Source organism: Amblyraja radiata, chromosome 10, assembly GCF_010909765.2.
Source record: "Amblyraja radiata isolate CabotCenter1 chromosome 10, sAmbRad1.1.pri, whole genome shotgun sequence".
NCBI lineage: Eukaryota > Metazoa > Chordata > Chondrichthyes > Rajiformes > Rajidae > Amblyraja > Amblyraja radiata.
Window position 1 is genome coordinate 29,350,306 of NC_045965.1, and position 72,089 is coordinate 29,422,394.

The 72,089-nt window shown below is 44.8% G+C and overlaps 1 long non-coding RNA gene across 1 annotated transcript; it reads left to right on the forward strand.

The window, feature by feature from the left end:
• Positions 1-11,843: 11,843 nt before the first annotated feature.
• On the forward strand, positions 11,844-44,604 carry LOC116978138. The gene is made up of 4 exons (XR_004413382.1): positions 11,844-11,854; positions 29,828-29,918; positions 43,740-43,745; positions 44,593-44,604. It is a non-coding gene; the product is annotated as an uncharacterized LOC116978138 (long non-coding RNA).
• Positions 44,605-72,089: the final 27,485 nt, after the last annotated feature.

The following is a 72,089-nucleotide window of genomic DNA, read 5'->3' on the forward strand; positions in this document are numbered from 1 at the left end:
GCCAGGGGTAGTGGTGGAAACAGATATATCGACATTTAAGAGGCTTTTTAGATACACATTTGGTAGTGTCGGGAATATAGAGATGTGGATCATGTGCAGGCAGATGAGATCAGTTTAACTTGTCATCATGTTCGGTGCAAACATTGTGGGCCAAAGCTCCCATTTCAGTGTCGTACTGTTCATGCTGAAATGTACTGCCTTACTGACCCAAATACCTGGATTCGATCCTAACAACCTGTGCTGTTTGTATGGAGTTTGTAATTTTTCCCATGCGTTTTCACCACATTCCAAAGGTGTACAGGTTTGTGGATTAATTGTCTTCTGTAAAATTGTCCTTAGTGTGTAGGATAGAACTAGTGTAAGAGGTAATCACTGGTCAGTGCGGATTCGGTGGGCCGAAGGTCCTGTTTCCAAATTAAACTAAACAATAGCTAATGCAATGCCAACAAGTATCTCTCTTTAGACTTTTGACTTTAGAGATACAATGTGGAAGCAGTGATCACCACACGCACTATGGATAATTTACAAAATTACAACCTGTACGTCTTTGGAGTGTGGGGGTAGGAAACCAGAGCAACCGAAGAAAACGCTCGCGTTCCCAGGGAGAACGTACAAACTCCATACAGACAGAACCCGCAATACTGATCAAACCCGGGTGTCTGGCACTGTAAGGCAACAACTCTACCACAGCTCCTCTGTGCCGCCCCATATTTGTGATGACAAGCAAGGGTTCAGTGTAATGCATTTGGTTACAGGTCCAGGGAAACCAGTTTTGTTGGGTTCAGTTTTTCACTCTGCACTCATTGTGACAATGAATCAAGCCACAATATATTATTAATAAAGCAACTCTGTCCAACAAGTTTTTTTTTGCAGTAATTCCAAACTAAGTGAACCACATAAAAACTCATGGGTTTTTTCATTTAAAATTTCAAGAGTTATGAAACATTTATCTTCCGCTTATATTTTCTTCCTTCTTCCATTTCTGGTTTCAGATATTTATCTAGCAGCCCACACCAAAAGTGATGTTTCCAAAGTGCTTTTCTAAGCCTGTCCTAAAGAGCCTGCCCCACTGTACGAGGTAATTCAAGAGTTCTCCCGAGTTTTCCCCTGATTCGAACTCGGAGAATGTCCGTAGCGGGTCTGTAGGAGTTTGTGGATGTCTCATAGCGGCTCGTACGAGTAACGGTAGGTACTCGGGAAATCCGGTAAACTTGTGACGTATTTTCAACTGTGAAAAATGTCCACGAGTAAAAAAATACTCGTGATGAAAAAAATTGGTACTTTTTACTCGTACGAGCCGCTACGAGACATCCACAAACTCTTATGGACCCGCTATGGACATTCTCCAAGTTCAAATCAGGGGAAAACTCGGGAGATCTCTTGAATTACCTCGTACAGTGGGACAGGCCCTTAAATGGGGTAGATCAAGTATCGATTGGGTAAAAAATGGGGTAGATCGAGTGTGAATGCCAACCATTTAATCTCCCCTTCCCATTCCCACACTGCCCTTCCCGTTCTGAGCCTCCTCCACTGTCCTCCACATTGTTTCTCTTGAGATCACACCTTCTCTAGCCAACAATGGACCTACCAAGCAACCCAGCCTGGGGTCATTTGAGGCTGAACCAGCATGGTCCTGGCCTTTTCTCATCTACCCTCTCCCCCACCCCCTAATTTCAGTCTGAAGAAGGGTCCCGACCTGATACGTCACACATCTTTTTTCTCAAGAGGTGCTGCCTGACCTGATGAGTTACTCCCCCCCCCCCTTAGTGGCAATCTTTGGTAACCAGCAACTTAGAGTTTATTGTTTAGTGATACAATGTGGAAACAGGCTCTCCGGCCCACCGCATCCATGCCAACTAATCACCCATAAATTAGTTCTATGTCCTACACACTAGGGACAAATTACAGAATCCAATTAGCATGAAGACTGGCGACTCATTTTTGATTATGCTGGTGGTCTTTCCAAGGCAGCGTGAGGTGTCACACCTCACGGAATCATGCCCTTCAGCCCAACTTGCCCAGAAAGACATGGTGCTTAAAAGTGTCTGGATGTTTCGCTGATAATGGCATAACTTTTTCACAAACAATACCAGGTGGGTATGACATGTCAGTAAGCGTAGTTCATGACTTCTTAACTAGTGCAACCAACCAGGGGTCCCCATCGTCAGTTGACCATGAACCTTTCTTTGTTTAATTTAGTTTAGTTTAGTTAGTTTAATGTAGTTTAATTTTAATTTAGTTTAGTTTAGATTACTTTAACTTAGTTTAATTTGGTTTAGTTTAGTGATACAGCATGGAAACAGGCCCTTCGGCCCACTGAGTCCCCACCAAATATCAATCACATGTTCACATTAGTTATCCCACTTTCTCATCCAATCACAACACATTTAGGGGCAAATTACAGAGGCCAGTTAACCTACAAACCCGCAGGTGTTTGGGATGTAGGAGGAAGCTGGAACACCAGGAGGAAGCCCACGCAGTCACTGGTAGAAGATGCAAACTCCAAACGTCAGGATCGAACTCGGGTCACTGGCATTGTGAGGCAGCAGCTCAACCAGCTACACCACTGTGCCGCCCAACTGTGCCTTATAAATGGCAAAAATACATTATTAATGGGTAAATGTCAATTCCACAGCACACTCAAAGCTGAACAAAATATTAATTCTATTGTTATTAATAAATTGGGCAGCAACTAAAATGAAACAGGACAGCTTGTAGATATTGCATTTGTTGCTTTCTACAATTTTTCCTTGCGAGTACAACATAACTGCCAAATTGACATAATGATATAAAGCAGGTAAGAGTTATGTTATTGATTTCTGCATGTTTCATTGGGTTTTTTTTGAATGGTGATGATGCAAAGCCATTAATGGTATGCTGTCATTGATAAATTCTCTGCAGCCACACTCTATGTGCAATCTGTAAAAGATCAGTTAAAGTCAAAATGAATACCTAAATGTAATCACCAATTTCATCTGTTGAAATTATGAAAGAAAAAAATTTGAATTCTACGAAGGCCATATATAAAGCATAAAATGCAGTGCTTAATGCGTTTTCAAGTAACTATCCAGAATAACTGTTGGTTATAGCCACCTCGACAATATTAATCACCAGCAAAATCACAAATCTGTGCTTGGAGGATGTCTACAAAAATCCACTGTGCAGTCTGTGCTGTTGTGCCTGCCTAAAAAGCTGAGACCAATCCCCCACACACAAAAAAATATCGCCGTTAAGATCCGTTCACGTTGGTCCCTGTCCTCCATTTGACCTCAGTTCTGCAACCCACATGGCAACCTGTCTTCATCGATGCATTGGCAGTGGGGAATCAAATTCCTGGGTATGCATATCTCTGAAGATCTGTCCTGGGCCCAACACATTGACGCAATCATATAGGAAGCCCATCAATGCCTCTACCTCAGCCCCGAACACCGGAGAGCCACTGGTGACGACTGACATGAGGAGTGGACCGGTAGGAGAGGGACCGAGATATTGCCTCCTGCGTCTTCAAGGTCGGCTGCAGGAGATGCCCTCGGGACATAAAGGGGGATGAGCGAGGAGAGGGACGTCGGTTCACGGGTTGAGCCGGTCAACCGCGATGGAGGAGGCCCTTCAACAGCCTGCAGCTTACCTACATTGGGAGCCACTCCAGTACATCAAACGTGTGGAACGGACTTTGGACTTTTTTAAATGGCGCCAAAATATGGCGACTCGTGCATGTGTGATTTATGCAAAATGAATTTCACTGGGCAATGCAAACCTGACAATGAAGCACCACTGAAGCATTTAACCTCAGGAGTAGTTGAAGACATTTGATATGTCATCGAATACTCACTTGAACCTCTACAGTTGTACAAAGAGAATATATTGCCTGGTTGCATCATAGCCTGATGCGGCAACTGGAACGCCAAGGAACGAAGGAGATTACAAAAATGGGTGGACAACCAGTCAGCCACTGTGCTGTACTGTTACCCACTCTACTTCACCAAGTTCAAAAGTTCATGCAGGGGGCAACGATGCATTAACAGTGGCATAAGAAACTACAAATGCTGGAATGAGTAAGAGGTGCTGGAGTAGCTCAGCTGGTCAAGCAGCATGTCTTGGGTCAGAACATTTCTTTGGACTTCGCCAGTGCTTTGTGTTTTAATACTTAACAGCCTTGTCAAATAAAGCTTGTGCGAGTGTAGTATTTAAGAGAGGTAAGCCAGTGAACATTAACTGGAAAACTGGTGTAACCTTGTTGGGCTTGGCTCTTTAAGTTTTCTGTCAATACAAGTCAAGATCTCTCCGCTCTCCCTTTGGAAGCAGGATGATACAGAGAAATGATTAGATGATTGGTGTCATTATCAAATTAAAACAAAAAAAAAGTGGTCAACTGTGGCCCATCAACATCTATTATTTTTTACTGGTAACCCATAGCTATGATACAACTACCCCCCCCCCCCCCCTCCCCCCTTCACCCCCTTCCTCCTGCCTCTCACTAAATTATAGATACATACAAAATATCTGAATGTAGAACCAAAGAACTGCTGACGCTGGTTTATACCAAAGATAAACACAAACCGCTGGAGTAACTCAGCGGGTCAGGCAGCATCTCTGTAAAAAAATAATGGGTGATGTTTTGGGTCAGGACCCTTCTTCAGCCTACTATCTCTTATGAGTGAGCATTTATGATCACAAGTTATTGATCAAGTTAATGATCATGGTAATGATAAAGTTATTGATCAGAATGGTTCAAGAACCTGAGCAGGTGGCTGTAGGAAAGTGGCTGTTCCTGAAGTGTAGGTTACAGTGCTGCAAGAGAGGGAAAACTTTAAAAGTTCTTCATCACCAGCTAGGCTCCATTCATCTGGCCTCCTGAGACACAAATCATCTGGAGGGAGTGGTACATAACATTGAGCTTAATGTCACTGAAGGCTCGCTTGCTGTTTATTACCTCTTTACAACTTCAGTTGCTATGGGCCCAGGTCATTTGTCTCGATTTCCCAATGAGAACTGTCAACGCCCAGTGATTTGAGAGGTTGAATAGTTACCCACTCTGGGCTTACCAGCAACGAAGGAATAGCAGTAACTCATTCAACTCTCCAAGCCTGCTAATATTTCTAAAGGATGATGGCGACTGACCTTGCAAGTGTAGTTTAATATCCGCAGGCCAGTTTTATTAAGCAAGTAGCATTCCTCACTCGTCATCCTTGAATTATCTATTTTCTCAGCAACGTGAAGATTATTCATCGTAGTTATGTGGAGACATGGCTTTCATTGCATTCTCTGTATTTCTTTGAAGGACACCACCCAAGACTGCAAGAACGTGCAGAGTTGTGGATGCAGTTCAGACCATCACGAAAACCAACCTCCCTTCCATCTCCACTTCACACTGCCTCAGCAAAGCAAGCAGCATAATCAAGGACCAGTCTCACCCTGGACTCTCCCATCAGGAAAGAGGAACAGAAAACGTATGTCTCCAATTTCATGGACAGTTTCTTCCCAACTGTTATTAGGCAACTGAACCATCCTCTCAACAACTAGAGAGTCCTGAGTTATCATCTATCTCATTGGAGACTCTCATGCTACCTTAAATCGGATTTTACTAGATTTTATCTTGCATTGAACATTATTCCTTTCATCCTGTATCTGTACACTGTGGACGGCTTGATTGTAATCATGATTAGTCTTTTTGCTGACGGGATAACATGCAACAAAAAAGCTTTTCACTATACCTCGATACACATGACAATGTACTAAACTAAAGTAAACTAAACTAAACTTAACAAAATGGAAAGAAAGGAAACTGAACTAAACTAAATTATTCATATCCCTTCATTATCACATCTTCCACAGCCAACAAAGGACCATTGTGGGCTCCTTGGCCATCAGTGCCGGCTCTGATTGTTCTGTATCTTTTCATATTTCTAGTTTCCCTCTCCTCTGACTCCCAGTCTGAAGTAGGGTCTTGACCCGAAATGTCACCTATTCCTTTTCTCCAGATTTGCTGCCTAACCCACCGAGTTACTCCAGCACTTTGTGTCTATCGAAACAAAATCAAACAAAACTAGTGCTGGAATAACTCAGCGGGTCAGGCAGCATCTTTGGCGAACATGGTTAGATAGCGTTCCAGGACGGAATCCGCTTCAGACCAATTTTATTCTTTGATTACCTGTTCTCCTGCTTTTCTTTGCTGTGTTGCTGCACAGAGTTGCAGGGTGAAGGTTATTAGTTGCATTCTTGTCATGTCTGCTGCCCCGGAGCGTGGATTTCTGCACCATGCCATGGATCTGTTGCACGGCACTTTCGCAAGGGGGAACTATGAGGATGCTAAGGTAACTGTGGTCATTTCAACCCCATGAGGGAGCAGGAAGCCAAATCCAGTTCATATCCTACATTCATGATCTGTTCTTACTGCTGGCAATTCAAAAGGGGGCCCTTACATCAACTGCTTGTGCCAGTACATGCTCTGTGCATGCATGATGGGGAATTACACTGAAGTAAAATAGTCCAGATGTAGAAACAAGGAACTGTGCATGCTGGATTACAAAAGAAGTCAGAAAGGACAGGAGTCACCCAGCCAGTTAGACTTTAGACTTTAGAGATACAGCACGGAAGCAGGCCCTTCAGCCCATCGAGTCCATGCCGACGCCATACACTCACGTTATCCCACACACTAGGGATCATTTTTACAATTTTACCAAAACCAACTAACCTACAAACCTGCATGTTTTTGGAGTGTCTTTGGAGGGGGGAAACCGGAGCACCCGGAGAAAACCCATGTGGTCACAGGAAGAACGCAAAGAATCTGTACAGACAGCACCCGTAGTCAGGATCGAACCCAAGGCTCTGGCACTGTAAGGCATCAACAGTATTTCCAATGAAATCGGTGCTGCAAACTCCCACAGCATATCGAAGCCCATTGAAACATAAGGTTTGATGTTTGAGAATTGTATACCAAACCTTATTAAGTTAATATAAACTTAAATTCATTCTGCTCTAAGAGGTGCCTAATATTGAGTGAAATTACAGCATTCTGCTCGGAGATGCAGCTTTTTATTAATAATGCACCACAATATTACAACAGAGACCACAGCTTGAATATCGATGTGTATCAAAGTAGGAGCAGTGTTATTTAATTCAGAGGGAAGAGAAGAAGTCATCCAGTTAAATCCGCCATGGAAATGGATTTCTGGCAAGCTAATCCCAATAGCGGGGTCAGGGATTAATAATGTGTCAAAAATCATGGGAGGAGCACACACTCATTTAGACTCAATGCTTCACATGAGTAACTTTCTCCATGTCATATGCCGCCCGAACATGGTTGATTTCAACCTAAACTATTCAAGTGGTCAGTCTGGTCAGAATGACATGATAAAGGACAAAAAGATAATTTGTTATGGAAATAAATAGTCGTGGAGAGTTATTTCTTTCCAAGATCCGAGGCAATTGCCCAACACGGTATTTTACCAAAAGAGAGACACAAAGTGCTGGAGTAAGTCAGCGAGTCAGGCAGCATCTCTGGAGAAAAAAGATGGGTGACATTTCGGGTTGGAACCCTTCTTCCTTTTCCCCCAGAGATGCTGCCTGACCCGCTGAGTTAGTCCAGCACTTTGTGTCTATAAACCAGTCGAAAGTTCCTTTCTGCACATGGTGCTTTATTCATTTGAGCTGTGTCACACTCCAATTGCCGCTGACAACTACAGGAAGTCTAGGTTCACTCTAGACCTTGGATGCTTTCCATGTGGAGTTTGCACAATCTCCCGGTGACTCAAGGACAGTGGGGTTTTGGGAAAGGTGCAGTGGCAGGATACTGCTCTTTGCCATCCTGCCTGCTGAACGTGTACGGAGCTCAACTAAGGAGTGTGTTTGGTGTGGAGATGGGGATAAGTCACCCAACTCAATGGTCCTTTATTGTCACGTGTTTTTGAATCGCTCACACATGCATGAGTCGCCATATTTTAGTGCCATTTACAAAACTCCAATCCAGGTAAGCCCAGGTTGCAGCAGGGTCGTCTCTGCCACCCTCGACCGGCTTGGCCCATGAACTGGCATCCCCCTACTGCCTCTGTGTCCCGGGGGCACCACCTGCAGCTGACCTTGAAGGTGCTGAAACACTACCCTGGTCCCTCTCCTACCAGCCCATTCCTAGTGTCCGTCGTTGCCAACAGCTTCTTCTTCCTGGACTGTCCGGACTTCGGGGCTGAGCTCGGTAGCTTCCGAGCTTCCCCCGCCCACAAGCCGTGGCCCGCCCGGCCCTTCATCACGGCTGCAAGCCAGGCGTGTGGCCGCAGCAGCCCGCTGGTCCTTCCATCACGGCACCCCACCGGCTCCTTCAACATTCGGCTCCATAGCGCATCAGGGGAGTGCCCTGGGATGTCTTGATATCCACAGGAGCAGCAGCAGTTATTCGAGAAGCGGGAATGCAGCTCTATCTGCATGGAAGTCATGACTCACTGTAAATCACGTTTCAATGTTGGATTCCACGTGGACTCCAACGACAACTTATGCTGGTAAATGTACCTGCAAAATGGGTGTGAAATTATTTAAATCAAGGGGAGCAAGCTTCTTCATTTAAATGGGGGCAAACAAATGGGAGCAAGAACAGCAATTTAAACTGATTTATAGTCCTAAATTTTGTTAATTTAACTGCATTGTTACTTATGTTATTTCTATTACCTTGTTTTATTTTTAATATATTGTCTAAAATGCACGTCTATATATCGTGTTTATTTTTTGTGTTTTTGGAATAGTCCGTGTGCCAGAGATTTTCACAAGCATTCAATTTCTTTCTCAAAACACAGCTTCAATTCCCTTCCAATTCTAAGAAGATGCAATATACATCCAGATCACACTATCCAGTGTCTTTTGTCTGTATGATGACTAGAGCCAGGATGTTTAGACACTAAAAAACTCTGAAATAGGCAGGCAAAAGGGCATTATAAAAGTACAAAAAAGGCACGAAAAAGGCATTTATTGACAAAAAGGCATAAAAAGGCATTTCCACCATCAAAATATGGTTAAAAATGATAATATAAAGGTATTCTACATTAAATAACCAAAGTTCCCTGATTGCATATAATTACTAGCAATTACTAGATGTTAAACTATGCCGTCTGTCAGGCAGAATATGCTTCAGTTGTGAATAACTTCTTTCTACCTCAGCTGTCACTGGTGCATACCCAAAACCAGCTACAGACTCTATATTCATGTTGATATCTTGTGCATTACAACTACCTTTGAGAACTTTAGCTATGTTTTGTATTTCTTCAAGATCTTTGTTAGCTAAAATCACTCTCTCACATTTTCCTTGTGTGTCTTTACCTACATCGCCAGGAATTTTACGGATATCGTCAGTTACTTTGTTGAAAAACTGCAAGTGATTCATTAATGTTTTGCCACATTTCTCAAGGGAAGTGATAGCTTGTGGTGAAGTTTGCAAAATTGGAAGCAAATACTCCTTTGTTGGTTGACCTGCCTCCAGTGTACCGATGACCAAATTGGCAACATATCAGCATCAGTTGTCTCGTCTATTGAGATCCATATTTTGTTGCATGCAACTTCATCTCTAATTTTCTGCACAACAATGTTGAAGTTGCTATCAACATAATTTTTTCGTAATGATGACTCGCTTGGTATATGTTCCTCAGTGTATTTCTCTAAAAAAACTTCTGAGAGATTTGTTTTTCAATTTCCACAGTGGAATTCCAGCAACAATGAATGCCTTGCACAGATCACTTGAAAACTCAGATTTGCGACTGGAGCCAGCAGTAAACGTGGTGAGGAGACAAGCTTGGGTATTTTTGCTTGTGTAGCCCCAGCGTTATCAACATTGACTTCTCTAAATTTAGATGGCCCTTATGTTCTCCCTCCTCCCCCTCAACCTTCCCAGCTCTCCTTCTAGTCCTATTGTCTATGCCTCCTCCTTTCTTCCCCCCCCCCCCCCCAATCAGTCAGAAGAAGGATCTCGACCCGAAACGTTGTCTATTCCTTCTCTCCATATATGCTCTCACGCGCTGAGTTTCTCCGGTATTTTTTGCCTACCTTCGATTTTTCCAGCATCTGCAGTTCTTTCTTAAATAGATCTTGGAGAAAGCTGAACCAGCGGGCAGCGGCATGAACAAATGAATGACCGACGGTGGCGCCCCGGGTTTTGCCCCGGTGTTGGAAATGTTCTTGTAAGTTATACTATGTTAACATGTTAATAATAACATTAATATTAACTTGTTAACATAGAAAATGTCATTATAATCACGGTACAATTAGAGAAAATGGCACGGCCTTTTAGCAAAACGGCAAAAAAAGGCTGATTTAGGCATCGATCATCAAAAAGGCATTATCTTGGTGAAATCATCAAAAAAGGCATGAAAAGGCACATTGCATTCATGGCAAAATCCTGGCTCTTATAACAGTAAGATTAAACAAGAACTTACCAGTTTGAAGTTTGATCTGTATTTTATGAGGAATTATGATGAGGGATTACGTGAAGAACCCGCTCAGCAAGCATGCGCGGCATACTTCAAAGCAGCGGTGTGGAATCACAGATAGACACAGTTATTGAAGTAAACATAGTAAAGACAAGGAGACATCAGTTTATGAATTTGACCCATATTATTGAGGGTGGGAGCGGAGGGCACGTAATCCCTAATCGTAACTCCTCATAAAATACAGATCAAACTTCAAACTGGTAAGTTCTCGTTTAATCTTACTATTTTACTTCGGAGTCACGTGAGTGATTCCGTGAAGATTTCAAAGCTCTGTGATTTCAAACCGCGTAACAGTTATTACTACATCACTGCCGAAGTCTTTGAGGGAGGAAGTGTGTTATCGTACCAACCAATGAATCTGTTTGTAGAAAAACATAATGGTATTTTTTAACAATAACAACAAAGAAATTAAATTGCTCCCCTGGGCTTAAATTAAATATTTGCAGTCTGTAAAATCTTTCCTGCAAATAAAACAGGTTTTGTCAACGACTTATTATAAAATTTCTGAATGGTCTTTCCCCCCACCATCCTGCTGTAGCCAGGATGTGGTTTATATGCACGTCCATTCTTTTAGCCGTCGAAGTGGATGCTGCCCTGGTGGAATGAAATTTGTACATGTTAGTTTTTATCCCAGCAGCTTTTAGCACCTGCTTAAGCCATCTCGAGATGGCTCGTCACCCGACCATAAGGTTTTTTATGACTGACCCACAAGGCTTTTCATCTCCCTCGAGTATTTTGGTTGTGTCTATGTAGGATAGTAGGGTCATGGCACATAACCGTGTTTCTGACGGGTAAGCCCGGAATTCCACGACTGGATTAGGTGTTCCTGGTCTGCTCTGTTTGATCATTCCCTGGATAACGACAGAGATCTGGTCTGGAGCTGTGAGCATGGTGTCCAGTCGCAATAGGTGTAGTGACTGGACCCTCTGTGCAGATTACAAGTGCCATCAACATTAGTGTTTTGAGCATAGATGGTTCCAGGTTGAGGGATCTTGCTGGTGGCCATCCCCTGAGGTACTGTCAGGACCACACTGACATCCCATATATGGGTGTACCTTGGTCTAGGGGGTTAGAGTTGTAAATGCCCTTCATTAGTTTGACCACCAGCTGGTGGGACCCCATGGCCTGTTGTCCTGGAGCTGGTTTTAAATAAACAGTCAGGGCAATTCTAGCTGTGTTGATGGCTCTGTAGCTGAGTCCTTCATCGTGGTGAAGGTTCGCCAGGAATTCCAGTACGTTGGTAACTGTAGAGGTTGAGTAGGTGGTCCCTGTATCCAAGCAGTACTTCTCCCATTTTTTAATGCTGGACAAGTGCTGTTTTTTAGTGGATGTTCGGAGGGATGCTGACATGGTGTCGACGGTTTGTTATGATAATCCTAGTCCCAGAAGTGGTTTGTGCAGAATCTGCAACCCAGGAGTTTGATTTTTTCATGGCACGGGTGGCTTGTGCCCGACACTGGGAGTTAATAACTCTGGATCACTGGGAAATACCATCGGAGTTTCAACAACCATGTCATGGAGTATTGGGAACCATGGCTGTGTAGGCCAGTCGGGTACTATCAAAATACCTGAAACAGAGTCCATTTGTACTGTGCGTAGTCCCTGACTGATGAGGCAGAAGGGAGAAAATGCATGGAAGAAGAATTTCCCCAAATCAGCGCGAACGCATCTACCGCTGCTGCCTCAGGGTCTGGTTCCCAAGCGACTACATAGGTACCTGGTGATTTAGCCTTGATGCAAATAAATCGATATCTGGCGTGCCATATTGCTTGATAACCTTTTTTTTTTTGGGGGGGTTTTTAACATCCATTCGATGTTGTCATTAAATTTACATGACCTGGTGTCTGCCACTGTATTTAGCTTACCTGGCAGGAAAGTTACTGATAGCCAAATATGTCTTTGGACACACCATTGCCAAATTGTGTTGACCAACTTGTCGCATGATACCGATTTTATGCCGCCCATATGGTTAATGTAGGCCACCACCGTAGTATTATCTATTTATAACCGTACATGCAAGTGATGCATATTTATGCATATGCTTTTAAACAATAAAAGTCACCCAAACATCTCTAGATAATTAATGCCCAGTGTAAGTGGTAACGATGATTCTGGGTTAGTCCATCTACTACTTGTGCTGGATATAGAGTTAGTTGCTCCCCAGTCTTGAGCACTGGCATCTGTTTGGATAACTGACGTAGGGTTAGTGATGATAATAGGCTGAAACTATGTCAAACGTTTTTTGCCCACCACTGTAGTTCTGATATTACTTCAGTGGGTAAATTCATGAAATGATCATAATGACCTGTATGTCGTTTTTGGTACAAAGGTCCAAATTATGTAGCCGGAAATGTTGCTACCATTTTCCCAACTACTCTGTTACTTGTCGAGTAGTTGGTAGTTTGTTGACCATTAAATTGTTGTACGATTGAGCCAATTCAACTATTTTGTCTCATGGTAATGTTACAGTCAAGTAGACTGAATTAATTGTGAAGCCCAAGTAGTCCATGATAGTGGATGGCTTCAACTTAGATTTATCTGGATGTAAGACAACCCCAGGGTTTCGAATAACTGTTTGGTAACTGAACAGCTAACATAGTCAATTTCATGGTCTTGCCTACCATTTAGGATATCATCAAGATATGCCATGACAAAATGTTTTTGTCTTCTGAATATTGCCAGAGCTGGTTTTAGTGTCTTGGTGACACTCTTGGCTGATGTGAACCCATTGGGTAACGCTTTAAACTGCTATAGCTGCCCCATCCAGGTAAATCTGCGATGATCCTTGTGAATGGTACTAAATAGTAAACATCTTTAAGATGAATGCTTGCCATGAAGTATCCTTTGGAATTTAGTTGTTTGGCAGTAACAACTGGTTCCATTTTGAAATGTATATACTTAACAAACATATTTAGTGAAGTTAAGTCAATGATGATGCGACATCCACCATCTTTTTTGGGTTTAGTGAATATATTTGATACGAATTGCAAGGGTTCAGGTTTTCCCATGATACCCTTTGTAATTATTCTCACCAGTTCAGCTTGTCCCTCTTGTTTCTTTAACGGAGAGGGGAAAAATACCCTCTGGGGTGAATGTTGACCTGGTGGCAATTTTTCTAGTATGAACTGTATTTGTATTCACTAATGCCATTGAGTATATACTGATCACTCGTGATAGACTCCCATGTGTTAGTATTACTCGATATACGGGTAGGAACCAGACCCACCTACCTCCATGGTTATGGGTATTCTTCTGTTTCCTGCCGGTCCAACGAGTGTTGCACGTCGTCTGACGTGGCGGTGACGTTGGGGGGTGGCACATTTTCCATGGGGTCCGCTCTGGGCCCTGGTCTAAAGAAGACTTTCGGTGATAGAATGTGGACCCCGAGCTTTCATCAGTCCGACATGGTAGACGTTGACTGATGGACGCGATGGGGTGCTGCTGCGTAGGAATTACTGTTTTTGGTTTGCTCGTCCCGGCCCTGCCCTCATGAGCCGAAAGTTTTGTAAAACCTCTTGCATGTCCTTCATATGCTTTGTGAGGATTTTGCCAAAGAGCAGTGGGTCTGGCTCAGTGGCTGGGGTATGCACAACCCCGCAATGTAGGATTTATGGCAGGTCTTATGACTTGTTTACGAAGGTTGTGGTCATCTCCGTATTTGTCCATGGAACGAGGAGAAAACGATGTGATGGCTGACGTCAGGCTTTTAACGGCCTCCTGTACGTGGGGTTTCCACGTAGCTGTCCACCACACCTAGCAGCTCTTCCTGTTCCTGCACCTCTTGCATACTCCCGAGATCTTCAGCCATTGCCCCTGTTCTTGACCAGTCCAGTCCTGGTCACCAAAGCAATCCTCTGGAAATGAGGAAGCAATGGACAGTGCACAAGGCACTGTGGAGGGAGTGCCTGACCCCCCCCTCTGCTAGAGCGCCCCTCCTAGGGTGCACCTCGCTGGAGCTCCTGCTCCAAGAGCCGTTCCATGCGGCTCAGGCGGCTGTCTCTCCCCCGCCTGGGTGGAGAGACGTCCCCGTCCGATAAGTCAGAGCCACCGGCCGGATGCCTCTACCATGGCTTTACTTCCAGCCCGCTGCTCAGGCGCTAGCGGGCTGGGCTCGGCGCGGTGTCGGGGTAGCGGACCGCCCGGTAAGCGGTCCTACCGCCTTGTTGCTGCCCCCGCCAGATGGAATGCTCCTCCGTGGAGTCGAGCGGGGGGCAGGTCTGTTCAGGCGGCTGTCTTTCCCCCCGTGCGGGTGGAAAGACATCCCATCCGATAAGTCGGAGCCACCGGCCGGACGCCTCTTCCGTGGCGTTACTTCCAGCCCGCTGCTTAGGCGCTAGCGGGGCTGGGCTCAGCACGGTGTTGGGATAGCGGAGCGCCGGGTAAGTGATCCTACCGCCTTGATGCTGCCCCCCCCCCCCCAGATGGAACGCTCCTCCGTGGAGTCGAGCGGGGGACAGGTCTGTTCTGTTGCTGCCCCCCCCCCCCAGATGGAACGCTCCTCCGTGGAGTCGAGCGGGGGACAGGTTTGTTCTAGAGCCTTTCTTCTCTGCCGGACAGCAGAAGGCTCCCTGTGAAAGAAAACCCGACGTCAGCTTACCTGACGGTCCGTTCTTTCACCTCCATAGCGGGAGCGCCTGACTCCCGCTGTGCCGCTGTTGCTCTGCTGGACGTAATGCCGCGCATGCGTGCTGAGCGGGTTCTTCACGGAATCACTCACGTGACTCAGAAGTAAAATGACATTTCTACCAAATATAACACTAATGAATGTATACATAGCCACTGGGAAGGTCTGAAGATTTTTTGCACAGTTCTTATTTTGTATATATTTTTTATTCTGAATAAAGTTTATTTTATTGAAAAAAAGTGTCCTCTGTCTGTTAGTTATATTCAGTCTTTAGTCTTTCAATTGCAACTCCAGTTTTTTTGTTTTGTAAGTTATGATACTTTCAGTCCCCAGATATTTCAATACTTTGCTTTGATGCTGTATAACCGTTGTGCCTGAATAAAAAGTTTTGAACGCAACTACTGGACACGGCAAATCATTGAGTATTCAGTGATCCTACACTGCAGTCAGGAAAAATACCAATAACAATCATAATAATCCCAACAGCAGCAGCAGCAGCAGAGAGATTGGGATACACAAGTTTCAAAAGAAAATTTCAGACATCCAAAGGGTTTTCAATGCTACACATTACATAACTGAAGATAGCTTCTTCTGGGATTTAGTGGCAGCTGAAATCCTCTTTTGCTGCAAGTTTGTCACTTACTTTTCAATCTCTGTCTAGTATTAAATTTGTGTTGATTCTCCTGATTGCCTTGGAAATGTCCTTTCCCCAGCATCGATAGTAAACCAGGATAAAACAGTTTTTTTCAAACCCTTCTCTGTTAAATTGGAATTCACAATTTTCTCTTTCAAGATTCCTGAATTCCTGGGTGAATACTAAATGCAACTGCAGATGCTAGAAATCGATATATATAAAGACAGAAAAAACTGGGAAAACTCGACAGGTCAGCTTCTGTGTAGAGGGAAAGAGCCGATGTTTCAGGCCAGTGATCCCTCAACACAATTGAGGAAGAGTATTTCCCAGTATTTTCTGTTTTTATTCCTCAGCTCGACTTCTCCTCATTTCAAGCATAGTTTCCTCCCACAGGTTCCACAGATCTTGGTTCGGAACTAAATGTAATAAAAATAAACTGCAGATGCTGGTTTATACCAAAGATTGACATAAAGTGCTGGTGTAACTCAGCAGGTTAGGCAGAGGCAGTGTCTTAGTTTAGTTTAGTTTAGAGATACAGTGCAGAAACAAGCCCTTCGGCCCATCCAGTCCGTGTCGACCACACTATCTTACACACTAAGGAAAATTGACTATTTTTACCAAAGCCAATTACCCTGCAAACCTATACATCTTTGGAGTGTGGGAGCACTCAGAGAAAACCCGTGTGGTCATGAGGAGAACGTACAAACTCCATTATGCTGACCATTTTCTTGCAAATTGTCTAGTTCCCTTGATCCCTAAGAACCATTACCTCCAGGTTCAAGAAAAGCTTCTTCTCATCAACAATCAGGGTCTTAAACCACACTGCACAACCTTAACCAAAAACCTCCCTCAGCACACGACTACTGTGGACTTTGTTGTACTAAGCAATTTGACAGATTGATTTTTGATTGATACTTTATTATCACACGTGGTATGTCAAAGAAAATATTTTTGTTTTGCATACCATACGCAATGTTTGTAAAGAATCGCTACCAATGGGGCAGCGACAGTTACGAAGTGTTCAATGTAGTCCCAATGGTCCCTCTTTATTCTTTCGCCGCCCCCTCCCCCCACGCCGGGTCCCTTTTTGGCCGAGTCTTTGTACGTTGGCTTGCATTGTCATGATCTGGTTACCCAGCATAACTGATACTTTATCATATTATTGTTTATTCATTCGTTGTGTTGTTGTGTTAATGTGCCTGTAAAGGTGCAACGAGTAAGAATTTCATTGTTCCATTCCCAGTCCATATGACAATTAAACAATCTTGACTCTACAAACAAATACTCTTGCCTCAAAATGCATCACAACACCTTGACCATTGATCTTCCTGGTAGCTTTAAATTCACTACAGACCTCCTTGTCCCTGGCAGTGATGTAAGTACCATTTAACATGCATTCTATCATATCTTCATCAACTTTGGCATTCAAGACAACACTGTGGACATTTGTTACCTAGCCAGTGGGACATGTGTGGGCCTTGCTTCTCAATATTTGTCCTGTTCTGCCTGATTTTACAAACTTGTGCATTATCTTTTAGTCTGGTGCAATTGTAACAGAGTCCTGATCTGAATGCCCTTCACCAAGCAGTGTGATTTTCCTGGCATCAATATCATAGCCTCCTACCCTTTGCAACCATGTGGCTGACAGGTTCACAACTGTACAGGTCCTAATGGCTTATAATTTCCCTCCAAAACTCATTTGGACTCTCATGCCGCAGAGTACCTGAGTCATACAGCACGGAAACTGACCTTTCGGCTAATGCCACCAAGGTGCCACATTTACACTAGCTCCACCTTCCCACGTTTGCCCCATATCCATCTAAACATTTTCTTTCCATGCACCTTGTATAAGTGCTGACCTATACAACCTATACAAAGTTCACAGACGTTATGTGTGAGGTAGGTTTTCAGTTAGGATTATAGACAGATGACATTTCAGGTCAGGACACTTCTTCAAATTGAAACTTGTAAGCTAATTGTGACCTTTCCAATGTTCAGGTAGCATTCCTATGTGATAACTACTATGAATGGTACATAAACCAATATAGCTATACCACAATAGAGCCTCTACTCTCCCACTAGTGGAAACATCCTCTCCACATTCACTCTGTCAAGGCCTTTCACTATTCGGTAAGTTTTAATGAGGCTTCCCCTCGTCCTAAAATTAACATCACCACAGATTCAGTTGATCGAAGAGCCTGATATATATCTATGGATAGGGTGTAGGAAGGGACTGCAGATGCTGTTTTAAACAGAAGATAGCCACAAAAAGCTGGAGTAATTCAGCAGGGCAGGCAGCATCTCAGGAGAGAAGGAATGGGTGATATTTCCTATTGAGACCCTTCTTCAGACTAGTTAGGGATAAGGAAAATGAGAGATACAGATGATGACATAGAAAGATAAAAATTAATAAATGAAAGATATTCAAAAAAGTAATGATGATAAAGGAAACAGGCAATTGTTAGCTGTTTAGAGTCAAAATCATAGAGTGATACAGTGTGGAAACAGGCCCTTCTTGTCCACACCGACCAACAATGTCCCAGCTACACTAGTCCCACTGCGCTTGGTCCATATCCCTCCAAACCTGTCCTATGCATGTCCCTGTCTAACCGTTTCCAAACCTGTCCTATCCATATACCCGCCACCCTTTGTGTGAAAAAAGTTACCCTTCGGATTCCTATCTTTTCCCCTTCACCTTGAACCTATGTCCTCTGGTCCACGATTCCTGGGCAAGAGACTCTGTGCATTTACCCAATCTATTCCTCTCATGATTTTGTACACCTCTATAAGAAATCCCCCTCATCCTCCTGCGCTCCATGAAATAGAGACTCAGCCTATCAATCTCTCCCTATAGCTCAGAACCTCTTCTCCCGGCAACATCCTCGTAAATCTTTTCTGAACCTTTTCAAGCTTGACTATAACTTTCCTATAACATGGTGCCCAGAACTGCAACATGACCTCCCAACGTCTATACTACTCTGACTGATGAAGGCCAAAGTGCCAAAAGCCTTTTTGATCACCTTATATACCTGTGACTCGACCTACAACACTACCCAAAGGCCTACCATTTACTGTGTAGGTCCGGCCCTTGTTCAACATCAAAATGCAACACCTCACACTTCTCTGCATTAAATTCCATCAACCATTCCGCCCACCTGGCCGACCGATCCAGATAATGCTGCAATCTTTCACACCCATCTTCACTACCTGCAAAACCGCTCACTTTTGTATCATCAGAAAACTTGTTAATCTTGCCCTATATGTTCTCATCCAGATCATTGTAGATGACATACAGTAACGGGCCCAGCACCGAACCCTGAGGCACACCACTAGTCACAGACCTCCAGTCTGAGAAGCAACCTTCCACCATCACCCTCTGCTTCCTTCCATGGAGCCAATTTGCTATCCATTCAGCTATCTCTCCTTGGATCCCAGGCGATCTAACCTTCCAGAGCAGCCTACCATGCAGAACCTTGTCAAACACCTTACTGAAGTCCATTAACACAACTTCTACAGCTCTACTATTGGGTTTGTTGGGTGAAAACGAGAAGCTGGTGAGACTTGGGTTGGGGAGGGATAGAGAGAGAGGGAATGCCTGGGTTACTTGAAGTTAGAGAAATCAATGTTCATACCACTGGGCTGTAGCTGCCCAGGCGAAATATGAGATGCTGTTCCTACAATTTGCATTTAGCCTCACTCTGACAATGGAGGAGACATAGAAACATAGAAACATAGAAAATAGGTGCAGGAGGAGGCCATTCGGCTCTTTGAGCCAGCACCGCCATTCATTGTGATCATGGCTGATCGTCCCCTATCAATAACCCGTGCCTGCATTCTCCCCATATCATAGAATCATAGAAAGTAGGTGCGAGAGTAGACCACCAGGTCCGTCGAGCCCGCACCGCCATTCACTCATGGCTGAACACTAAACAGACACACTTACCCACAAACAGTAGACACAAGACACAGAACACAAGACACTACCCTCCCCTTTATACCGCTATCACCCCTCTCCACCCCAAGAACCGCGTGATCTCCTGGGGGAGGCAAAAAACCGGATAAAAACCCAGGTCCAATTCGGGAAAAAAATCCGGGAAATTCCTCTCCGACCCCAATCCAGGCGATCGACACTTGTCCAGGAGATCACTCAGGTCTACTATACTAACCATACCTAGGTCCATATCCCTGCCCTCTCCCCGTAGCCCCTTATCCCCTTGGCAGCTAAAAAACCATCTATTTTTGACTTAAATATATTTAACGTTTCTGCTTCCACTGCTCCCTGGGGCAGTGAATTCCACAAACTAACCACCCTCTGGGTGAAGAAGTTCTTCCTCATCTCAGTTTTAAAAGAGCCCCCCCTCACTCTGCAACTATGTCCCCTAGTTCTAGCCTCCCCGATCATTGGGAACATCCTCGGTGCATCCACCCGATCAAGGCCCCTCACGATCTTATACGTTTCAATGAGATCGCCTCTCATTCTTCTAAACTCCAAAGAGTAGAGTCCCAGCTTACTTAACCTTTCCTCATATGTCAATCCCCTCATTGCAGGAATTAATCTTGTAAACCTTCGCTGCACTGCCTCCAGGGCTAGTACATCCTTTCTTAAGTATGGACCCCAGAACTGTACACAGTATTCCAAATGTGGTCTCACCAATACCGTGCACAGCTGCAGCAAGACCTCCGTGTTTCTATACTCAATCCCCCTAGCAATAAAGGCCAAAACTCCATTGGCCTTCCTGATTGCTTGCTGCACCTGCATACTGACTTTTAGTGATTCATGTACTAATACCCCTAGATCCCTTTGCGTTGCATTACAACGCAGCTCCTCCTCATTTAGAAAATAACTTGCCCTATCATTTTTTTCCCCAAAGTGAATGACTTCACATTTATTAGTATTAAATTTCATCTGCCAAGTTGTTGCCCACTCACCTAGCTTATCTATATCCTTTTGCAGACTCTTCCTATCCTCCTCATCCCCTACTTTCCCTCCCATTTTCGTATCGTCCGCAAATTTTGATATATTACACTTGGTTCCCTCCTCCAAATCATTTATATAAATTGTGAACAACTGTGGTCCCAGCACCGACCCTTGCGGAACCCCGCTAGTTACCGGTTGCCATCCCGAGTATGAACCATTTATCCCCACTCTCTGCTTCCTATTCGTTAGCCAATCCTCTACCCATGCTAATATATCACCCCCAATCCCACAATTTTTATTTTTAGCAATAGTCTCTTATGTGGCACCTTGTCAAAAGCCTTTTGGAAGTCCAAGTATACCACATCCACCGGTTCCCCTTTATCCACTCGGCTTGTTACTTCCTCAAAGAATTCGAGCAGATTCGTTAAACACGACTTCCCCTTCACAAAACCATGCTGGTTCTGTCTGATGAAGTCATGTCTATCCAAGTGGCCCGTTAGTGATTCTTTAATAATTGTCTCCAACATTTTACCCACCACCGATGTTAGACTAACCGGTCTATAGTTACCCGCCTTCTGTTTACTTCCTTTTTTAAATATAGGTGTTACATTGGCCATTTTCCAATCCACTGGGACCGTTCCTGCCTCCAGGGAGTTTTGGAAAATTATCACCAATGCATCCACAATCCCCACTGCTATCTCCCTCAAGACCCTTGGATGTAATCCATCAGGTCCAGGGGATTTATCCTCCTTCAGTCCCATTAATTTCCCTAATACCACCTCCTTGGTGATCTTAATAGTATTTAGCTCCTCCATTCCTACCGCCTCCTGTTTATCCAGCGTTGGAATATTTTTTGTGTCTTCTATGGTGAAGACTGATACAAAATACTCGTTTAATGCCTTTGCCATTTCCATGTTCCCCACCAACAACTCTCCAGTCTCACCCTCCAATGGACCAACGTTCACCTTAACCACCCTTTTTCTTCTTATATAGCTATAAAAACTCTTACTATTAGTTTTTATGTTGTTCGCTAAATTCCTTTCATAGCCTATTTTCCCCGTCTTAATTAATCTCTTAGTTACTTTTTGCTGACCTTTAAATGCTTCCCAATCCTCTACCCTCCCACTACCTCTGGCTACCTTGTATGCCCTTGCCTTCAGCCGAATACTATCCTTTATAGCTTTACTGAGCCATGGCTGACTGTTCTTACCCTTACCCCTTTTTTTCTTCATAGGAATAAATTTATCTTGAAGGTTATACAGTAGACCTTTAAACGTACACCACTGCTCATGTACCGTCTTATTCTTGAGTCTGCTATCCCAGTCAACTTTGATCAGCTCAGTCCTCATACCTTCATAATCCCCCTTATTTAGACTAAGCACCCTAGCCTGAGTTTCAACCTGCTCCCCTTCTATCTGAATATGGAATTCGACCATATTGTGGTCACTTGTTCCCAACGAGTCCCTAACTATGACATTTTTAATTAATCCTGCTTCATTACACAGGACCAGATCTAAGATTGCCTCCCCCCTTGTCGGTTCCGTGACATACTGTTCTAGGAACCCGTCTCTAATACATTCTATAAACTCTTCCTCTAGTCTACCCTGCCCAGTTTGGTTTGCCCAATTAATATGAAAATTGAAGTCCCCCATGATTACAGCAGTTCCCTTTTTACATGCGTCAACTATTTGCAGATTTATGTTCTGACTAACAGCGTCACAGCTATTTGGAGGTCTATAAATTACACCCACTAGTGTTTTTTTCCCTTTGTTATTCTCTATCTGTACCCAAGCTGTTTCATATCCTTTGACTCCACTAGCCCCTAGAGCTCTATCTAACTCTCTCGTAAATCCATCCAGTGACTTGGCCTCCACTGCCCTCTGTGGCTGTGAATTCCATAAATTCACAACTCTCTGGGTGAAAAAGTTTTTTCTCACCTCAGTCTTAAATGACCTCCCCTTTATTCTAAGACCTAGGACAGAAAAGTCTGTGTAGGAATGGGAAGGAAAATTAGTGTTTAGCAACCAGGAAATCAGGTAGGTTCAGGTAGACTGCGCGGACTAAAGAAAGGTTATGACCCAAAATGTCACCAGTCCATGTTCTCCAGAGATGCCCCTGGCGTTGTGTGGCATTAGCTCCAGCAGCTGCGCTGGAGAACTACTACTGTAGTCTGACATCTATGTTTAAATGTTGCCGTGGGCCTGACCTACAATCACTGCACCATTATGGTTCAATTATTCACTCAACATCCAATTCTCAATCTCTCCTTCTGTTGCCTGGAATTTGCGAATGCAGAAATTAGTGTGTTGCTGCCTTAAGTAACAGCCACCTTTCTCTGCCTGCATCAAGAAAAATCAATAAAAGCTCGAGGCTTACATGGCTGCAGATCACCGATCGAATAAATTGGTAAAGCCTGCGTTCAGCTTCTGTGCTGCACAGTTTCAAGATTTCCTATAACATTGACAGAGTTTGAAGCCAGGATATAATTAATGATAGCGTGAATATAGAGATAAATGAGTGAGAAGGCAGAAAATGGTTGTGAAATAGTCTGTGAAGCCTTGGAGAGAACCTCTGTTTACTGATGGGTAATCACAGCAAAGCACAGGAATCAAAAGTAACTGCACAGTTTTAATGAGCAGAGTTGGTACATAGAGAGGATTATGAAACAGGATCTAAATCCTGCAGAAATCCAAAACTGAAATTTATAATGTGACATTAAATCAAAACCAGGTATAGTAAGTAGATACACAGTTAGTGATGCTACAGGGTTTTCTATTCCCAGTAGGTTTCCACCAAGGAAGGAACAGGGCTCATTACTTCTGCTATCACTGAGCACCAGACAGGAGGAGTTGTCAGATCTTTGATATTAAATCTGCCAGTGAGAGGGAGCGCTCAAAACATCATCCAGTCTTTTTGTTAATCTATGGAAACCATTGTGCATATTTTTTAAAAGACTGTGCCAAACTGGACAGGAGATGTGGTTGCATTGTGGTGGTCCGAGCCACTTTGGTCTCGAACCGTCGTTCGTCGAGCTCCAGCACTCGCGTGGACCTGACGTGATCTGGACCGACCAATCAACACTGACCTGGGAGGACAGGGGGTGGGGTGCAGCGGATGACGGAGCGAGACTTCACTTCACAGTCAACACATTAACACGCCTTGCCCTTTAGTACTAATTGTTGAGCTGTATCGTTTAGATAATAAACGATTTAAATATTATACAACACGTGAATGTTTATACAACACGTGAATCTCTTCAACATGCTGTTTATTAAGCAAGGAAAAAAAAGTCAGAGGAGCGATTAGGAGTAGCACAGTAGCACAATGGTAGAGTTGGTGTCTTTCAGTGCCAAAGACCTGGGTTCGATCCTGACTATGGGTGCTGTCTGTGTGCAGTTTTTACATTCACCTTGTGACCTCGTGTTTCTCCAGGTGCTCCGGTTTCCACAAACACTCAAACTCCAAAGATGTACAGGTTTGAAGGTTAATTGGCATTGGTAAGTTGTAAAATAATTGTCCGTAGTGTGTGTAGTTTATCGCTGCTCGGTGTGGACTCGGTGGGCCAAAATGCCCAGTTACATGCTGTATCTCTTAAGCCTAAAGTCTAATATTTAAAGATATAGAGGGTGTGCCCACGAATAACTACCTACAATGTAGTAAATGCAAGGAACTGCTGGTCAACAAGAAAAGGTACAACATGCTGGAGTAACTTAGGCGATTTTTCAGCGGACTGCTGGCGAGTGTCAAGTTTGCGGCACTCGCCTGAAAAACCGGAAACTGGAACGCAACTGTCAGAGTGGAGAACACACAAACACATCGTAAAGACGAGGGCCAGGGAAAGCAGAGGGAGCGTTGTCTGAAATTCACACAGTGCAAAGCCAAGGTGATACAGACACACACCGCGATGAACAAGCACAGTGTACGGTAAGTCCTTTAAAAGATGGAAGAAGGGGGGAGAAGGGGGGAGAAGGGGGGAGAAGGGGGAGAAGGGGGGAGAAGAAGTGGAGACACTTTTAAGAAGCCAGACAACTTTTAATAAGCCAGATACACAGCAGTGAAGTTTGGCGGGCATTTAACGTCACCGATCGGTTTTCCTTGGTTCTGAAAACTTGTGCTTACGTTTTTTTCCCCAATGAGCCAATGAAAATGCCCGGTCAGCAAAGGCGATTAACTAAAACTGCCTACGACTAGCTCGACTACCTATAACTACATGGCAACCCCACTACAACTGCACCTACAACTACAAAGGTATCGACTTTCTCCATGCCGACCAATTTTTGGTTGTAGAAAAAATGTCAATATGTTGACAATTTTGTGGCGACCATACTGAGGCCGCGACTAGTTCCCAGAATGCGGGGACTCCTCGTGACCATGAAGGAGAATCACCAGAGACCACCAGCGAACATGTGGCGAACATGTGGCGAGCATGTGGCGAGCGCAGAGTCTCCTGCACTCACCTAAAAAGTTGCCTAAGAGGGATAGGCCCTTCAGGACACCAGTAAAAGTACAGCTGAGACTCAGAGAGAGTGGGCAGGACCAAATAAATTGGAAGGTAGGGCTGAAGAAGGGTCTTGACCCAAAATGTTACTTTTAGTCTCAGTCTTAGTTTTAGTGATTCAATGTGGAAATAGGCCCTATGGCCAACCCAATCTGTGCCAACCAGCGATCACCCATTCATACTAGTTCTATCCTAAGCACTCGCAACAATTTTACAGAAGCTAATCAACCTACAAACTGAAGATAGATACAAAATGCTGGAATAACTCAATGGGTCAGGCAGCATCTCTGACGAAAAAGAATAAGTGACGTTTTGGGTCTGAACGCTTCTTCAGACCCGAAACATCATCTATTATTGTTCTCTAGAGATGCTGCCTGACTGCGCGGAGTTACTCCAGCATTTTGTGTTTATCTTCAGTATAAACCTGTAGGTGCAGTCCTTCCTACATATTTAACCTATAAACCTGCACATCTTTGGAATGTGGGAGGAAACTGGAGCACCTGGAGAAAACTCATGCAATCACAGAGAGAGCGTACAAACTCCATACAGACAGCACCCGAGGTCTGGATCGAACCTAAGTCTCTGGCGCTGTGAAGCAGCAACTCTACTGCTGCGTCACCATGTCTCCCGTCAGTCTGAAAAAGGGTCTCAACCCGAAATGTCACCTGTCCATGTTCTCCAGAAGTGGCCCTGATCCCTGCCATTGTGTGCCAGTAGTTCCAGCAGCTGTGCCACAGTGCAGCAGAGCGCACTGGAGAACTACTACTGTAGTCTGACACCTCTGTTTAAATGTTGCCGTGGGCCTGACCTACAATCACCGCACCATTATGGTTCAATTACTCACTCAACATCCAATTCTCATTCTCCCCTTCTGTTGCATAAAATTTGCGAATGCAGAAATTAGTGTGTTGCTGCCTTAAGTAACAGCCACCTTGCTCTGCCTGCACCAAGAAAAATCAATAAAAGCTCGAGGCTTACAAGGCTGTAGATCACCGATAGAATAAATTGGTAAAGCCTGCGTTCAGCTACTGTGCTGCACAGTTTCAGGATTTCCAATTGCATTGCCCGCGTTTGAAGCTAGGATATAATTAATGATACCATGAATATCCAGATAAATGAGTGAGAAGGCAGGAAATGTTTGTGAAATAGTCTGTGAAGCCTTGGAGAGAACCTCTGTTTACTGATGGGTAATCACAGCAAAGCTCAGGAATTAAAAGTAACTGGAAAGTTTTAATGAGCAGAGTTGGTACATAGAGAGGATTATGAAATGGGTTCTGAATCCTGCGGAAATCCAAAATTGAAATCTATAATGTGACATTAAATCAAAGCCAGGTATAGTAAGTAGATACACAGTTAATAACGCTACAGGGTTTTCTATTCCCAGTAGGTTTCCACCAAGGAAGGAACAGGGCTCATTACTTCTGCTATCACTGAGCAACAGTCAGGAGGAGTTGTCAGATCTTTGACATTAAATCTGCCAGTGAGAGGGAGCGCTCAAAACATCATCCAGTCTTTTTGGTAATCTATGGAAACCATTGTGTATATTTAAAAAAAACTGTGCCAAACAGGACAGGAGATTAGGTTGCATGCTGTTTATTAAGCAAGGGAAAAAAAACTCAGATGAGCGATTAGGAGTAGCACAGTAGCGTAACGGTAGAGTTGCTGTGTTTCAGTGCCAGAGACCTATGTTCAATCCTGACTATGGGTGCTGTCTGTGTGCAGTTTTTACATTCTCCCTGCGATCTCGTGCTTTCTCTGGGAGCTCCAGTTTCCACAAACACTCTAACTCCAAAGACGTACAAGTTTGTCGGTTAATTGTCTTCGGTAAGTTGTAAAATAATTGTCCCTAGTGTGTGTAGTTTATCGCTGGTCGGTGTGGACTCGGTTGGCCAAAATGCCTATTTCCATGATGTATCTCTTCAGCCTAAAGTCTAATATCTAAAGATATAAAAAATACCTACAATGAAGTAAATGCAAGGAACTGTAGATGCTGGTCAACAAGAAAAGATGCAACATGCTGGAGCGGGTCTGGCAGCATCTCTGGATAACATGGATAAGTGTTATTTTGAGTTGGGACCCTTCTTCAGATTTGAAACATTGCCAATTCAAGTTAGTCTGAAGAAGGGTTCCGACATGAAACATCACCTATCCACTGCCAACCTTGGTTGCATGCTCATTGTGCCCAGGTATGACACAGCTGTGATACTGTTTGTGGGCAATAAGTTTATTAAATGAACATTGATCGTGTAACAGAGAAAATAGCACCAGGCAACCAGTACTGGTACAGCTGAGATTCAGAGAAAGTGGACAGGACCAAAGATACTGGAAGGCCAAGTACATTAGGGCTGAAGAAGGGTTCTGACCCTTTAGTCTTAGTTTTAGTGATACAATGTGGGAACAGGCCCTATGGCCCACCGAGTCTGCACCGACCAGCGATTCACCCTACTTGAATCCTATGCACACGGGACAATTTTACAGAAGTTAATAAACCTATAAATTGAATATAGATACGAAATACTGGAGTAACTCAACGGGTCAGGCAGCATCTCTGACAAAAAAGAATGTGACGTTTTGGGTCTGAACCCATCTTCAGGCCCGAAACGTCATCAATTATTTTTCTCTAAGGATGCTGCCTGACCCCATTGAGTTACTCCAGCATTTTGTGTTTATCTTCAGTATAAACCAGTATGTGCAGTCCTTCCTACATATTTAACCTATAAACCTGCACGTCTTTGGAATGTGGGAGGAAACCGGAGCACCTGGAGAAAACCCGTGAAGTCACAGAGAGAACGTACAAACTCCGTACAGATAGCACCCGAGGTCAGGATCGAACCCGTGTCTCTGGCGCTGTGAGGCAGCAACTCTACTGCTGTGCCACCATGCCGCACAATCTCCTGTCAGTCTGAAAAAGGGTCTCAACCCGAAACGCCACCTGTTCACCTTCCACAGACATGCTGCCTGACCTGTCTGATGGGCATTAGCAGTTCTTTGTTTCTGCAGGCTAAGTGAGAATTTGTTTACAGTGTCGACATTTAATGCTAACGGATTGCCTTAATCTTGACCACCAGCTTTTGGTTGGCCATCTTCTCCCTTCTTGACCGGTCTTCCATCGGACTATTATTCTTTCCCCCAATCTCTCCCCCGGCTTCCTGGTAACTATCTGATTAGCCCTTTTCCAGCATTAACGATGGCTCTTGATTACGGAGCATTGTCAAGCCCCGTCCTTCCGTCAACTAGCCAGAGGTACAATATGACAAGCAGATCACTTCTTCCCACCAAGGCTGTGAGAAACTATAATGATTCCCTCATTCTTCCTAGCTGACTAATTAAAGCTTCAAGTTACATTGCATTCTTTGTGAGATTCCATATTGTTGCGCAGTGCTCTGTTCACAAGGCACAGAGATTGTAACAGCTGGCATTAGGAAGTGGAGTATTGACTCCCCACGGCCCACTTACCCCTCTTTACTCCTGTACTAATTTGTAAAGGAAGAAATATAGCAGACATTCTCTGTGCCCCTGTTCCACCCCAGACATCTTCATCTTGCCAGGTTTGACCTGCACCTAAATCAAGCTGGTTCGGAGTGTACCATAGAACCAGGCAGTGCCTCGTTACAGCAAATTAGATGCACGGACGATTTGAGATTTGGAATGAAAATGCTGCCTTTTGTAATCGGCAGTTCTTGGCAGTCATTGGTAATTGGATGTCCCTGTCAATAGTGGTGCAGCGGTAGAGTTGCTGCCTTACAGCGCCAGAGACCCAGATTCAATCCTGACAACGGGTGCTGTCTGTACAGAGTTTGTACCTTCTCCCTGTGGCCTAGGTCAGCTTTCCCCGGGTGCTCCAGTTTCCGCAGACACTCCAAAGACATACAGGTCTTGTAGGCTAATTGGCTTGGTAATTGTCTTACTTTCACACTTTAAGGCCTGGTGGCCTGCCAGCTCTGGATCGGTGAAGATGGGGTCGGCCTGGCCTAGCACGATGCCATCGGTTCCTTGCACCACTGCTCACGCACGCACCACTTATCCAAATCCAGACCTGTTGGATGTAGTAGTATAGAGACACAAGAGACTGTACACATTGGAATCAGGAGCAACATACAATCTGTTGAAGAAACCTAAGGGGTCGAGCTGCATCTGTTGGAGGGAAAATGACTGTTGACATTTAGGTCAAGACCCTGCATCAAAACTGAGAATCAGGAGGGCAGATGACGGGTATAAAGAGGAGAGGAGGTGTGGTGGGACGGGAACCAGTAGATGATAGTTCAGAGGGGTGAAGGTTGATGGGCTAAAGGAGCCTGGTAAGGGTGAGGGTGGGATGGAGCTGGGAGATACCGGGAGGTGGAGGATGGGTGGAGATCAAGCCATGTGGCAGAGGGGAGGATGTTGGAGACAGCTAGAACGACAATAAGAAGAAACAAAGGCAACAGGTGCTGGATTTGGATAAGTAAGGAAGGTGATAGTGGGAAATATTCGGATAGAGAAGTACAGATTGAACTACAAACAGATGGGAGAGGAGGCATCTGGTGGGTAAAATATGTGGGGTGTAAGTGGATCTAATTAGGAAGGGGATCAGAAATCGCAGCAAATGTTTTATTGATAATCCATAGATGGAGGTGTAAAAAGAGGCCTAGAGAGAGAGCGGATGTGTAGAGTTTGTTTCCAGTAGTGGGTGAGTCTAGGGCCAGAGGATAACAGGGCGTACCTTTAGCAAGGAGATAAGAAGCAATTTCTTTAGTCAGAGGCTTATGAATCTGTGGAATTCATTACCACAGATGGCTGTGGAGGGTCAAGGCATTAGATGTTCTTAATGCGGAGCTTGACAAATTCTTGATTAGTGGGTGCGTCATGGGTTATGGGGAGAAGGCAGGAGAATGGGGTTGAGAGGGAAAGATAGATGATTGAATGGGTGGGGTAGACTCGATGGGCTGAGTGGTCTAATTCTGGTCCTATGTCTTATGAACTTATGAAATACAAGAGGATTCAAAGACTGGCAGAAGCCAGGGATGCGTATGAGGGAGAATGTGGTATTATTGACAGGGGGATTTGTGAGGGATAAGATCAATATTATTGGGAGACAAGGGAGATCGTGAGAGAGTGAGGCTGGTACTGCTGTTAAATGGGAAGCCTGTGAGCATTTGGGATCAATGGCAATGGAAACCTCAGGAAAAATTGATGAAGCACTTTTGCTCAGAGCCCAGGGAGATTCCACCGGAGTGGGATTGGAACTTTTGCTCAGAGCCCAGGGAGATTCCACCGGAGTGGGATTGGAACTTTTGCTCAGAGCCCAGGGAGATTACATCGGAGTGGGATTGGAACTTCAGTGAAATGATGGAAAATGTGAGAGGGTGCGACCAAAACCTAGAAAGTGTAGGGAGGGGGAACATGGTGTCCGTGGAGAATGGAGACAGTGAGAGAGAATGAGAGGAATGAGGATTGCCAGACGATGTGGGGTGAGCTGGCATACGCAAAGGCTGTTGTAATGAATTACACTGATCTAATAAAAAATGATGCATGAACCCTGTCTCATTTGATGGCCAAAATGCTAATTATATTTGTCGGCATTAATAAATTAGTTGCTACCTCATCTATGGAATAATCCATTTATTGATTGAGCTGATGCTGCAGCCAGTGGAAGAAATCGAACAGCCTTCAGAACCTGGTCGATAAACCATTAGTGATCAGCACCCATGGATGAAGTGAAAGGGAAGGAGTCTAGGAGCCCCAGGTGTGTTATTAAAGTGCATGCCGATCATTTGTCGGCTGATAAAACCCCCAAGGCAGGAGTAAATGACAACCATGCCAGATCTGTACCTTGTATGAGTTGCAGACTCATACAGTGTGTGAACAGGCTCGTCGACCCAACTTATCCACGCCGGCCAACATGTTTGAGTTTGGGTTTAGTTCATTGTCATGTGTACCGAGTTACTGTGAAAAGCATTTGTTGCATGCTAACCAGTCAGCGGAAAGACAATACATGATTACAATCGGGCCACCCGCAGTGTATAGATACATGATAAAGGGCACATTGTGAATGACGTTTACTGCAAGATAAAGCCTGTAAAGTACGATCAAAGGTAGTCCGAGGGTCCCATCTTCACTGGTCCCACCTGCCTGCATTTGCCACACATCCTTCTAAACATATCCTATCCATGCACCAGCCTAAAGGTATTTTAAACATTGTGATAGTACCTGCCTCAACTACCTCCTCTGGCAGCTCATTCCATATACCCCCACTCCCCCACCCCCCACACCCTTTGTGTAAAAAAAACTGCCTCTCAGGTTCCTATTAAATCCTCCACCCCCCCCGCAACGCCCCCTCATCTTAAACCTATGTCATAAGATCATGTGATAGAAGCAGAATTAAGCCATCCAGCCCATCAAGTCTATTCCGCCATTCAATCATGACTGATCTACCTCTCCCTCCAAACCCCAGTCTCCTGCCTTCTCCCCAGGACCCTCTGTCCTCTGGTTCCTGAGATGCCCAGGGCACAAAGTGGGACGGGCAAGGAGGGGAGGGGCATCGGTTCACAGGTCGACCCTCACGTCGAAGGGAAGGCGATGGCTGGAGGCCGACAGCAGCCTGGGGCTCACCTTGAACGGACACCACTCATAATACCTAGAGCATGGACAGGACACAGAGAATGGCACCAAACATGGAGCCTCTTGCACGCAGGTCAGTAGACTATTTATGTACAATTTGATAATCAGGGATGTGCTTCGGTAAGGCAATACTCTACTGGACGATTTGTAAGAGAAGAATATCACTGTGCATTTGCAACACTTTACAATAAACGCACCATTGTGTTTCATGATCAGTTTCTTCCATTCTGTTGTCAGATTACAGAATGGACCTCGTAAGATAAGGATGTGGCCTGATGCTCCAGCCAACCTCATTACAACCCTTGCACTTTGTTTTATCTGCACTTTCTCTGTAGCTGTAACAATATAACACTGTAACACTTATATTTTATCTGTTGTTCATGCCGAGAGCTTAATTATACTCCCGTACGGCGTGATTTGACTGAATTTGACGCAAAGCTTTTCACCGTATCTCGGTACACGTGACAATAATAACCCTATGCCCATGCTGACACAAGAAAGCAATGATGAGTTTTTGTCAACCTAGCTCGGTCTCTTTCTTTCCAGAGGTTGTGCTATTGAGCAAAAATGCCCTCCTGCTAACAGCCTCATTGAAAGAAAAACAATAAGAAATCGTGTTAAGCCTATTCCCTGACAGATTGCAGCGTATACACAAGAAATTGCAGATGTTGGAATTGTGAATAAAAATCAAAGTGCTGGAGGAACTCAATGGGTCTGGCAGCATCTGTGGAGGGAACTGACACATGACACTTTGAGTCAGGATCATTCTTCAGGCAGGTGAGCTTTCTTGTGTCTGAAGAAGGATCCCAACCGCGAATCATTGTCCATTAATTCCATCCACAGATGCTGCCTGACCTGATGAGTTCCCCTCTTCCTCCCTCTCCCACCAGGCAACTGAACCATCCTATCACAACTAGAGAGCTGTCCTGAACTACGATCTACCTCGCTGGAGACCATCGGACTATCATTGATTGGACTTCACTGGCTTTATCTTGCACTAAACGTTATTCACATTATTCCCTTTATCATGTATCTGCACACTGTGGATGGCTCAATTGTAATTATTTATTGCCTTTCTGCTGACTGGTTCACGCATAACAAAAGCTTTTCACTGTACTTCGGTACACGTGACAATAAACTAAACTCTTGCTATTCCATTGGGGCTGGATTGTAGCCAAGTGTTATGTGTCAATTTGCAGCTTCCCACTGAATCAACTGTAAATTTTATTGATGTGAAGTAAAAAAATGGAAGTTTGAGCCACAAGTCTCTGAATCAGTGCAGGCAAACAAAAAGTGTCAGCTGGAGAGAGAGAGAGAGAGAAATAAAACCCTGTTCTCCAACAATAGCTGACATCAGTGGTGATTTGAGTTCCTCATTATCCTCCTGCTAATGATATTTTCTCTGTGCCAAGAACACAATATCAAACTATAATGACATTTCATAGTCATCTCTACCTGCTGTTAAATGCCTCATCTTGCACAGGATTTGACTACGGGTTGAAGGGGGTGGAGCGACCGGTACCATTCCAGACTTGCCAAGGAAGAAGAAGATAATTTGTTTAATTGCAGCTATGAATATTGAATGCTAATACATCAGTGGCATGAAAAATCGCTCTTCTATGCCTATTGGCACCAGCTCGACAAAATACCCCCAGCTGTTGCCTAAGACTTTCTTTTGCTATCATTCTATCATATAATATCTATATTTGACAAATTAATTACAATCAGGCAATTGAGAATTTGGGAGGTCATGTACCAGTTATATAAGACTTTGGTATGGCCACATTTAGAGTATTTTGTTCAGTTTTGGGCACCATGGTATAGGAAAAATATTGTCAAGCATTGGGTCTGAGCTATAGGAGGAGGTTGAGAAGGCTGGGACTCTTAAGGGCCTGTCCCACCTAGGCGTCATTTGCACGTCAAACAGATGGCGCACGAAGATTTTGTACATCCCAAAATCCTGGGGCGCCGCGTGCGACTGCGCATCACTGCCTACATCGCCATGCACGCGTAATACGCACCATGCGCACGTAATGTGCACCATGCGAGCATCACGATGCGCGCACATGCGTCGTGACGCGTAAATGATGTCGCGTAAATAACGCGCAAATGACGCCCAAGTGGGACAGGCCCTTTATTCCTTAGAGCGCAGGAGGATGTTGGTCTTACAGAGGTGGACAAAATCATAAGAGGAATAGATCAGGTAAATGCACAGTACCTTGCTCAGAGTAGGAGACATGAGAACCAGGAAACATGGTTTTAAGGTGAGGGGGTGACGATTTAAACAGATCCTGAGGTGTAATTTTTCACACAAAGGGTGGTGGGTGTATGGAATGAGCTGCCAGAGGAGGTAGTTAAGGCAAGTACCATTGCAATGTTTAAGAAAGAGTTAGAGAGGTACTCAGAAAGATGCCTTCAGCATATATTAATGCAGCAGTACAATTATATTCAATTATCTTTTGCAAATTGCCACCCACTTCCCTGGTCATCGTGACATGGTGGTGATTCATCTAGGGAAGCAGCCCAGGGACCTAGACAAATGATCCATTCAGTTTAGTTTAGTTAGTCTATTGTCATGTGTACTAATGTACACTGAAAAGCTTTTTTGTTACGTGCTATCCAGTCAATGGAAAGATTATCCATGATTACTATCAAGCTGTCCACAGTGAACAGATGCAGGATAAAGGGAATGGCGTTTAGTGCAAGATAAAGTTCAGTAAAGTCCAATTAAAGATAGTCTAAGTTTCTCCAATGGGGCAGAGAGTCATAGAATTGTACAGCATGGCCATGCCGTTCAAGATGCCCCATCTACACTAATCCCACCTGCCTGCGTTTGCCCCATATCCCTCTAAACCTTTTCTATCAATGTACCTGTCCAAATGTATTTTAAATATTGTTATAGCACTTGCCTCAACTGCCTTAACTACCTCCTCTGGCAACTTGTTCCAAATACCCACCATCCTCTGTGTGAAAAACTTGCCCCTCACACCTTTAACCTATGTGTCCTCTGGTTCTTAATTCCCCTACTCTGGTGAAATGATTCTGCTGGCCACTATAATGTGTATAAGACCATGTACTGCGTTATATACTGTGTATAAGATCATGTACTGCGTTATATACTGTGTATAAGATTATGTCTACCCTATCGATTCCCCTAACGATCTTATACACCTCTGAATGATCACCCCTCATTCTCCTGCGCTCCAAGAAATAAAGTCCTAGCCTGCCCAATATCTCCCTGTAGCTCCTCAAGCATTAAGGACTAAAGCATTAATGTTCAGTTATTTTCACAGAAAGATTAGGGACAATAAGTTTGATCTCCAAGCTCTGCTAGATAACAGCACTGGGTGGTAATGACAATCTCTTTTTGAGTAATAATTTATTACATGCCACAAGGCAGACTTGTTGTCTTTCTTGCATAACATTCTGGATCTTAGATTAATTCTAAACATCTGCTGCATAGTTGAAACACTTGCTGATTTATTCTTAACCTGGATTTCAGTGGTCTTTGCACCAGATGCTATTCACGTTTCTCAGTGGAAAGTCCAGATATGGGATCAAGGCCTGCGGAATATGCCGTGCAAGAATTATCGAGAGTAAAACAGGAAATCAGTCAAATGAGAATGACTTGAACATAAAAAATTAAGGGAATACAAATAAAGAAAGACATGTAGAGAGATGCAAAGTGTCCAGCAGTGCCAGATTTCAGAAAACAAGATTAACCGCAGATAGACACAAAAAGCTGGAGTAACTCAATGGGTCGAGCAGCATCACTGGAGAAAAGGAATAGGTGACATTTTGGGTCGAAAACCTTTTCTGACTAAGAATTAGGGGAACGGGAAACAAGAGATATAGACGGCACATAGAACAAATGAATGAAAGATGTAAAAAACAATGATCAAGGAAAGGTGGTGCTCACAATGGTCCATTGTTGGCTGTGATCTAGGTGATAACGAGTTATACAGACAATGAAAATCAATAGGATGACAGTGAAACTAGTACGATGATTAGGGTGAGGCACGTTCGAAGAAAGGGGGGATGTGAAGAAAGAGGAAATATCAAACATTCCTCCACTAACAGTCAGTTAACAATTCCACATTAATATATACATCCTGGGATCATACATGTAGCAAGGAACTGCAGATGCTGGTTTAAATCGAAGATAGACATAAAATGCTGGAGTAACTCAGCGGGACAGGCAGCATCTCTGGAGAGAAGGAATGGGTGACATTGCGGGTTGAGACCCTTCTTCATCAGTCTGAAGATCAGTCTGAAGAAGGATCTTGACCAGAAACATCACCCATTCCTTCTCTCCAAAGATGCTGCCTGTCCAGTTGAGTTACTCCAGCATTTTACTTCGGAGTCACGTGAGTGACTACGTGAAGAACCCCGCCAGGACGCATGCGTGTCATATCGCTACACGCATTGCAACGAGTCACAGCAGGGGGAACGACGTTCCCCTTAGCGGCAGAATTTGAAAGCCGGGAACAGCAGGTAAGGAGACTCTGCGTTCCTTCCACTTACCTTACAGGTGGAGACATGGACCAGATCCACGAAGGCTGCGAAAAAGCTGGCGGGGGAGAAACGCGGAGTTGCGGGCAGCCAGCAGCAGCAGCCAACGGCACGCCAATCTCCCGTAATGGGAACAGCAGTGCCCGACTTCGCTCCCGCACCGGCCACGGCCGGGCGGTAGAGCGAAGCAAAAAACTAACAGAGTCATTGACTCCGATGAGTCCGACTCTGAATAGCCGCGAGCGGCCAGTGCCCGTGAGCATTGGGGCCGGTTGGAGCGGCTTCAGGAGCAGCCGCGAGCGGCCAGTGCCCGTGCGCATTGGAGCCGGTTGGAGCGGCTGGGAGCGGGGAACAAGAGCAGCCGCGACGGCCAGTGCCCGTGAGCATTGGAGCCGGTTGGAGCGGCTGCAGGAACTGGAGCAGCCGCGAGTGGCCAGTGCCCGAGAGCATTGGAGCCAGTTGGAGCGGCTGTTGGAGCAAATACTCCAAAGTGACAGGCTCTGGGAGATGGAGACTAGTCACAGTGGGCAGCTAGTAAGTCCTACAGCAGTACCTCTTGTAGGGCTGCACAGTGTTTCTCCCTCATCAGAGGGGAGTACAGGGGGTAAATTCTGGGCTGACCCTGAAGAGGGGTGCAGAACATACCCCTAGTGCACATGGGGTGCAAGAAAACCTATTGGATATGGTGTCCCAGTTTATTCAACCCGACCAAACTGGCCAAAACCTGGAACCTAAAATAGCTGCAAGTATCGACTACTTGTCATTCAACCAGCTATAAGGACAGGCATTATTGGACACCACAGCAAGCCACTTACCACCAGGGAACTGCAAAACACTGAATGTTCCCAGTGTCAACCAGTGTATTTGAAAACATGTCGGAGCCTCAATCAGAGCCAGGGACTTGAAACTACAGAAAGTTCTGAAAGTCCTAACAGCGGGAATTACGGTTTTCGCCCGCACAATAAACAAAAAAGACATGACACAAGATCACCAGGATGCACTGGCTTTATTTTGCAACTACCAATACGAGTAAACAGCATTAGGAAGAAGTGCCATCCAACTGGCTTTAGACCCTAATTTGCAGGCCTATGCAAACCTGGAACCTCCAAACCACCAATATTACTATTTGGAGGCAACTTATCAAAACAGGTAAAAGAACTTGACGAAGAGGGTAAAACCCTGGGGCTCATTAAAGCAACGTCTAAAAACTACTTCGGCCAGAAAAAAGCACCCCTACGCACCACCAGTCGGCCAAGACAAACTGGTGAAAGCTCAAAGGCCAGGAACACTCAACATCGGTCTTTTTAGGCCATGGCCCAGACCGGCCTTCCTGGGGAATGCGCTAACCCTCAACACCGACCCAACTACAGATCCAGACACCGGCGCCTCAACGTCCACGGAGGATGCCGAAAAAGTAACAAACCTACCAATAGTAACCATGGAGGTAGGTGGGTCTGGTTTCTTACGAGGTTGGTGGGAGATTACAATTCTATCTGGATGCATGGAATAAATTAACTACCGACACTTATAGTTTCAGAAGTATAGGGTTATACCATAGAATTTATACAAAAACATAATCCTCCAGTTCAGCATGTACCGAACCGAATGTTCATGCTTACAGGCAAAGAAAAATCAAAAGCGCATGCTGAACTACAGTGGCCATATAAAAAAGGAGTAATGGAGGAAACCCAACACGAATCACAGGAATTCGAGTCCAAAATCTTTATCATAAACAAGATGGTGGTTGCCGCATCATCATAGATTTGACTAATTTGAATACTTTCGTACTATATATTCATTACTTGATGGAAACCTTTGTTACTGCTAAGCAATTGATTTCCTAGGTTACTACATGGCAAGCATCGTTTTAAAAGATGCTTACTATACAGTACCCATTAGAGGTGACCACAGATGTTATTTAACACAATGGATCAACTGGGGTTCACCCTTAACTCAGTTCACATGTCAGTGACTTTGCCGAAAGAAAAGGTTACAGCCTTAATGGAGGCTTGCAGCAAAATCATTGACATCACAAAACCATCCATCAGACTGGTAGCAAGAATAATTGGCATTATAGTGGCTGCGTTTCCAGCCACACAAATCGGACCTTTACATTGTCAAAAATTACAGAGGGCTAAAATACGAGCACTCAAAAATTATGGTGGTCATTTTGACAGACCAATGAAGCTACCAACAGAGGCCATAATGGAACTAAAATGGTGGAAATATAACATCAGGCATTGTTCCAATCCAAACATTATCAGCTACCCGTCTATGGAACTACAAACTGATGCCAGTGCACTTGGATGGGGTGCTACCAATTCCATCTCCAGCTGTGGGGGAGATGAAATGCACAGGAGGCATCATTATTACAAACACTGGGCATAAACTACCTGGGAATGTTAAGTGCATTCCATGGCCTTAAGTCATATTGTTCTGGGTTATATCACCAGCATGTTAGACTACAAATTGACAACACCACCGTGGTAGCATATATCAACCATTGGGGGGAAACAAATCGACATTATGTGACAATCTGGCCAACACAATTTGGCAATAGTGTATCCAGAGAGAGATATTTGGATATCAGCTCCCTACTTACCAGGTAAACTAAATTTAGTGGCAGACAACAGGTCACGCAAATTCAATGAAAACACTGAATGGATGTTGGATAAAAATGTATTTGCTGAAATTACAGCACGGTATGGAACACCAGATATCGACCTATTCGCATCCAGGCTCACACCAGCTATCGAATTATGTTCATGGGAACCAGACCCTGGAGCAGTGGCAACAGATGCATTTCGCTGCATTGGGGGATTGTTTATTTATGCATTCCCTCCTTTCTGCCTCATCAGTCGGGTATTTAGGAATATACAGCAAGACTCCGCGTCTGGTATTTTGATAGTACCCGATTGGCCTACTCAACCATGGGTCCCGGTGATACTCGACATGGTATTAGAACCATGCATCACCATCCATCATAGACCTAATTTACTGGTTCATCCCGCAACAAGGGGAAGTTACCCATGTCATAATTATATAAACCTATTAATTTGTAGAGTTTGAAAGCACCTCTACTACACCTGGGACTGACGGACCGAACAGTGGATATTATTTCAGCGGCCCACAGACAGTCCACCAAAAAACAGTACTTGGTGTCATCAAGAAATGGGAAGTACTGTCACAACAATAAACATCACCCACAGATCTATGAACATCCCGTCTGTTCTGGAATTCCTGGCAAGCCTCCATTACGATGAGAGGCTCAGTCATAGTGCCATCAACTGCGCCAGAAGTGCTCTGTCAACATACCTGTGGCAAGGAACAGAGCGGCATTCAGTTGGGACACACCCTGGTAACCAAACTCATGAGGGACATTTTTAATGTTAATCCCCCAAGAACCAGGTACTCCCAAATATGGGATGTGAGCATTGTACTGACCATGTTAAGAAACTGGTCTCCAGCTACAGCTCTGTCCCTACAGAAACTGACTATGAAAACAGTCATGCTGATGGCCTTGGTCACGGCACAAAGGGTCCAGTCACTACAGAAACTAAGGCTGGACAACATGACTATTTCATCTGGAAATTTAACTTTTCACATCAATGAATTAGTCAAACAAAACAGACAGGGGTCAGCAGGCCTAAAAACAGAATTCAGGGCCTACCCGACAGATGATCGTCTCTGTATTGTAACACACTTACTATTATATATGGAGTATACTAAGATCATCAGAGGGAAAGAAATGTCACTTTTATCAGCTACAAACAGCCACTCAAAACAGTGACAGTCCAGACCATCTCTAGATGGCTAAAACAGGTCCTAATAAAGGCTGGAGTAGACACTAGCATTTTTAAATCTCACTCCACCAGGGCTGCAGCTACATCGGCAGCTAAGAAGTTGGATGTTCCTATGGACCAAATCCTCAAGACAGCAGGATGGTCAACGGAGAAAACTTTCCAACGATTTTATAACAAACCAGTCATTGAACCTGGAACATTTGCAGAAACAATTTTAAGTTCTGTAATATAATTTACCCCACAAATAGGGGCTATAATTTGGTGTTAATATATTTATCGTTGGGTTTTCAATATCGTATTGATGTCTAATGATGTTAACACTATTCTCCCCATAATCAAGGCAGATGTGATGCATGGACTCGTTTCCACGGCATGAAATCACAGAGCTTTAAAATCTTCACGTAGTCACTCACGTGACTCCGAAGTAAAATAGTAAGATTAAACGAGAGCTTACCAGTTTGAAGTTTGATCGTTATTTTATGAGGAGTAACGTTGAGGGATTACATGCCCTCCGCTCCCACCCTTGATCATATACTCAACTGGTATTTCTTCTCTAATCTTACTATGTTTAGTCATTACAGTTATCTGTGATTTCACACCGCTGCTTTGAAGAATGACACGCATGCGTCCTGGCGGGGTTCTTCACGTAATCCCTCAACGTTACTCCTCATAAAATAACGATCAAACTTAAAACTGGTAAGTTCTCGTTTAATCTTACTATTTTCTGTCTATCCTGGGATCATGCTGTCCCTAGCCAACAATCGGCCTCTCAGGGAACTTCCCTTTATGAGGTCATCTGTTGCTGGCCCTGATTTGTCCTGGTCTTTTGATCTTTTCTTGCTTCCAATCTCCCCCCCCCCCCCCCCACATCAATCTGTCTGAAGAAGGGTCCCTTACCAAAACATCACCTAACTGTTTTCTCCAGAGATGCTGCCTGACCCGTTGAGTTACTCCAGCTTTCTTTTGACTATCTTTGCCATATCAAACACTTCCTAATATATAATTAAGTTGTATTAATAGAGGTTGCGATACATTATTGAGTGAAGAAATTTTATTCTTATTTTGTGATTGTGATTTACTACTTCAATACTAGAAGGTGGCCCATAATTTCACCTGTCCATGTTCTCCAGTGATGAAGATTCTAAATTACTCCGGCATTTTGTGTCTTTCCTTGATGGACCAGTATCTGCAGTTCCTTGCTTTTACATTCTTCAATACATCCTTACCCAGAAAACAGCAGCCATGTGTACACTCTTTCGAGCCCTGTAAGAATTTACACATTTTAATGAGATCACCAGTCACACTTCTAAACTGTCTGTTTATAGGATGAACCTAAATTTGAGGAATCAATCTGCTGAACGTCCCATAGATGTGGAGGCTCATTTTGTGAGAATGTACAACTCGGGAGTTGATAATTTTTTAGATATTAAGGAAATTTGAGATGTTGCCTGATGTCGGTCTTTCAGTACAAAATTCAGCACCTTCTAAGTGAAAAGAGCTCTGCCTTCACAGTGATGTGGTGACCTCTGGCTTTTATTTTATTGTTATTGTGATTCCTTTCATTACAAAACATATGAGAGAAGGATTTCAACAGTGAAGACCATATTTGAACAATCTTATTAACTTCAAACAGTACAGCACAGGAAAGGATCTTCAGCTCACAATGTCTGTGCTGAAGGTAGAAAGATGGTAAAAATCTTGCTGAATGGTTGTGTAATGAGCCAATGAATTTCAGTATAGAAGAACGTTAGATAATGTACTTTGGTCTGAAGAAAAAAGACACCACCTGTCTTTTTTCTTTAGTCCATACGCAGGAATGGAGTGAAGAACAAAAGGCACCAGTGGCACAAATCGGCAAACTTAAGTTCATAAGTTCATCAGTTTTAGGATCTGCGGTAGAGCTGCTGCCTGACAGCACCTGCAGCGCCAGAGACCTGGGTCTTCTCTGAGATCTTCGGTTCCCTCCAACACTCCAAAGACATACAAGTATGTAGGTTAATTGGCTTGGTGTATGTGTAAATTGTCCCTAGTGTGTGTAGGATAGTGTTAATGTGCGGGGATCGCTGGTCGGAGCGGACTCGGTGGGCCGAAGGGCCAGTTTCCTCGCTGTATTTCTAAACTAAACTAAGCTAAACTAAACTATTAGGCCGTTCGGCCCATCATGTCTACTCCGCCATTCAATTATGTCTGATCTATCTTTCCCTTTCAACCCCATTGTCCCCATAACCCCCGACACTCGTATTAATCAAACATCTATCAATCTCCTCAAAGTTAGATTTCACTGGAAAATCAGAATACAGGTTTAACTAGCATAATATATAAATGATAGGGGAACATGAGGGAAAGTCAAAAAGAAATGCAAGGGAGTGAGCCCAGAGCTAATTCGCAGTGGAACTGCATGGGGTCAGTTTACTCCAGAAATTAGGCTAATCGGTAGTGATTCCTTTAAAACATTGAAACATTTTTAATCCATGACTGAAAGCAGGAGAACATAAAAAATAAACTCACTATTAAATTGGGGGAATTGAGAACATCGAATATAGAACAGTACAGCACATGAATAGGCCCTTCAACCCACAATGCTGAACTTGGAGTCAAATTAAACTAATCTCCTCTGCCTGCACATGATCTATATCCCTCCAGTCCATGCATGTCCATGTACATATCTAAAAGCCTCTTAAACACTGCTATTGTATCTGCTTTCAAGAAAAAACTGCATTACCCAAAAGTCAGTAAGAATGTAAAAGATGCATCTACAGGAATAACTTGAGACAAATAATAGTTCTGGGGTAACTGGATGAGTATATGTGGGTGAAATGAGTTGAAAGTTATAAAATCATAGATTCATGCAGCATGGAAACAGGCATCTTTGCCCATCTAACCTACACCAATCAAGATGTCCCATCTACACTAGTCCCACCTGCCTGCATTTGGCCCATACCCTTATAAACCTTTCCTATCCATGTACCTGTAATGCAGAAAGATAGAGAAACAAGGAACTGCAGAAGGTACACAAAAATGCTGGAGAAACTCAGCGGGTGCAGCAGCATCTATGGAGCGAAGGAAATAGGCGACGTTTCGGGCCGAAACCCTTCTTCAGACTGATGGGGGGTGGGGGGGAGAAGGAAGGAAAAAGGGAGGAGGAGGAGCCCGAGGGCGGGGGGATGGGAGGAGACAGCTCGAGGGTTAAGGAAGGGGAGGAGACAGCAAGGGCTAGCAAAACTGGGAGAATTCAACGTTCATGCAATCCGTGCGCTAGCAACCCAGGCGGAATATGAGGTGCTGTTCCTCCAATTTCCGGTGTTGCTCACTCTGGCAATGGAGGAGACCCAGGACAGAGAGGTCGGATTGGGAATGGGAGGGGGAGTTGAAGTGCTGAGCCACCGGGAGTTCAGGTAGGTTATTGCGGACTGAGCGGAGGTGTTCGGCGAAACGATCGCCCAACCTCCGCTTAGTCTCCCCGATGTAAATTAGCTGACATCTAGAGCAGCGGATGCAGTAGATGAGGTTGGAGGAGATACAGGTGAACCTTTGTCGCACCTGGAACGACTGCTTGGGTCCTTGAATGGAGTCGAGGGGGGAGGTGAAGGGACAGGTGTTGCATTTCTTGCGGTTGCAACGGAAAGTGCCCGGGGAGGGGGTGGTACGGGAGGGAAGGGAAGAATTGACAAGGGAGTTGCGGAGGGAGCGGTCTTTGCGGAAGGCAGACATAGGGGGAGATGGGAAGATGTGGCGAGTGGTGGGGTCACGTTGGAGGTGGCGGAAATGGCGGAGGATTATTTGTTGTATTTGCCGGCTGGTGGGGTGAAAGGTGAGGACAAGGGGGACTCTGCCCTTGTTGCGAGTGCGGGGATGGGGAGAGAGAGCAGTGTTGCGGGGTATGGATGAGACCCTGGTGCGAGCCTCATCTATGGTGGCGGAGGGGAATCCCCGTTCCCTGAAGAACGAGGACATTTCCGATGCCCTGGTGTGGAACGTCTCATCCTGGGAGCAGATGCGGCATGGCGGAGGAATTGGGAGTAGGGGATGGAGTCTTTACAGGGGGAAGGGTGGGAAGACGTGTAGTCCAGATAGCCATGTGAGTCAGTTGGTTTGTAGTGTATGTCGGTCAGAAGTCTGTCCCCTGCGATGGAGATGGTGAGGTCAAGGAATGGTAGGGAAGTGTCGGAGATGGTCCAGGTGTATTGGAGTGCCGGATGGAAGTTGGTGGTGAAGTGGATGAAGTCAGTCAGTTGTGTGTGGTTGCAGGAGGTGGCCCCAAAGCAGTCGTCAATGTAACGGAGGTAGAGGTCGGGGATGGGGCCCTGGTACGTATTGAACAAGGATTGTTCAACGTACCCGACAAAGAGGCAGGCGTAGCTGGGGCCCATGCGTGTGCCCATAGCTATGCCTTGTGTTTGGAGGAAATGGGAGGAGCCAAACGTAAAGTTGTTGAGGGTGAAGACCAACTCCGCTAGGCGGAGGAGGGTGTCAGTGGCTGGCTATAGGTTGCTCCTCTGGTCGAGGAAGAACCGGAGGGCTTTGAGGCCATCCTGAGGCCAAGGAACTGCAGATGCTGGTTTACAAAATAAGGGCACAGAGTGCTGGAGTAACTGGGTGTTTTGCAGTGCGGTCTTCAGTAAACCGATTTGTCCGATAGACTCCCCACTGATCTGCGTGTTATTTGATTTTGATTTTGTGCCTGTGCCCATCAGAGTAAAGCCAGATACAGGGTATGTGTAGAGCACGATATTTTCTCCCACAGTAACTCAGAGGAACAGGCAGCATCTCTGGAGAACATGGATAGGTGACGTTTCAGGTCGGGAACCTTTTTCGGACCTTCTTCAGAAAGTGATGCACATTGGTTTAGAAAGATCAAGGTGCGAAGATGGTTACTTGGATGCTGGCATAGACGGGTCAGATCAATGACCCACCTCCATGCTGCACACCTGGTGCATGACAAAGTCAATTTGAAGTGGTGTAAATTGACCAACATTTCTGGAGTTTCACAACTCATGCGATATCTCTACTTTGCCTGAGGCAGTCTCGTGCATTAATAACAGTGTGTACGGCACTACTTACGATATTGTCCCAGCAAGATTTGGGCCAACCTGTTTCATCTTCAAACTCTGTTGGTTAACAGCACAGCGTAGTAATTAATGTCTCTTTTTGAGTAATAATTTATTACAAGCCACAAGGCAGAATGAATTACATTGTTTTCTTTGTTTGTTTGTGGCTTGCCATTCTACATCCAGGATTAATTGTGAACCCTGCTGTTTGCTTATGTTTCTTATGATTTATTCTTTAACTCAATCTCCTTCTACATTCTTTGCACCAGTGTTAGTGTTTGCTTTTCTAAATAAGAAATCCAAGGGCAAGATCGAGGCCCACAATGCGGTGGGAGAATTGAAAATAATGAACAGCGGGTCGTGGATCATAGACAAATATGGACACAAAATGCTGGAGTAACTCAGCGGGACAGGCAGCATCTCTGAAGAGAAGGAATGAGTGATGTTTTAGGTCGAGACCCTTCTTTACTTCACTGAAGAAGGGTCTCGACCCGAAATGTCAACCATTCCTTCTCTCCAGAGATGCTGTCTGTCCCTCTGAGTTACTCCAGCATTTTGTGACTAACTTCGATTTAAACCAGCATCTGCAGCTCTTTTCTACACATAGACAAATATGACATGCGTACAGGCCCTTGATCCCATCGAAACCAAGCCAACCATTAACCACCCATCCTATTCTGAATGCTGAGGTGAGCTAAATGTACACAGTAAACCCTCATTAAAACGAACCATCTGGGGGGATTGTGTCCATTATTGCCGATTGTCCACTGTAGCCGAGTAAAGTGTTCATCATAATCATAATCACACTTTATTAGTCAAGTATGTTTTGCAACATACGAGGAATTATCATTATATACGTAGTAGAAAGAATCAACAGTAGTTGCTGGTTAATACACAAACGGACACAAAAAAGCTGGAGTAACTCAGTAGGTCAGGCAGCATCCATTACATAGTCTTCTTCATTTAGTTTAGAGATACAGTGTGAAAACAGGCCCTTTGACCCTTTGAGTGTGCACCCACCAACGATTGCCTCATTCACTAGCACTATCCTATAATCTAGGGACAAATTGCAATTTACAAAAATCAAATAACATACAAACCTGTACATCTTAGAAGTGTGGGAGGAAAGTAGAGCACCCGGATAATACCCATACGATCACAGGGAGACCATACAAACTCCATACAGACAGCACCCATAGTCAGGATTTAACCCTCGTCTCTGGCATTGTAAGACAGTAATTCTATCGCTGCGCCACCATGCAAGTTCTGCTCTCACCTCCTGTTGATCGAGAAGTAATGATTGTCCCAGCACCCATTACATTGTCTTCTTCACCTCTCCCCATCACTTGGTTGAAGTCCCTGAACAGCTGTCATTTCATGCAATGTAATCTGTTGATAATTAGCAGTTGCCACTTCCTTGACCTGACCCCAAATGAATGTCTTTGCTGGTGCTTGGATAAATTATCTGAATAATGTTCTACTCTTAAGCAAGGAACTGCAGGTGTTAGTATACAAAATAAAGACGCAAAGTGCTGGAGTAACTCAGCGGGACAGGCATCATCTCAAGAGAACCCTTTTGGTTTCTCGAGCCTTCATTCAGTTGGAATACTGGTTGTAGCTTTGTCTTGTGCCCACCTCTCTTCCAGCTTTCCCCCCCCCCCCCCCCCCCCCCCCCCCCGCTACAATCTGTTAGGGGTGCCAGCTGGTACAGTTGTTACCCATGGCTCCAGAGACCTGAATTTGATCCTGACCTTGAGTGTTGTCTGAGTGGAGTTTGCACGTTCTCCCTGTGACCACGTTTTTTTCTGGGTGCTCCGGTTTCCTCCCACGCCCCAAAGACAAGTGGATTTGTAGGTTAATTGCCCTCTGTAAATTTCCCTTGGTGTGTAAGGAGTGGATGCAAAAGTGGGATAACATAGAGCTGGCGTGAACGTGTCAACGTAGACTCGATGGGCTGAAGGGCCAGTTTCCATGCTGTATCTCTAAACTAAACTAATCAGTCTGGAGAAGTGTCCCGATCTGAAATGTCACATATCCTTGTTCTCCAGGCATGTTGCCTGACCCGTTGAGTTACTTCATCATTTTGTCTTCCTTTCCTCCTATCAAAATTTGGGCTTGTTGACCATGATGCCCCCATCATTATCTATAGATAAAGCTGCAAGGACTGATATGATCCATCTCCCGTAGTACTGCCCCCACACCCCAAACGCCACCTTACTGTTACCGTAAAATCCATACATTGGAGGCAGATACCAAGGGGACAGGCCTACAATTGTTACCAACAGGGCTACACAGTGGAGTTGCTGCCTCACAGCGCCAGAGACCGGGTTCAATCCTGACTACAGGTGCTGTCTGTACGGAGTTTGTACGTTCTCCTTGTGACCATGTGAGTTTCCTCCGGGTGCTCCGGTCTCCTCCCATATTCCAAAGACATGCAGGTTTGTAGGTTACTTGGCTTCTGTAAATTATCCCATATGTGTAGGATTGCAGCAGTGTAAAATTGATCATTGGTTGGCGTAGACTCGATGGGTCGAAGGGCTTGTTTCCACGCTCTAACTCTAACTAAGCAAAAGAAAGCAAAGTCATTCATATCTTCCAGGAGATGGCAATCTCTCCTCTTCAAACACGGCAGCAGCATCAGGACTGTCATTGACAGATCATCCTTGCCAGTACAATGGTTTTAGTTCGAATTCTCACTGTGACCTTATCTTCTATGTTTCTGCAAATAATTTCTGACATCTGTTGTCCTAATGATGGTGGCCCTTTAATGGAGGTTAGTAATTAATGACAAAAGCTCTGGTATTCAAACTCATTTATAAAATACACAGAGCTCTAATAGCCTTATGCTTGTGTTTTATAATTGCTGAAAGTCCTTTATTGAAGCTTGCTTTTCCATCACACGACAAAAGTTCTTCGGAACTGATGGCCACACAATAGACTTAAATCAAAGTAATTTTAATGACACTCATAACTTCTCACCCAAACTGCGTTAATTGTACAGAGAGCAATTATTTGTATCTGTATCTTGTACTTTCTGTTTACCAAGTGTTAATGATCGCCTCAAAAATAATTCACAGAGGGCTTACGGTTGTAGGCATTCCTTGCTTGAGTGAAGCCATCTTGGTTTCAACAGCAGAGTCACAGGCAAAGTATACTCAGCAAGTCAGGTGGGATCTCAGGAAGCAAAGGAATGATCGGCGTTTTGAGGCGGGACCCCTCATCAGGATGTGTTTAAATTAGTCATGGAGCTATAATCATACAGCACAGAAACAGGCCCTTTGGCCCAATTTGCCCATGCATCAGTACATAAAATCATTAATATTTACTCAGTAATTTCTGAGGTCTTTAGGATCATCAGGTTGGCTGGCCTCATGTTCATGTCATAGGAGCAGAATTAGGTCATTCGGCCCATCAAGTCATTTAATCATGGCTGACCCATCTTTCCCTCTCAACCCCATTGTCCTGCCTTCTTCCCATAACCCCTAACACCCTTACTAATCAAGAACCTGCCAATCTCTGCCTTAAGCTTTCCAGAGTCTCGGCCTCCACAGCCATCTATGGGAATTAATTCCACAGTTTCGCCACCCTCTGACTAAAGAAATTCCTCCCCATCTCATCGCCTGAGTAGCTGACAAATATCAATTTCCAAACCATTGCACTTCACTTTATTTCCAGGTGCTTATAAATACAAGGCCTGATTAAAGACATGTAGAATGTGTTTAAGACCAGGATATCAAGTCAACAGCTTTCATAGATTGACAGATCAATTGACCTTGGACAAAGGGGATACAAACAGTGTCGGACTAAGCTAGAAAACTTTGCACTCTAGTGACAATAAACTAAAGTAAACTAAACTGAACAATTGGGTTCATTTCGATAGTGCTATTATGAAAATTACCTAGCCACTGATTCACTGTGAATCAAGTCACTTGCTGTTCATTTACAACAGTTTGTCAAGCCTATTTATTCACACTGGAAATTTCTGTCACGCTAAAAATTTCTGTCACGCAACCATTTGGAATGCACAAAGACTCCCAACTGTTGAAAGCATCTTAATTGACCCTGGAACCAGCATCTCTGTAATCTCCGAATGACCTTCCTAATCGCAGATAAAAGAAGCAAAAGCAGACATGATTTGGACCGGTAACCTGAAAGGCAGTTGTATTCTGGCTTCTGTCTGTGTTCTTTCACCAGCAATTAAACCTTGCAGGCTAACGTGCAAAAAAAAAGGACCCAAAGTGCTGGAGTAACTCAGCAGGTCAGGCAGCATATCTGGAGAACATGGATAGGAAATGTCACCTATCCATATTTTCCATAGATGCAGCAAGACCTGATGAGTCAATCAAGCAATCTGTGTCTTTTTGTGCATTAACCAGCTTCTACAGTTCCTTCTTTGTACATTTAGTCTAAAGTAGAACATAGTTTGGCCATAAATATTGTTGCCTAAAAAATCTAATGTGCTATCGATAGAGCAACCTAGCAATTTTCACCAATGGTGGTGGAATTAGACCAAACACCTTTAAAGAAAGTTGCTACTTGGTTTTGCACCTGGCATAATGGTTAAAACAGTTTCTGTCCAGAATGCGCCTCATCCATGACTGAGGCTCGGAGACAGAATAACAGTCGATGAACATAACCCAATCTATTCAATTTCTGAAGAAGGGTTTCGACCAGAAATGTCACCTATTCCTTTGCTCCATAGATGCTGCCTCATCCGCTGAGTTTCTCCAGCATTTTTTCTACCTTCCTATTCAATTTGACCGATCTACGGACAGTACCCTAGCTTATTGAATGACCATTCACAGACCTGATAATAGAGGGGAAGAATCTCTTCCTGTATCTGGTGGTGTGCACTTTCATGCTTCTGCACCTTCTGCCTGGAGAGAGCAAGGAGAAGAAAAAATGATCAGGGTGGGCAAGTCTTTGTTTATGTTGATGCAAGGAACTGCAGATGCTGGTTTACAAACGAAAATACCCATAAAGAGCTGGAGTAACTCAGCAGGTCATGCAGCATATGTGGAGCACATGGATAGGCGATGTTTTGGGTCAGGGCCTGACCTGGAACATAACCTGTCCATGTTTTCCAGGGATGTCTTCTGACTCGCTGAGTTACTCCAGGCCTTTGTGTCTTCGTTTGTAAACCAGAATCTGTAGTTCCTTGTGTCCACATCCAGACTATTTTACTTCAGTGTATCTCTCGATCGCATACGCTCGGAGCATGTACTGGCACAGAGCCATTCATGTTCTCCTGAGATGCTGCCTGAGCCACAGTTATTCCATCACTTTGTGTCTTTGATGATGTTGGCTGCTTTTCCAAGGCAGTGTGAAGTGAGACTGTCCCCTGGGTCTGGAGCTTCTCTTTGCTCTCCCACTGTGCAGACTGTAGGTGATCAGGAGCCGTTTCCCAGTAAACCAATTTGCTGCTTCACAGATGGCCCAGACATGGTGCTTAGAACTGGAAACAGCGTAAACAAACAGTGCAACACTAGGGACGCCATGGCAGCGAGGCAATGTTTGGTTTAATTTATTATTGCCATAAAGCCTTGTGAATACCCCTACGGTGTTGAAATCTGTCCACAGATTCTGGTGATTACACCCAAGCTTTGATTGGAGATAACTATAAATTTCTGCTGCGACAGGCCATGGGTTATCGTCCCACATCCAACAGCTTGAGAAGGTAACCCCTGCCATATGAAGCTGCTCCAAGCTCTTCTAGACAGCCAGAACCTTTTCCCCAGGGTGGAACAACCCAACACTAGGGAGCAGAACTAGAAGGTGAGAGGGGGAATGTATAATGAAGATGTGCGGGGCAAGTTTTTTTACACAGAGTGTGGTGGGTGCATGGAACGCACTGCCAGGGGTGGCGGTGGAGGAAAATATATTGGAGGTGTTTTAGAGGCTATTAGAAAGGGAAATACCACCAAGGGGCGCCATACGATTGGCAGCCTTGCCAACAGTGTCTGTTTTTCGCCATTTTTGTTATTTTTAGTGCGTTTTGAAAGTTTGTTTTAATGTTCTCTGGTTTGTTTTATGTGGGGGAGGGGAAAGGGGTTGGAGGAAATTTTTTTTTTCAATCTCTTATAGGCCTTTCTCACGGGGCGACTTGACGCAAGAGGTAACCAGAGTTGAACATCGTGGGAACCTCGTACGATAACCGTACGGCATTCGTGGACCACCGTGGACCACCGTGGCGCTAATGGCAGGTACTCAATACAATACAAATTTACAATACATACAAATTTATTGTCATTTGAGCCCCAGTGAGACTCAAACGAAATTTTGTTTCCACAGCCATACAAACAAAAACAATGTCCTACAGACATACACACAATTAAGTTCACACAAACATCCATCACAGTGAACCCACTGTGTTGGAAGGCAAAGTCTTTTCTCTCCCCTGCTCTCAATTTCTCTCCCGATGTCCAAGCCCCAGGCGGGTGATGCTAAGTCCCACGGCCATTTTAGGCCGTGCCGGGCGATTTACGGCCCCGCTCCCGGTCTAGAAGTCTCGAAGTTGGAGCCCCCGGCGGGCGCTGTAATGTCCCACGGCCATGAAGCCGCGCCGGGCGATGTACGTCCCCGCTCCGGGTCGTTCCAACCCCGCGACACGGGCTGGAGAAGTCGCGTTGCGGGAGCTCCGGGAAGCGGTCTCTCTCTCCCCCCGGACCCGCGAGCTCCCGATGTCCCAGTCCACCGGACCCGCGGCTGCGTTGCTGGAGCCTCCGAGCCCCAGGAGTCGAGTCGCAGCAGCGAGTCACCACCGCTCCCCACGCTCCGAGGCCGGCCAGCCCCACGATGGTGAGCAGTCCGCAGGTCCGCAGTCTCCCGAGCCCCCGGGTCGTTCAGGTTGGAGGCCGCTCCACGGTGCTGGGCCCCAACGACAACGGAGACCCGACAGGGAAAAGGTCGGGTCTACCGAACAGGGAAGAGATTTAAAACGGTTTCCCCCTCCCCCCCCCCCCCCCCCCCCGCCCCCCACATATACACATTTAAAACCAAGCTTAAAAAAAACACCAACACTACATTTAACTAGACAAAAATAAAAAAAAAGACCGACAGGCTGTAGGAGCCGCTGCAACGAGTCGCGCCGCCACCAGTACTCGTGTAACTTGTTGACTCGGGAGAAAATTCAAGCAAGCTTGAATTTTTCCAAGAGTGACTTGTACATTTGTGGTTGAACATTGAAACATTATATGGACGTAGTGGCCAGTGCGATATCCGTAATAACTCTTGCGTTTACCGTGGGAACTCCTGCGAACGGTGAACCCGGAAGCTGGACAGAGGGGACAGAAGGTGAGTAATCTGTAATGAACATGCTGGTCGTTCTCTGCCCACACGATCTCTACGGAGCTTCCAGGCTGTTTATATATAAAAGAGCATTCCAAAAGTGTCTCACCAGCAATCTGCAGCCTTCAAGAGGTATTTTTAAATGAAGTGTTTATTTCCAACGTCTGGTAAGTTTTGGTAGAATTGCCACCAGCGTTTAGAGAATATGTACCTGTGATTTTGTCCTATTTTTTTCTAATACTCATTAAATCAACGGGAGACTAAAAGTAGCATTTAGATAAACAAAGTTGCTGCCTTGGCGAATATCGATGCTATTATCTTTATGTAAACTGTGAGGGTTCGCAGCTGCCACAATGCGTCTGACGAGTTATACCAATGTAATTTGGCACAAGCTAGTTTAATTGTGGGAAAAACTCTTCAAAGCCCTTCCAAGACGGAGGAATTCCCCAGAAAATAGCTCGTTTTCTTTTGTAGAACTTTCCTCTGTCAACGCATAGATCTACAGTTAGGGAACCAACTGCCGGTACTGACGTATTTGAGTGTTTCAGGGAATTTCCTCTGATTATTTTCAAGCTTTGTCCATCTCTTTTGAACTCATTTGATTCGATACTATTTGATTTAGGAATGGTGGTTACTTATTATATAAATTATGTGACCTATTTTCTGTTCCTATGATTCTCTAAGTACTTTGTTTATAAATTCTGAACTCGTGAATTTGAGATTTCAGTGGTTTTCTGTATGCGGCTCACTCAGATACACTTGGCACAAACCGGTTTTTCCCATTTGGACCGTATAAGCCGTTTACAATCGCGTTGGACTCACTACATTTCTATGATCTGTAATCGTTTAACATTGAGTATAAACGATTATATTTAATACTCGGAATGCATATTGATTTTTGCGATGCCATATAACTTTCTCTGTATGTGAAAGGAACGATCGCTTCTAGTTTACACCTCTCTGTAAAACATCCATTCTTAAAAAGGTGGTCTCAATATCGCCAATGGAACATGTGTCAATGTGTCAAAGCACTTGTAATGCTTGTCTAAAAAAAAGTGACATCATTTGTGCCACGTGATGATTTAACAACACTTCACAGTTCACAATGTTCATTCAAGATTTAACGGGAAAGCTCGGGAGACGGACAAGTCACTCGCACAAATAACAGAAATGCCGAGTACCCGTGGGAACTCTTTATCTACCCCCCGTTATATCGTGTGATATCGTGCTAGACCACGACCACTGCACTCTGGTTACATCTTGCGTCAAGTCGCCCCGTGAGAAAGGCCTATTACCCTGCCGGAGATGCAATTGTGTTGCAGGTCGCATTTCCGGTCGCTCTGTGGCCCTTGGAGCTGGAGGCCTCGCTCGGGACTGACTTTGAGCTCCACCATGGGGTGTGGACTTGATAATTGCTCGTTTCTAAGCTTCCCCCCAGTTTAGTTTTAGTAAAAACACTGAATCAAGCACTTGAATCAACTAAATTGTATTTTACCAAAAGCGCGTTACAGTTCAACTACTGTACCTATCCTACCGCGGGTTCAATTCCCGTGTCTGCCTGTTCAACCCCTCTAGGCCTCGCTCAGACAGAGACACTCCAGAAGTTCATGCAGACCCAAGCGCTCTTCCAGAAGATCGATGCTGAGTCTCGTGATTGCGGACTTTTATATGTCCCAGGACCTCGAGGGGCTGAACCACATGGGGGTGGTCTCTTAATAACCCAATTACAGACATCGATTAACCTCATACATAACAGACATTCCCCTAATCCAATGATACAACAGTTCAATACATTGTATTCAAAACAGACTTCGAGAGGAAGCCAACTTAGAAACATTTACCCTGATTTACAGAAAACCCAAACAAAGCTCAACACCTCATCCAATCAACACTCGGCAAAGTCAAACTCTGCAACATTATTTACAATTATTTATAAGGTATATGTCTGGTTTGCAGCCATCCAATCCATTCTATGCATTTTGCACCAAATTGACAGGGTTTGTAGATCTTCCCATTCTTTGTTTGCAAATTGTATCTCAGTTCCAGATACTCTGGCACCTCTCCGCAGCTTGTCCCAGCTCTGCAGAGTGCAATTCCAATTTGACCAAATCTCCCAGCAACACTGCAACTTATCCCCATTTTGAAGTCCTTGCTGCTCCAATTTAGCCAGGATTAACAGACTTACCATCGGAACCGATCCCTTGCCTGAGATCACTCCAACTGCGGCCTGCAGACTTTACCATCGAGAGCTTGCAGTCTCGGGAGAGACCGTGGATGTCGGGAGCTCCAATGATGCAGAAGGTTCAACAACCCCCCACCCGGAGTCCAATCGCTCAGCATGGAGGGGATGAGATTCTCCCCCAATGCAGGAGCTTGATCACCCCGATGCGAGGGCCCATACGCCGCCGGCTTCGGGAGTCAAGATCGTCCCATCAACGGAAGGCTCGAGGCCCCCGACCACAGGAGAACAAAGAAGGGAAGAGATTGAACTTTTTTTTCGCCTTCCATCACAGTGAGGAATCTGGAGGAGTCACTGTGGTGGATGTTTATGTTAAAATGTAATACGTGTGTTCTGTTGCTTTTTATTTGTATGACTGACTTGCCAAATGAAATTGCTCGCATGTTGCAAAACATACTTGGCTAATAAAGTATTATTGTATTGTAAGTGCAGGGAATAGAGGGATGTGGATCATGTACAGGCAGATGCGATCAGTTTAACTTGGCATCATGGGTAGCAAGGTTCTACAGATGCTGGTTTACACTGAAGATAGACGTAAAATGCTGGAGTAACTCAGTGGATCAGGCAGCATCTCGGAGGAAAAGGAATATGTGACATTTCGGGTTGAGACCCTTCTTCAGACAGTCAAGGGAGATTGAAACTAGTGCTATGAAAAGGAACTGAACAAATCAGATCCATCACCGATGTCCAAGGAAAGGTGGAACCCACAATGGTCCATTGTTGTCTGTCTAAGAGGTGATAACGAATCATGTTTGGCACAAACATTGTGGGCCGAAGGATTCATTTCTGTGCTGTATGCAGGAGGGGCAACACAGTGGCGCAGTGGTAGAGTTACTGCCTTACAGTGCCAGAGTCCCGGGTTCAATCCTGACTGCAGATGCTGTCTGTATGGAGTTTGCATGTTCTCCCTGTGACCATGTTGGTTTTCTCCGGGTGCTCCAGTTTCCTACCACACTCCAAAGACGTACAGGAGTGTAAGTTAATTGGCTTCTGTAAATTGTAAATTTTCCCTTCATGTGTCGGATAGAAATAAAGTGTTGGTGATCGTTGCTCGGCGCAGACATGGCGGCTGAAGGGCCTGTTTCTACACTATATCTCTAAAGACTAAAATCTAGTAAAGACAAAGAGAAACAAATATTTATAATTTTTTATTAATTTAAAAATCTGTTTTATGTTGTATGTTTTACATTGAATGTCGCCATCACCCTGACTAGTGTTGTCTGACCACAGCCCTCATTAGTGTGCAGTTTGTTGACCCTGTACGTTGGGCAGCATGTTTTTCCGGCAATGCTTCGTGTCTGAACGCTGTGGCAAATTGGTTTCTTTCCTCACAGTATATCTCCCTCCCCGCTGTTCTGCACTCATACTAGTTGTCAGCCTAACTCTGCTTCTTATGTCTGGTTCACACAAAATAAAGCAGATAATGAGACTATTTTCTGAAGTAATTTTCCTGACAAAATATCAACATTAAAGACATTTCGCACAGATTGTAAATGAATTATTATTTTTTTTTTATATAGAATTATGAGAGGCAGAGATAGGGCAGACAGTCAGAACTTTATCCCAGGGTGGAAATGTCCAATTCTAGGTTAATTGGCTTTGGTACGTTGCAAAATTGTCCCTAGTGTATAGTATAGTGCTAATGTACGGTGTGATCGCTGTTCGTCACGGACTTATTGGGCCTTCCGCAATGTATCTCTAAAGTCTAAAGGCTAAAGATTAGAGGGATATAGATCAAGTCCAGGCAGATGAGATCTTTTTAACTTGGCATCATTTTCAGCGCAAACATTGTGGGTGGAAGGGCCCGTTACTGTGATGTACTGTTCTATGTTCTATGGCCAATGTTGGCACCACCCTGACTATTTCTATCTTATGAGTACAACCCTCATTAGTGTGCAGTTTGTTAACCCTGCATGGTGGACAGCATGTTATTCTGGTAATGCTTAGTGTCTGCAACCTGTGGCAAACGTGTTTCCTTCCACGCAGTATACTGTATCTCCCTCCCTTCTGTTCTACACTCGTACTAGTTAGCAGCCGAATGGGCCTGTCCCACTTATTCGACTTTTTAGGCAACTGCAGGAGACTATGCAGTCGCCACATGTTCGCGGGTGGTTGCTGGGGAGTCGCCTTCATGGTTGTGAGGAGTTCCATATTCTGGGAACTAGTCGCGGCCTCATTATGGTCACCGCGAATATTTCAACATGTTGAAAAATTAGAACATGTTGAAAAATTAGCATATAGAACATGTTGAAAAATTAGAGGTGACCAGAATTAAGCCACCATGGAGAGTAGCGAGAATTCTCGTGCCGTAGGTGCAGTGGTAGTGGGTTGCCAGGTTCTCGTAGGTTGTAGCCGGTGCTGACCGGTGAATTTCATTGGCTTATTGGGGGAAAAAATCGTAAACAGTAGTTTTCAGAACCAAGGATAACCGACCGGTAATGTTAACTGTCTGCCGAGCTTCACAGCCGTGTATCTCTGGCTTCTTAAAATATGTCTCCACTCCTTCTCCCCCCCCTTCTTCCTCCCTTCTCCCCCCTCTTACCCCCGTTCTTCCCTCTTTTAGCGTCACCTGCAGTCGCCTGAAAAATCACCTAAGTGGGATCCATAACTCTTCTTATGTCTGATTCACATTTTTTTTTAAACAGATAATTAAGCAATTTTCTGAAGCTATTTTCCTGTGAAAATATCTGCATTAAAGATATTTTGCACAGCTTGCAAATGAATTATTAAATATTTTATTTAACATTATGAAAGGTACAGAGAGGTTAGACAGTCAGAATATTTTCCCCAGGGTGGAAATCCTGGAGACTAGAGGACATAACTATAAGGTGAGGGGGAAAGTTTAATGGCGATGTGCAGGGCAGGTTTTTTGCACAGTGAGTATGGGGCCTGGGATGCATTGATGGTGGAGGCAGATATGATAGTGGTGTTTAAGAGACTTTTTGATAGGCATATAGAAGTTCAAGGAATATTTTAATTGTGAGGGTGGCATGGTGGCGCAGCAGCCAAGTTGCCGCCTTACAGGTGCTGTCTGTACAGAGTTTGTACGTTCTCCCTGTGGGTTTTCTCCAGGTGCTCTGGTTTCCTCCCTCACTCCAAAGACATATAGTTTGTAGGCTAATTGGCCGGTAAGTTGTAAAATTGTCCCCAGTGTTTAGGATAGTGCTGGTGTACAGGGTGATTGCTGGTCGGCGTGGACTGGGTGGGCCTATGGGATTCTTTCTGCACTGTATCTCTAAAGTCTAAAGAATAGTGGGATAGGGAGCCAGGCATGGAAATCACTAACAAAACATGTGGGGACAATTTCTTGGCGCGCACACACACGCACGCACGTGCATGCGCACACACGCAAGGTTTCGGCCGTGGGCCCTGTGGTTGGTAACATCAGCAACTGACCTGGTTGGTGACCGACTCCGAACTCCAGCAACACCAGCTTCATCCGCCCCCAATCATCTGGCTTCAATCGGCCCGTTTGTGGGGCCTTTCATCACCCGGCGGGGGCTTCAACATCGGGAGCCTCGATCGCCTCAATTGCCTCGGCACAGCAATTTGACCGCGGGGCGGTTGAAGATCCCACGGCTGGTTTTAAGCTGCGCAGGGCTGGGCAATGAAAAGCCCCGCAAACGGGCTGATTCATGCCCCGCTCTGATCTTTGCTCCACCAGGAGTTCTCCCTCCTCCAATCACCGCACTCTATCCTCATTCCCACCCCCTCCTACTTCCACCTCTGAACAACACATCCCTCCTCCAATCATCATGCTGAATTATCATGGTCGTCGTCCCCCCCACTGCCTGCTGACCGACTTCTCTCTCGTCCAATCGGTGCACTCGATCATCAGTCCCACCCCCACTGTTTCACGGAGAACGGAGATTTTTAACAGATTATTTTTTCACCAGATTTAAAATCCGGGTTACAAAAAATTGGGGGGGGGGGGGAAGGGATCGTCCACCACCTCCCAAAACATGGGGGAACGTGTCCCCCGTCCCCCCTGGGATTTCCGCCCCTGTATGGATCATGTGCAGGCAGATGAGATCAGTTTAATTTGGCATCATGTTCGGTACAAACATTGTGGGCCAAAGGGCTTGTTCCTGTGCTACTCTGTTCTATGTTCCACATTGAATGTTGCCACCACCCTGACTATTTCTGTCTCATGTGGGCTGAAGTCCCGTTACTATGCTGTACTGTTCTATCTTCTAGGCACCCTTATTAGCGTGCAGTTTGTTGACCCTGTATGTAGGGCAGCATGTTGTTCTGCCAATGCTTAGTGTCTGTGCCCTGTAGCAAATTTGTTTCCTTCCTTGCAGTATTTTCCCCTCCCTGCTGTTCTGCACTCGTTCTAGTGATCAGCCTATCTCTGCTCCAGGATTAATTTGCACCAACATAAATGCAGATAATGAAGCCATTTTCCGAAGTCATTTTCCTGACAAAATGTCCGCATTAAAGACATTTTGCACAGTTTATAAATGTTTTTTTAAGTTTTGTGAAGTATTCTGAATGCCATGGGATTTGTTTTTCTCTCCGTGTTTACCCATTAAGGGCAGTGCTTGATAACAAGTCTGCAAGGAACCCTATCATTATTCCAACATGCTGCCTGATTTTCAGCAAAATTCAGAATTGTAAATATCTTACTGAACAGCTCTGCTTCATGTCTCTGATGCGGAGGTGCAAGAGATGCAAATAGAGAGGGGAAAAATAGCAAAGCTAAATGTGTCTACATTTCTTGACCTATTTTGCAACTATTCTCTCACCACGTGCTCCTCTGTAATGTTAAGAGTGCATAAGAATGGAGCACAAAATTGATTTTTATTTCCTTACAGAGTACAAGAAAACTAATTATTTTCCTGGTAAACAGTCAAAAGCACAACTAGAAAACAGTGTCCCAGGAGACGAGTCTTAAAAACTGCTTCTGTTTAGTAGTGTAGTTTCCCGTTAGTACTTTGCTTTGCTGTCACCGCTCTGCACCCCCTCCTCCCAAATAACGTGTGCAACAAGAAGACTGGCTGGAGCTTATATTGAGCAAATCGTGACAAGTTCTTTAGCCTTTGCTTTACTTTAGAGATACAGCATGACACAGGCCCTTTGACCCACCGAGTCTGCACCGACCAACAATCATCCCCGTACACTAACACTATCCTACACACTAGGGACAATTTACAATTTTTACTGAAGCCAATTAAACTACAAACCTCTGCGTATTTTGGGATGTAGGAGGAAACTGGAGCAGCCGGAGAAAACCCACGCAGTGACAGAGAGAATGTACAAACTCCGTACAGAAAGCACCCACAATTAGGATTGAACCCAGGTCTCTGGCGCTGTAAGGCAGTAACTCTACCGCTGTGCCATTGTAACCATTGTTAACACCTATAGAAACCATGGTGAGCAAAAAAACTCTCAATCCATCAAGCCTCTTCATAAGTTCATGTCATCGGAGCAGAATTAGGCCATTCCCGGGATGGCGGGACTGTCATATTCTGAGAGAATGGAACAGCAGGGCTTGTACACTCTGGAGTTTAGAAGGATGAGAGGAGTTCTCATTGAAACATATAAGATTGTTAAGAGGCAGGAAACATGTTCCCGATGTTGGGGGAGTCCAGAACCAGGGGCCACAGTTCAAGAATAAGGAGTAAGCCATTTAGAACAGAGACGAGGAAACACTTTTTCTCACAGACAGTGGTGAGTCTGTGGAATTCTCCTCAGGTGGAGGCGTGTTCTCTAGATGCTTTCAAAAGAGAGCTTGATAGGGTTCTTAAAAATAGTGGAGTCAGGGGATATGGGGAGAAGGCAGGAACAGGGTACAGATTGGGGATGATCAGCCATGATCACATTGAATGGCGGTGTTGGCTCGAAGGGCCGAATGGCCTACTCCTGCACCTATTGTCTATTGCCCATTATCTATTGTCTATTCGGCCCATTGAGTCTACCCCACTATTTAATAATGGCTGATCTATCTTTCCCTTTCAACCCCATTCTCCCGCCATCTCCCCATAACCTTTGAAGCTCTTTAACAATTAAAGTCTGTCAATCTCTGCTTTAAAAATACCCAATGACAGTCTCCACAGTCATCTGTCGCAATGAATTCCACAGATTCACCACCATCTGGCTGAGGAAATTCCTACACATCTTCTTTCGAAAGGTATAACCTTTATTTGTCCTTTTCTGTCCAGGAAAAGGCCGTTCAGTCCACTTGTGATAGAACTTAAATATCTTGTTAAAAAATAACATATGGCAATAGGAATGAATTCGTTTTTCCATTATCTATTCCGTATCCTTTCGTTAGAGTTGTGTCTCTTTCTTCCTTCAACATCTCCTGCTTGCAACATGGCACTGCCTGAAATACTTTGAACAATTCCACAGAGACTAGCTGGTAAATATTATTCATTACTTTGCTTCCAACGTGCTTTATCCGTTTCCAAGTGCAATGGTCCGTCTGAGGCAGGGAAGGAAATAAGCCAATCATTCACACGGAGCTCTCAAATTTATTGGGGTTTTCTCCACGGGCAAGTTTTAAATTAATCCGTTAGTCATAACTTTACACATTGAGAGAAGAATCACACAGAGAATATTGGCTTGTTGTGTAGTCAATTGTAATGTTACTGATCAGGATGTTGGCCTGGAGCTGCTTTCATTGAAATAAATGGTGGTGATGTGGGCGATGGAGAATATAAGTAGGAGTAGAAGTAGACCATTCAGCCCATCGTATTCTTTCCATCCTGCAATTGAATCGTGGCTGCTGTGTTGCCTCAGGGCCACGTTCCTGCACTAACCCAACATCGTGGAAACAATCGGTAAAACTGTCCCTAATATGCAGGATAGTAGTAGGATCGCTGGTTGGCGTGGACTCGGTGGGCCAAAGGGACTGTTTCCGTGCTGTATCTCTAAACAAAAACTAAATTAAATCAGGGAAGGTAGAAAAATATACAGAGGCTGATTCCAAATATCCTTACAGCTTTGAAACTAGAAAGCCAGTCATTTAATGCTTTGTTTAGTTTAGAGATAAGCATGTAACAGGCTCTATGGCCACTGAGTCCACGCTGACCAGCAATCCCAGCACATTAACACTATCCCACACACACACACAGGACAATTTACAATTATACCAAGCCAATTAACCTACAAATCTGTATGACTTTGGAGCATGGGAGGAAACCGGAGCACCCGAAGAAAACACATGCTGGTCACGGGGAGAATGCACAAACTCCTTCCAGAAACTCTTAGTCAGGATCAAGCCCGGGCCTCTGGCACTGTAAGGCAGCAACTCTACCGCTACGCCACCATGCCAACCTTTGGTGTTGCTCTGATTTATGAGGTTTACATCTCTCCAGGTAATCACTGCCCTCCTCCCCTCCACCCTCAGCTTCCTCCATGATGCTCTTTATCCTGGTTGTTGAATTTTTATTTTTCGAACAAACAGTTGTCAATGAAGCATGTGACTGGTTCACCAGTGATCAGACAATGCAACTTGCGTGCGGCTTTGACATCTGTTTGGGAGTTATCATAAAGGACATATCATGGGAGAGTGAGAGATAAGGGTGGAGTAATGTTTAACAATGCCTGTGATCGAGTCTGTTGGGGAGATAGTCGAGCTGTCACTTTACAAGGTGGTGGAATCCATGATAACCTCATGCCTCCAATGCACAGAGTAACAAACTAACCACTGTGTGTAGGAAGGAACTGCAGGTGCTGGTTTACACCAAAGATGGACACAAAATGCTGGAGTAACTCAGCAGCATCTCTGGAGAAAAGGAATAGGTGACGTCTCGGGTCGAGACCCTTCTTCAGACTGAGAGTCAGGGGAGAGGGAAACTAGAGGTATGAAAAGGTACGGAACAAATCAGAGCTGACACTGATGGCCAAGGAGCCCACAATGGTCCGTTGTTGGCTTTGGGGGAGGTTATAAAGAGGGGATTCAAACAGTAAAACCACTATGTATTTTTTGGATGCTGTATTCATTGGAGAAGCCTGAAGCACAATGAATACCATCGCTGATATTAGACATCTCTTGGTGCTTTAGCCACATCCCAGCAGGTGCGAGCTCATGTTAAGAATAAGGCAGCCGTTTGTCACACACCAGATGGTTTGTAAGGGTCAATTTCCCTGTAGGCTGTCATCTCTTCCTCCACCCAATTGTATCCACAATATGCCAGCCAGCGATCTCCGAGAGTTAATGATCAGGAGTGTAAACCCACTCTCCCTGAACAGACTATGAGCTGGTGAATTATGTACCAGTGGCTGGTCCAGGTGTGCTGGGAACAGGCAGGATTCGAGTGTGTTAAATGAATAATAGTGCACCTTAAGGCTTTATGAAGCAAAACCACCCATTTTAATCGGAACAATTTCTTCCCAGCTGTTATCAGGCAACCGAACCACTCTATCAACAACTAGAGAACAAGCTACTGTGGATGGCTCGATTGTAATCATGTATAGTCTTTCCACTGACTGGTTAGCACGGAACAAAAGCTTTTCATTGTACCTTGGTGCACATGATAATAAACTAAACTCTCTACTATCTAGCCACCTCATTGGAGACCCTCAGGCTATCTTTAGTCTGACTATACTGGACTTAATCTTGTACTGAACATTATTTCCTTTATCATGTATCTGTACACTGTGGATGGCTTGATTGTAATCATGTATTGTCTTTCTGCTGACTAGATAACACACAACAAAAGCTTTTCACTGTACCTCGGCACATGTGACAATGTACTAAACTAAACTAAATTGATTTTGGAGACAAAAATGTAATTTTCTGTTTGTAGAACAAGGTGACACGGTGGTGAGCTCAGTAGAGTTGCTGCCTAACAGCACCAAAGACCCAAGTTAGATCCTGACTAGGGGTACTGTCTGCACGGAGTTTGAACTTTCTCCCCGTGACCGCGTGGGTTTTCCTCTGCTTCTCTGGTTTCCTCCCACATTCCAAAGACGTACAGGTTTGTAGGTTAATTGGTGTCTGTAAATTGTCCCCGATGTGTAGGGTAGAACTAGCGTATGGGTGGTCACTGGTCGGCGTGGACTTTGTGGGCTGACGGGCCTGTTTCCATGATGTATCTCTAAAATTTAAACTAAAGTAGACTGAACTAAACTAAACTGAACTAAACTAAACTAAACTATGCCTCTAATTCATCAGCACTCTCATATATCCATCTCTCTCTACATCATTGACATTCAACCTCATCCTTATACAAACCATGTCTCTCCCTCATAGCCGCCCACAAGTGATTCAACACCCACTTGAATCCTCACAGCAATAGATTTAAGACTTCATTCGCCGTGATGATTCAATAATTTTTTTGCCTTGACAATACTAATTCATGTTCTTCATCTCCCACAAGACCTTCCAGCACTCGGCAGTAGGTTCAGCCATACAATGACTACATCTCTCCCGCAGCCTCTTCACGAATATAATCACCACCGTCTCCTCCATAAAGCGCAAAGTGTGCAATTATATTATCGCATTTATCCTGGTGAAGAAAGCCAGACCTTGACACACTTGTGTAACATCATGAATGATTGTTGGCTGGTGACTGAATTAAAGATGATATTTACTGCTTCAGAATCATAAATTTACCTTAATTTGCCATCTGAAGCGACCCAACAGTCTGACCTTACATCACAAACAATCTACCTTTAGTATCATTGTGTATGGCTGTATATTATAATCTAGTAAATTATGGCAACCAGTTTAATAGTAATAATCAACAACGCCCCATTCATCGCAATTAACTTCTTGTATGTTGCAATTTTTTGTTGCCTATTATTATGATTACTTTCCCGGACTAATTATGTGGCATTAAATTTTAACAACCCATCCGTTATTGCTTTTATTATTGTGGTTTAGCTCTAACCTTGGAAAGAATATTTCAGAATGGAGCTGGAGTAAGCACAGTGAGGTCTTTACAATGACTGCCTGACTGTGGTGGTAGTGTGCTGTCAGAGGCAATATCCATCCACTAGACATATATATGAAGGCACTGGCTGTCTTCTCAGCTGGGCCTAATGAGGTTTAGGTTTAAGTTTATTATTGTTACATGCACCACCGTGCAGTGAAAAGCTTTGTTTCTCATGGTATCCAATCAAATCAGATAATACTCTACATAAATACACCCAAGTACAATTATTCCCCCACCCTCACCTCTTTCTGGAGCGCTAGTATGGGTGTTTTGCGCTGAAGGGACTGGTTTCCAGAGGGCTAGTATGGACATTGTGGGCCGAATGGATTCTTGGGCTGGCGGCACAGTCACTCAAGCCTGTTGTGCTGGCAGCTCATTCACTCACGGCTGGTGGGCTGGCAGTTGACTCACGGCTATTCCTTGAAATTCCATCTCAAGCAGGGTGCAAGGCCATCAAATTTGTGCAGTTTCATACCACTTCAAGCAGGGTGCAAGGCCACTAAATTCAAGTGCAGTTTCATACCATTTCAAGCAGGGTGCAAGGCCATTAAAGACAGTGAGTCGTGACCTCTCCCTCCCCCATCTTGCAGAGACTGAGCCACACCCACAATTCTGGGTATTATAGTCCCTTGTCTCTCCCACCAGAAGGGGAATGGTCTTAATGGCGTGATTGGCAGGAGGGAGAATCTGAACATCTTTTAAACACTAATTATTTTTCATCGATAGGAAAAATCCTCGGCACCTGCTGAGTGGAGAGGGACTCTGAGTAAGATGGCCAAAAATCACAGTCGTACATGGTAGCGTTTATTTTCTAAAATCAATATAAAGCGCAAACAGGAAGTGGTCAAGATTAAACTTTTAATTATATATAGAAGGCAAGGCAGCTTTAATTAGGCAAGGCAGCTTTAATGAGGCAAGGCAGCTTTAATTATGCAAGGCAGCTTTAATTAGGCAAGGGTGCTTTAATTAGGCAAGGCAGCATTAATTAAGGTAGGCAGCTTTAGCACTTTCAAACAAAAGGCAACGCAGCTTTAGCACTTTCAAACCGAAGGCAACGCAGCTTTAACACTTTCAAACCAAAGGCAACATAGCTTTAGCACTTTCAAACCAAAGGCAACGCAGCTTTAGCACTTTCATACCAAAGGCAACGCGGCTTTAGCACTTTCATACCAAAGGCCACACAGCTTTAGCACTTTCAAACTACATTTTCAAACCACATTAAGGGCACTGTCAGGTCAGTAAAACCACTCACAGTTTAGTAGACATGTGTTCAGTGTTATTCACAGCTCAGACTGAGAATTGCGACCTCTCGTTCCCCCATCCTGCAGAGAACTGAGGCACCTCCACACTTCCGAATGTTATAGTCCCTCTGGAGGGGGCGTGGCCTTCAGGAGAGAGAATCTCAACCTTTTTTAAACACTAATAACTCTTTTATTTTTCATCGATGGGAAAAAACCTCTTGTCCTGCACAGCGGAGGGGGACTCTGAGTAAGATGGCCAAAAATCACAGCCCTAAGTGGCAGCGTATTTTCTAAAATCAATATACAGAAGAACAGGAAGTAGTCAAGATGAGACTTTTAGTAATATAGATAAAACACCTATGTTAGAAAAATAAACATTGACAAACAATGTGTACATATTTTGGGACTTCCTATGCATTATCAGCAGATTTGTGAATTCCAGCTCTGTATATCTTCAAAGAATCCTCATGAATGTGTTAACCTTGATGCATCATTCATAAAGCCATCTTGATTTTTTTCCAGGAGAACGTGCAAAACAGCACCCGTAGTCAGGATCGAGCCCAGGTCTCTGGTGCCATAAGGCAGCAACTCTACCGCTACGCTGCAGTGCTGCCCTCTAGCTGCCGACCTTTGCCCCCCCCCCCCCCATCTCTCTGTTCCACAATTGCCTTGAAGACCAAATCTTCAGAAGGAATTGATGTCTATGAAGTAGGACTTGAACAAACAGAGTGTGTGGGAGAGCCGCCACCAATGAAGTCTTGACCAGCAAATTCAACTCGAGCATTAAATGAATTTAAAAGGATACAAAGTACTGGAGTAACTCAGCTGGTCATGCAGCATCCCTGGAGGTCATGGATAGGTGCCGTTTTTGGTCAGGAGACTTCTTCACATTCAGTCTGAAGAAGGGTTCCGACCCGAAAGGTCACCTATCCATGTTTTCAAAGGATGTTGCCTGAATCGCTGAAGTACTCCTGTACTTTGCGCATCTCTTTTTGTCTGTAAACTTTTTTTTGCCATTCCTTGTTTCAACAAATGTTGGAACAATTTGCTCGACATGATTATAAGGAAAGGTCCAACAGCGAAAACTTTGCAACCTCGTGTGCTTGATATTGCAGTCTGCATTATTCTGTGCATTATTATTTGGAAATCATTCAGGATTGCCCTGGAGATTCGAAGAATTAAATCAGACTCTGCTGACAGCAACCCAAGGAAACAATAAAAAAATATATACTTTTAATATTCTTTGAGCAATCTGATGTACTGATTGAAAGAAGTCAGAATGCATCACAGCATGATTTGGGAACAGCTCTATCGAAGACCGCAAGAAATTGCAAAGAATTGTGGATGTAGCCCAGACCATCACGCAAAACAACCTCCCTTCCATCGACTCCATCTACAATTCACATTGCCTCGGCAAGGCCACCAGCATAATCATGGATGAGTCTCACCCCGGACATTTCCTCTTCTCCCCTCTCCCATCATGCACAAGGTATGGAAAAGTGAAAATGCACACCTCCAGATTCAGGGCAGTTTCTTCCCCGCAGTTATCTGCCAACTGAACCATCCAGTTGCTTGCTGACCTGCTGTGTTGCTCCAGCACATTGTGTCTATCTTCTAATACTAAACTAAGTCTTGGAGTTATAGAAAGAAAACAATTTGACTATGCAATCCCTTCAGAAATACATGCATACATAGAAACATAGAAACATACACTGTGGGATACTAGCACTGCAATGCTTTGATTGCCACTAAATACAACAGAATTATATCCCGCTGGGTCAGCAGTTAGAGTGATATTTACTTCCATTTCTTTTTCAAATGCAAATTATACGTTTCAAATGCCATCAATCTGAATCGGAATGATTTCTTAAATTCCATTTCTAATGTACTTAAAGGTGCGCCACTTCTTGCTGGAGTCATTTATTCTCAGATTTATTTTAACACATTTACTCTGTCTTTTTTTACAGCAAGTACCTGTTGTAAAAAGGGGGAGTTTAGTTTAGTTTATTGTCACGTGTACTGGGGTCCATGTAGCCATGATTGAACGGCGGAGTAGATTACACAGGCTGAATGGTCTTGTACTGGACTGTATTTTGTTTACATGCATTAATGCCACCTGCTGGAAGTTCTGGGAACACAGGAGGTTGTCATAAACAAGGAAGTCCAGGTCAGAAAGGGTACCTCCAAGGATCCCATAGCGAGCAAGATAGATCATTCAACGAAAAAGACGTAGTACGGTCATGGGCAGATTCATGGGTAATTTTCGGCCCCATTTCCGTCTCCGTACCAAAGATCCCATAGGATACTAGTGCGGAGACAGAAGCCGGTTACGGAAACATCCTTGTAAAAATAAGTTATTTGGTAAAAATCTTCTCCTCATTTTCAGAATTTTAATTTATTAACACAAACTGTTCCCCCGTAATGTTGATTACACTGCGAGTCGGGCCGGATCGGGTTACGGAAATGGATGAAAAAATGGCCCACGTCCCGCTCCGTTGCGTACTACATGCCAGCCCATTGCATTTAGAAGGAGTGGTCTATCCTGCTCCGCTATAGGATCTTTGGGTACCTCATGGTGTTTAGACAGTGCAATTCACAGCGTGTTTCATCCATTGCCATCCTTCCCCACAGAGTTTGTTAGACGCAATGTCTGTAAGTAATTAGGTTTATCGACATCATCTTTATATGTTACTAGACCAAGTGCAGACCCGTTGGGTCTGTTTCCCCAATGGCGTTTGCGGGGGGGGAGGGGGGTGTGAGAAGAGGGGGGGGAGGGGAGAGGAGGAGGAGGAAACGGGATAGATTTGGGAGGGAAAGGAGAGCGGGGTAGGGGGTGAGAGATGGGGAGAGAGATGTGGGGGAGGTGGGATGGGGAAGATGGGGAGGAGGGAGGGAGGGGGAGAGGGGTGGGGGAGAGAGGGAAAGAGTGGGGAGGGAGAGTGGAGGGGAAAGGGGAGAGAAGTGGAAGAGTGGGGAGGGAGGGAGGGGTAGGGGGAGTGATGTACCTGCCTTCTCTCCATACCCCCTGATCCCTTAAGCCAACGCTGCCGTTCCCTACCCGTAGCCCCCACTGGGGGGGGCGGCATCACACACACTAACCACCCCCACACACAGAGTTGGAAAAGTGTAATGCCCCAACGCAGCCGTTGCCTACCCGTAGCCCCCACTGGAGACGTGGTCCTCGAAGTAGAACCGTTCCCGAAAGGCAGTTTTTAAATGGCGTCGCTTGAGGTTGTGCTGCGGGCGCCAGCAGCCGTTATGGTCGCTGGCCAGCAGGAGGCGACAAAATGAGTGGGGGGGGTGTGGGGGGTGGTGGGGGGGAGAAGGTTTTAATGAAAAAAATGGACATAAACATAACGGAATGTAATGAGGAGTGGATAGCTGGAAGGGAAAGTGAAATGTCTACCGAAATGGCTGCTTGTATGGGTGAGAAGCCAGTTTTTATTTTAAAAACTGGGGGGTGGGGGAGGGGGGGGGGGGGGGGGGGAGAAGGAATTGATTAAAAACGTGTACTTAAACACGACGAAATGTAATGAGGAGCGGATGCTTTGAAAGAAAAGTGAAATCTCTACCGAAATTGAAAAGATGTCGGCGATTCTGCTTTCCCCTTTATCCTTAAACTTTGACCCCTTGTTCTGGTCTTCCCCAACATCTGGAACAATCTTTCTGCATCTAGCCTGTCCAACTCCTTAAGAATTTTATACGTTTCTATAAGATACCCCCTTAATCTTCTAAAATCTAGCGAGTACAAGGCGAGTCTATGGCGGCATCACACACACTAACCACCCCCACACACAGAGTTGGAAAAGTGTATAAAGACCGTTCCCTGCCTGTAGCCCCCAGGGGAGACGTGGACGTCGAAGTCGGGTCCCGGCCGTCTTAAAATAGCGTATCTTGAAGTCGTCAAAGTCGGGTCCATCTCGGCAACGCGGGGGGGGGGGGAGGGGGTGGCGGGGCGGCATCACACACACGAAGTATCCCCACACACAGAGGCTTAAAAGTGTAATGCCCCAACGCAGCCGTTGCCTACCCGTAGCCCCCACGGGAGACGTGGTCCTCGAAGTAGAGCCGTTCCCGAAAGGCAGTTTTTAAATGGCGTCGCTTGAGGTTGTGCTGCGGGCGCCAGCAGCCGTTATGGTCGCTGGCCAGCAGGAGGCGACAAAATTAGTGAGTGGGGGGGGGGGGGGGTGATGGTTTTAATTAAAAAAATGGACATAAACATAACGAAATGTAATGAGGAGTGGATAGCTGGAAGGGAAAGTGAAATGGCTGCTTGTCTACCGAAATGGCTGCTTGTATGGGTGAGAAGCCAGTTTATTTTCGAAAAACTGGGGGGGGGAGGGGGGGGGGGAGAAGGATTTAATTAAAAACGTGCACTTAAACACGACGAAATGTAATGAGGAGCGGATACTTTGAAAGAAAAGTGAAATCTCTACCGAAATGGAAAAGATGTCGGCGATTCTGCTTTCCCACTTATCCTTAAACTTTGACCCCTTGTTCTGGTCTTCCCCAACATCCGGAACAATTTTTTTTGCATCTAGCCCGTCCAACCCCTTAAGAATTTTATACGTTTCTATAAGAAACCCCCTTAATCTTCTAAAATCTAGCGAGTACAAGGCGAGTCTATCCAGTTTTTCTTCATATGAAAGTTCTGACATTCCAGGAATCAGTCTGGTGAACCTTCTCTGTACTCCCTCTCTATGGCAACAATGTATTTGAGCATTGGGCATTGTGACATCACACGATGGAACGTTCACCATTGGCTGGGGCTCCTGAATAGGTATATGTAAATGAATCCATTCCGATTGGACATATGTGAACATTGGGCATTGTGACATCACACGATGGAACGTTCAGCAGGGGCTGGGGATGGTGCTGAGTCTATGGGTGTGAAGCCAGTTTAGTTTTGAAATATTGGGGGGGGGGGGGGGGGGAAGGATTTGATTAAAAACGTGTACTTAAACACGACGAAATGTAATGAGGTGCGGAGACTTAGAAAGAAAAGTGAAATCTCTACCGAAATGGAAAAGATGTCGGCGATTCTGCGTCCGGTTTCGGAGTTGCAGGGAATCAAAGGAAGAAATGCAGCCGGAAGCCGTACATGTAAATGGAGCCGTTCCGATTGGACGTCTGCGAGCGTCGGGCATCGTGATTGGACGTCTGCGAGCATCGGCCATTGTGACATCGCACGGCGGGAACGAATCGAAAGGCAGGAAGGGATCCGGACGCCAGCCGGACGGATGGGGCGAGAGTTTTATAGAATAACTAGACCAAGTGCAGACCCGTTGGGTCTGTTTCCCCAACGGCGTTTGCGGGGGGGGGGTGGTGTGAGAAGAGGGGAGGGAGGGGAGAGGAGGAGGAGGAAACGGGATAGATTTGGGAGGGAAAGGAGAGCGGGGTAGGGGGTGAGAGATGGGGAGAGAGATGTGGGGGAGGGGGGATGGGGAAGATGGGGAGGAGGGAGGGAGGGGGAGAGGGGTGGGGGAGAGAGGGGAAAGAGTGGGGAGGGAGAGTGGAGGGGAAGGGGGAGAGAAGTAGAAGAGTGGGGAGGGAGGGAGGGGTAGGGGGTGGGGGGGGGAGAAGGATTTGATTAAAAACGTGTACTTAAACACGACAAAATGTAATGAGGAGCGGATACTTAGAAAGAAATGTGAAATCTGTACCGAAATGGAAAAGATGTTGGCGATTCTGCTTTCCCCCTTATCCTTAAACTTTGACCCCTTGTTCTGGTCTTCCCCAACATCCGGAACAATTGTTTTTGCATCTAGCCCGTCCAACCCCTTAAGAATTTTATACGTTTCTATAAGATACCCCCTTAATCTTCTAAAATCTAGCGAGTACAAGGCGAGTCTATCCAGTTTTTCTTCATATGAAAGTTCTGACATCCCAGGAATCAGTCTGGTGAACCTTCTCTGTACTCCCTCTCTATGGCAACGATGTCTTTGAGCATTGGGCATTGTGACATCACACGATGGAATGTTCACCATTGGCTGGGGATCCGCATAGGCATATGTAAATGAATCCATTCCGATTGGACATCTGTGAGCATTGGGCATTGTGACATCACACGATGGAACGTTCAGCAGGGGCTGGGGCTGGTGCAGCTTCTGTGGGTGAGAAGCCAGTTTAGTTTTGAAATATTGGGGGGGGGGGGGGGTAAGGATTTGATTTAAAATGTTTACTTAAACATGACAAAATGTAATGAGGAGCGGATACTTTGAAAGTAAAGTGAAATCTCTACCGAAATGGAAAAGATGTTGGCGAATCTGCGTCCGGTTTCGGAGTTGCAGGGAATCAAAGGAAGAAATGCGGCCGGAAGCCGTACATGTAAA